Source organism: Narcine bancroftii, unplaced genomic scaffold, assembly GCF_036971445.1.
Source record: "Narcine bancroftii isolate sNarBan1 unplaced genomic scaffold, sNarBan1.hap1 Scaffold_676, whole genome shotgun sequence".
NCBI classification, from domain to species: domain Eukaryota; kingdom Metazoa; phylum Chordata; class Chondrichthyes; order Torpediniformes; family Narcinidae; genus Narcine; species Narcine bancroftii.
The window spans coordinates 1-56,558 of NW_027212188.1; the positions used below are offsets into that span (position 1 = coordinate 1).

The following is a 56,558-nucleotide window of genomic DNA, read 5'->3' on the forward strand; positions in this document are numbered from 1 at the left end:
ATATTAATAGTATTACTCCAATATTTCATGTTTCTTTATTTAGGTATGAGCCGTAATAAAATCCTCGGGCTGTGTGTAAGTAGATGCAGATGAAGAATATTGAGGCACTGTTAGCGTGAATATTTCGAATTATTCAACCATAGTTTACGTCACGGGTAATATGGGCAATTGATGAGAATGCGGATGAGATGTCTGGGGTATAATGTATTGCTAAGAATAGGCCTGTTATGATTTGTAAAATAAGACATAGCCCTAGTAAGGATCCAAAATTTCATCAGGAGGAGATGTTAATGGGGGCGGGGAGATCAATTAATACGTTATTAATGATTTTTAATAATGGGTGATTTTTTCGATTAATTATTGTCATTAGTCTTTATAGTTGAATTACAACGATAGTTTTTCAGATTATTGGTCTTAGTTAAAATCTAGGTGAAGATTAATATGACTTATTTAATTTTAGTAGTGATTGCAAGTTTTATTTTTGGTTTTATAGCGGTGGCGTCAAATCCATCTCCTTATTATGCTGCTTTGGGTTTAGTTATTTCTTCTGGTTTTGGTTGTGGTTTATTAGTTATTTTTGGTAGTTCTTTTTTAAGTTTAGTTTTATTTTTAATTTATTTAGGTGGCATGTTGGTAGTTTTTGCTTACTCAGCTGCGCTCGCAGCTGAGCCTTATCCAGAAACATGGATTGATTGGTCTGTTATGGTTTATTTAATATTTTATGTAATTTTAGTTTATTTTAGTGGTAAAGGTTTAATTAGTGATTGGGATTTTGGTTGGTTTAGTGAGGAAGTTCATGTTTTGGATATAGTTCGTGGTGATTTTACTGGTGTAAGTATACTTTATTTTTATGGTGGATATATATTGATTTTGGGTGGGTGAATATTATTATTAACTTTATTTGTTGTATTGGAATTAACTCGTGGTTTATCTTGGGGAAGTCTTCGTGTGGTATAAAATATAATAGTAATTATTATAATTGTTAGGATAAAGATTATTAGGTATGTTTTAATATAACCTTGTTGTGGTTCGTTAATGATTTTAATTATTGGGATTTGTTGAATAAGTGGGCTTTTTGGTCCAATTTTTTCATATCATGATAGGTCTATTACATGGGTTGAGATGTTTTGTGCTCATGTTAAATTAATTTTTGATAATAGGCGGTGTATAATTGGTGGGTAATATCCTAATATATTGGAGAATTTATAAGGTTGTTTGTTAAGTGTTAATTCTATTTTTTTTATATTTATGAGTTCTATTGCTAGGAGTAATCCTAAAATTGAGACTAATAAGGCTGCTATTTTAGTGATGGTGGGTATGGTTATGATTTGGGTTTTTGTTGGATTTATATTATTTATGATAATGAAGCCAGCAGTTATGCTGCCATAAGCTAATCGTTTAATGGATTTTGTAAGTATAATATCATTTTCATTGATTGGTATAAGTGTTATGAAGCGTGGAAATATTATAGAGGAGAGGAAAATTAGTCGTAGACTATAAATGGCTGTGAAAGAGGTGGCTATGAGGGTAAGGGTTAGGGCTCAGGCGTTGAGATATGATATGTTTATTGTTTCGATAATTGTGTCTTTTGAAAAGAAGCCTGATAAGAAGGGTATGCCTGTTAATGCTAGTGATCCAATTGTTAGGGCTGAGGAGGTAATTGGTAAGGTTTTATGTATTCCTCCTATTTTTCGGATATCTTGTTCATCATTTAGTGAATGAATTATGGAACCTGAGCATAGGAAGAGTATGGCTTTGAAGAAAGCATGGGTACAGATATGTAGGAAGGCTAGTTGAGGTTGATTAAGTCCAATAGTAACTATTATGAGTCCTAATTGACTTGATGTAGAGAAAGCAATAATTTTTTTAATATCATTTTGGGTTAGGGCGCATATGGCTGTGAATAGTGTTGTTAGTGCGCCTAGACATAGGCAGGTTGTTAAGATTATTTGGTTATTATTAATTAGAGGATTTAATCGGATGAGTAAAAAAATACCTGCTACAACTATTGTGCTTGAATGTAGTAGGGCAGAGACTGGTGTTGGGCCTTCTATTGCTGCTGGTAATCAAGGATGTAAGCCAAATTGTGCTGATTTCCCTGTAGCAGCTAAGACGAGTCCTAGTAATGGAATAGTCAAGTCTATATTTTTAGATAGAAAAAATAGTTGTTGTATTTCTCATGTATTTATATTAATTGCTAGTCATGTTATGCTGAAGATTAATCCAATATCTCCAATACGGTTATAGATTACTGCTTGTAAGGCGGCAGTGTTGGCGTCTGTTCGACTAAATCATCAACCAATTAATAAAAAGGATATAATGCCTACTCCTTCCCAGCCAATGAAAAGTTGAAATAGGTTATTTGCTGTAATTAGAATAATTATAGTAATTAGAAAAAGTATTAAGTATTTTAAGAATTGGTTTAGGTTTGGGTCTGATTTTATGTATCATAATGAGAATTCAAAGATGGATCATGTAACATATAGGGCTACTGGTATGAAAATAATTGAGTATATATCGAATTTAAAGCTTAAGTTGACATCTAGGGGTCCAATATTAATTCAATTTCAATTGGTTGTGACGGATTCTAGTCCTTGGTCTAGAAAAATTAGTAATGGGATGAGGCTGATGTAAAATGAGGTTTTTACAGCTATTTTTGTTGTATATGATCAATTATTGTTGGGTTTGGGTATTAGAGTACATGTAATAATTGGATATATGAGTGAGATAATAGTTAGGAATGTTATGTTTATTATAATAAGGTTCATGACTTTTGCTAGGATTTGCACCAAGAGTTTTTGATTCCTAAGACCAATAGATTACTATTATCTTTCAAAAGTTTAAGTGAGCCATGGATTTGAACCATGGATAAAAGAGTTAGCAGTTCTTTTTGTCCCGGACCTCTCTTGGTTATTAAAAAGATTTTCACTTTTATTTTTAGAACCACAATCTAATGTTTTTTTTAAACTATAATTACAGAATGTTCATCCTATAATAATTTCTGGTTTTAAAATGATTAATATGGAAGGTAATAAGTGTAAATAAATTAGTAGATGTTCGCGTGTATATGTTGGGTTAATAAATGTTAAATGTTGTGGTAAAGGGCCACGTTGTGTTATTAGAAATATATAAAGTGAATATGATGCTGTTAATAATACTCCGGTTCCTGTTAATATGATTGTTCAGTTTGATCATTTGATTAATGAGGTAATAATAAATAATTCTCCTATTAAGTTTAAGCTAGGTGGTAAGGCTAGGTTAGCTAGGTTAATTAAAAATCATGAGGTTGCTATTAATGGTAATATGATTTGTAATCCACGGGTAAGAATTATGATTCGGGTATGGGTTCGTTCATAGTTGGTGTTAGAGAGGCAGAATAATGCTGAGGAGATAAGGCCGTGGGCAATTATTAGTGTAATTGCTCCTGCGAAACTTCATGGTGTTTGGATTAGGATTGCTGCTGCTACTAAGCCTATATGGCTGACTGATGAATATGCGATTAGTGATTTTAAGTCTGTTTGTCGTAAACAAATAGAACTGGTCATGATGACTCCTCAGATGGCTAAGATAAGGAATGGGTATATTATTTCTTTGGTTAATGGGTTTAATATAATGATAATCCGTATTATTCCATAGCCTCCTAATTTTAATAGGATGGCTGCTAGAATTATTGAGCCTGCAATTGGTGCTTCTACGTGGGCTTTTGGCAATCATAAATGTACTCCATAAAGGGGTATTTTTACTAGGAAGGCGATTATGCATGCTAGTCATCAGAATTTGTTTGATCAGGATGGTTTTAAATTATATGGTATGTTTTGTAATATAAATATTGAAAGAGTATTTAAATCATTATGTAGGATAAGTAGGGCAATTAGTAATGGTAAAGAACCAATGAGTGTATAAAATAGGAAGTAGATACCTGCGTTTAATCGTTCAGTTTGGTTTCCTCATCGTGTAATGATAATTATGGTTGGGATTAAGGTGGCTTCAAATATAATATAGAATAGAATTAGTTCGGTCGCACTAAATGTTATGATTAAAAAGATTTGTAAGGAAATTAGTAATGTGATATAGGTGCGTTGGCGGGTAAAGGGTTCTTTTGTTAGGTGATTTTGGCTTGCTAAAATTATTAGTGGTAAGAGTCAGCAGGTTATTGTTAAAAGTGGTATTGATAATGGGTCGATGGCTAAGAAATTATTTGAGAAATGTCAGGCGGTTTCATTATTTCATTTAAGTCAAAGTAGACTTAGTGTAGCGATTATAAAACTATAGGTAGTGGAGATAGTTCATAATCATTTTTTGTTAATAAAGAATGTGGTTGGAATTATTATGATTGTAGGTACAAGGATTTTTAACATTGTAGTAGATTTAAGTTTTTTAGTTGATCTGATCCGTGAGTTCGGGTTGAGGCTACTAGTAGAGCTAGTCCTGAGCTAGCTTCACAGGCTGAAAATGTTAATAGAATTATTGGAGAGAGTGATCATGTTGATGAGTTTATTATTATTGATCATAGAGCAATTGAGATATATAGCGATAATATTATACCTTCCAAACAAATAAGGGCTGATAGTAAATGTGATCGGTTTAGTGTGAGTCCTGTTAGGCTGATTATAAATGTTATAGTAAGGATAAAATGGATGGGTGTCATAAGATATTTATAGGATTTCACTATAATTTGTCAAGTCGAAATTGAGTGTCTTAGGTATTAGACTAAATATCTATTCTGCTCATTCTAAGCCTCCTTGTAGTCATTCATAAATTAATCCTAAGGTAAGTAAAATAATAATAATTGTTGTTCATATAATAGTAAGAATGGGATTATTTAGTTGATCTGCTCATGGTAATGGTAGAAGTAGAGCAATTTCTAGGTCAAATAATATGAATAGAATGGCGATAAGGAAGAATCGGATTGAAAAGGGTAAGCGTGCATTTCCTAATGGGTCGAAGCCACATTCAAATGGGGATAATTTTTCATTGTTTGGTTTTAGTATTGGAAGAAGGAATGAGATAATAGCTAAAATTAGGGAAATGAGGGCCGTTATAGTGATAATAAATATGATGAGATTCATTACTTTTCCTTGGATTTTAACCAAGATTAAATGATTGGAAATCATTTGTACTAGTCTTTATACTAGAAAAGTTATGAACCTCATCAATAAATTGATACGTAAAGGAATAATCATACTACATCAACGAAATGTCAGTATCATGCTGCGGCTTCAAAGCCGAAGTGATGTTTTGATGTGAAGTGGAATTGGATTTGTCGTAAAAGGCAAATTATTAGGAATGTAGAACCAATGATTACATGTAAGCCATGAAATCCTGTGGCTACAAAGAATGTTGTACCATAAATACCATCAGCGATGGAGAATGGAGCTTCGTAGTATTCTATTGCTTGAAGAGCGGTAAAATAAAAACCTAATAGGATGGTTAAGGTAAGGGCTTGAATTGTTTCTTTTCGGTTGCCTTCTATAATGCTATGGTGAGCTCATGTTACTGTTACTCCTGATGCTAATAGAACTGCAGTATTTAAAAGTGGTACGTCAAATGGATTTAATGGATAAATGCCTGTAGGTGGTCAACATCCTCCTAATTCTGGAGTTGGTGCTAGGCTTGAGTGATAAAAGGCTCAGAAGAAACCTAGGAAGAAGAATACTTCTGATAAAATAAATAGGATTATTCCATAGCGGAGTCCTTTTTGTACTGGTATGGTGTGGTGGCCTTGGAAGGTTCCTTCTCGGATTACGTCTCGTCATCATTGGATTATGGTTAAGATTATTAGGATAAATCCTAGAATTAATAATAATGGTTTATGAAAGTGAAATCAGATAGCTAGGCCAGATGTTATTAGTAATGCGGCTATAGCTCCTGTTAATGGTCATGGGCTTTGATCTACTATATGATATGGATGTGCTTGGTGTGCCATTAAATGTTTTCTTGTAAATAAAGGCTTAATAAGAGTACAAATACGTAAGCTTGGATTATTGCTACGGCTACTTCTAGTATAGTTAATAAGAACAAAATTAGTGATGTTAGTAAAGCTACTGTTGGTATTACATTAATCAATGTGAATGCTGCAGTTGCAATTAATTGTATGAGCAGGTGCCCAGCTGTTAAGTTTGCAGTTAGTCGGACTCCTAGTGCTAGTGGTCGGATAAATAAACTAATTGTTTCAATGAAAATTAGAATTGGTACTAGTAAGGTTGGTGTTCCTTCTGGAAGTAAATGGGCTAGTGAAGAGGTTGGTTGATTTAATAGTCCAATTAGAACTGTGGTTAATCATAAAGGGATAGCGAATGCTATATTTAATGATAGTTGTGTTGTTGGGGTAAATGTATATGGAAGAAGTCCTAATAAATTTATTGTAATTAAGAATAATATTAATGCTATAAGGATTATAGCTCATTTATGTCCATTTAAATTAATAGGTTGTATTAATTGATATGTAAATCGGTTAATAAATCATTCTTGTAAGGTCATAAGTCGGTTATTAATTCAACGATTTGATGAATTTAATAATGTTATTCATGGAATTATAATTGCTAGGGCAATTAGTGGAATTCCTATTAATGAGGGGCTTAAGAATTGGTTAAAAAAGGTTAGGGTCATGGTCAGTATCAAGATTTTGGTTTAGGTTTTTTTGTATTTTCAAGCTTAGGATACTTAATAAATAGGTGATTTATTACTTTTTGTGTTATAATTGTTAGGAAAAATAGTCATGAAAATAAGAAGATTAAGAACCATGGATTTGGGTTTAATTGTGGCATATCATTAAGGGTGGTAGGAGGTCACCATTATTTAGCTTAAAAGGCTAATGCTATAATCCTATTTTAGCTTCTTAATGAAGATTCTTCTAGTATTAATGAAGATCAGTTTTCGAAATGTTCAAGTGGGACTGATTCAACTACAATTGGTATGAAAGTATGGTTAGCGCCACAGATTTCTGAACATTGTCCGTAGAAAATACCTGGTCGTGAAATAATGAAGGCAGTTTGATTTAAACGTCCTGGTACTGCATCTATTTTAATTCCTAGTGCGGGTACTGCTCATGAGTGTAAAACATCTTCGGCAGTGATGAGTATTCGGATTGGGGATTCTATTGGTACTACTATTCGGTGATCCGTTTCTAGGAGGCGGAACTGACCTGGGTTAAGGTCTTCTGTTTGGATTATGTATGAGTCAAATTCTAAATTTTCATAATCTGTATATTCGTAGCTTCAATATCATTGATGTCCTAGGGCTTTAATTGTAATATGTGGATCATTAATTTCGTCTATTAAGTATAAAATTCGTAATGATGGTAGGGCAATTAAGATTAGGATAACTGCTGGTAAAATTGTTCATACAATTTCAATTTCTTGTGAGTCTAAAATGTATTTATTAGTAAGTTTGGTAGATACTATTGCTAAAATAATATAGAGAACGAGTGAGCTAATTAAGAAAACGATTATTAATGTGTGGTCGTGGAAGTGGAGGAGTTCTTCTATTACTGGAGATGCTGCGTCTTGGAATCCTAATTGTGAAGGGTGTGCCATTATAAGATTTGTGGGGTTTTAACCCACAGTTTTACCTTGACAAGGTAATGTGTTACTATTATACTAAAATCTTGAAGAAAGTGACAGAGTGGTGATGTGATTGGCTTGAAACCAATATATGGGGGTTCAATTCCTTCCTTTCTTGTATTAATACATAGGACGTTGGATTTGAACAAATGGTGGTTCTTCAAAGGTATGATTAGGTGGTGGACAGCCGTGAAGTCATTCTACATTTGTATGTGGTAAATCAATAGTTAATACTTCACGTTTTGAGGCGAATGCTTCTCATAAAATGTATAGGAGTATAATTACGGCAACTAGGGAAATTATTGAGCCGATGGATGATACAACATTTCAGAGGGTATAAGCATCTGGATAATCTGAGTAGCGACGTGGTATTCCGGCTAAACCAAGAAAATGTTGTGGGAAAAATGTTAGGTTTACTCCAATAAATATTACTAGAAATTGTATTTTAGTTCAGGTTGAATTGAGTGTATACCCGGAAATTAGGGGGAATCAGTGAATGAATCCTGCTATAATTGCAAATACCGCTCCTATTGATAGGACGTAATGAAAGTGTGCTACAACATAGTATGTATCATGTAAAACAATATCAAGTGATGAATTAGCTAGAACAATTCCTGTTAAACCACCAATAGTAAATAGGAAGATAAATCCTAATGCTCATAGAAGGGGTGTTTCTCATTTAATAGATCCTCCATGGAGTGTTGCTAATCAGCTAAATACTTTAACTCCAGTGGGAATGGCAATGATTATGGTGGCTGAAGTAAAGTAGGCACGGGTATCAACGTCTATTCCAGCGGTAAATATATGATGGGCTCATACAATAAAACCAAGTAGTCCAATTGCTATTATTGCTCAAACTATTCCTATATAACCGAATGGTTCTTTTTTTCCGGAATAGTAAGCGACTACGTGTGAGATTATACCAAATCCTGGTAAAATTAAGATGTAAACTTCTGGGTGGCCAAAAAATCAGAATAGATGTTGATATAAGATTGGATCACCACCTCCTGCTGGATCAAAAAAGGTTGTATTAAGATTTCGGTCTGTTAATAATATAGTAATACCTGCTGCTAAGACTGGTAAAGATAAGAGTAATAGAATTGTGGTTACAAGTAATGATCATACGAAAAGGGGTGTTTGGTATTGTGTAATTGATGGGGATTTTATATTAATAATTGTGGTAATAAAATTAATGGATGCTAAGATAGATGAAATTCCAGCTAAATGTAATGAGAAAATTGTTAAATCAACTGATGCTCCTGCATGGGCGAGATTACCAGCAAGAGGGGGATAAACTGTTCAGCCGGTGCCAGCGCCGGCTTCTACTCCTGCAGAAGCTAGTAGTAATAAAAAGGATGGGGGAAGTAATCAGAAACTTATATTATTTAATCGTGGAAAAGCTATGTCTGGGGCTCCAATTATTAGTGGGGTTAATCAGTTGCCAAATCCACCAATTATAATTGGTATAACCATAAAAAAGATTATAACAAAGGCATGAGCAGTAACAATTACATTATAGATTTGATCATCACCCAGTAAAGTACCTGGTTGGCTCAATTCGGTTCGAATTAATAGGCTCAAACCAGTTCCCACTATTCCTGCTCAAGCACCGAAGATCAAGTATAGGGTGCCAATATCTTTATGATTTGTAGAGAATAATCAGCGATTAATTGCCACAGGTAAGATGGCCGAGTTTAAAGCAGCGGATTGTAGCTCCGTAGAGAGAGGTATAAATCCTCTTCTTATCAGAATAGTCTTGTAGTATAAATGTTTACAGACGATTGCAAATCGTGAAAAGGAGAGAGATCTCCCGGGGCTTCTCCCGCCTTTGCCCCTTACGGCGGGAGAAGCTGGATAGATGTTCGTAGGATTGAACGCTTAGCTGTTAACTAAGAATTTATAGGATCGAGGCCTGTCTATCTAGTAAGGTTTTAGCTTAATTAAAGTGTCTGGGTTGCATTCAGAAGATGTGAGATAAAGTCTTGCAAATCTTAAATCAGAAGTTAAGAGGGTTTCACTTTTATTTAAAGCTTTGAAGGCTTTTGGTTTTGTTAACCTAAACTTCTTATTATAGGGTTAGTATAAATATTATGGGGGTTAATGGTAGAAGTATAATTGATATTATTGTGGATAAAGTTAGTAATGTGTTTGGTTTGGATGTAGGTGATTGTCATGTTGATGTTGATAAAGTTAGGTTGGGGGAGATGGTTAATGTGATTATATAACATAATCGTAAGTAGAAGAATAGGCTTAATAATGTTGCTAAAGTTATGATAGTGGTTGTAAATATTATGTTTTGTTTAGTTAATTCTTCAATAATTAATCATTTTGGTATAAAGCCGGATAGGGGAGGTAATCCTCCTAATGATAGGAGAGAGGTAAGGAAAATTGGTGTGATTAGTTGTGTTTTTATTCCAGATGGTGCGATGGATTCAATTTTTGTGGAGTTAATATATATTAATATTAAGAATATGGAGGAGGTTATAATCAAATAGATAATTAGATTTAATATTATGAGGTTAGGTATGTAGTGTAAAATAGATATTATCCATCCTAGATGTGCGATTGATGAATAGGCTAGGATTTTTCGTAGTTGTGTTTGGTTTAGTCCTCCTCATCCTCCTACAACGATTGATGTTAATCCAAGAATTGTTAATAAATGTGGGTTGAGTGTTTGGTGTAATTGAAATAGGATTGCTAATGGTGCAAGTTTTTGTCATGTTGCTAGAATTATACCTGTTGGTAAATTAATTCCTTGTATTACTTCTGGTAGTCAGAAGTGTATTGGTGCTAGTCCTAGTTTTAGGGCTAGGGCTAATGTAATAAATATTGTTGTTGTTTGGTTTGTTATTTGGGTTAGTTCTCATTGTCCAGTCAGTCATGCATTGATGGTTCCTCCAAATAGGAGTATTGCAGAGGCTGTGGCTTGTGTGATGAAGTATTTGGTGGAGGCTTCTACTGCTCGTGGGTGGTGTTTATAAATTATTAATGGAATGATGGCTATGGTATTAATTTCAAGGCCTATTCAGATTAATAATCAATTTGTTATTGTGAATGTTATTAGGGTTCCTATGATTAGGCTAAGGATAAGGATTAGTAGGATAAATGGATTCATTAGTAGAGGAAGGATTTTAACCAACATGGTTGGGGTATGGGCCCAAAAGCTTATTTAGCTGACTTTACTTAGTGGATAGTATAATGAAGTACTTAGGGTTTTGATCTCTAAGGTATAGGTTCAAGTCCTATTTCTCTAGGAAGGGGAATGATTTTAACATTCATGATTTACTCTATCAAAGTAACCCTTTAGTTCAGGCACTCTTCCTTTTGTTTATGTTAGTGGTGGTAGGCTTGCTATGGCGATTGGAAATGAAATATGTCATATGATAAGTGCTAGTGTTAATGGTAAAAAATTTTTTCATACTAAATGTATGAGTTGGTCATATCGAAATCGTGGATATGAGGCTCGGATTCATAGAAAAAGAATGGTTAATAGGGCTGTCTTGATTATTAGGCTGAAGGTGGTAAGTTCTGGTATTATTATATTATATGATGTTCCTATAAATAGGATAATTGATAATGTATTTATTATTAAAATGTTTGAGTATTCTGCTAGGAAGAATAAGGCGAATGGTCCTGCAGCGTATTCAATGTTGAAGCCTGAGACTAGTTCTGATTCACCTTCAGTAAGGTCGAAAGGAGCTCGGTTAGTTTCTGCTAATGTTGAGATATATCATATTATGGCTAATGGTCAGGTTGGTAGAATTAATCAGGTACTTTCTTGAGTTAAATTAAATGTATGTAGGGTAAAGCCTCCTGTTATGATAATAAGGGACAGTAGAATTAGGCCTAATGTGATTTCATATGAGATGGTTTGTGCTACAGCGCGTAGTGCTCCTATTAGAGCATATTTTGAGTTTGAAGCTCAGCCTGAGGCTAGGATTGTATATACTGTTAGGCTTGAGATTGCTAGGATAAATAATAAACCTAAATTGATGTTTATGATTGCGTGTGGTATTGGTAATGGTATTCATATTAAAAGGGCAAGTGTTAGTGCTATGGTTGGGGCTAGTAGGAAGAGTGTTTGTGAGGAGAAAGATGGTATAATTGGTTCTTTTGTAAATAATTTTAGGCCGTCTGCAATGGGTTGTAAAATGCCATAAGGTCCAATGATGTTAGGTCCTTTACGTAGTTGTATATAGCCTAATACTTTTCGTTCTAGTAGTGTTAAGAAGGCTGTAGCTAAAAGTACTGGGATAATGTATATTAATGGATTAATAATGTGGATAAATACGTAGTTTAACATAGTTAGGAAGAGGATTTGAACCTCTGGATGAAGGAGCTTAGGTCCTTTGCAATTACCAGTCTCTGCCACCCTAACTAATCATTATTTTTGATTAATATATAATCTTTATTACTTATTTGAGTTTTTTTCAATAAGTGGAAGGGAAGCATGCTTTAAGCATTGGCTTCATTTTCTCGGTCCTTTCGTACTGGGGAAAATATTATTATAGATAGAAACTGACCTGGATTGCTCCGGTCTGAACTCAGATCACGTAGGACTATTAATCGTTGAACAAACGAACCCTTAATAGCGGTTGCACCATTAGGATGTCCTGATCCAACATCGAGGTCGTAAACCTTTTCGTCGATATGGACTCTTAGAAAAGATTGCGCTGTTATCCCTAGGGTAACTTGGTTCATTGATCAAGAATAGGTCTTGGGTCATGTGTCGTCAGATGTTCTGTAAATTAGAATGGTAATTCTATTTTTTAAGTATTGAATACTTAATCGATTAGGGGGTTTTTTTGTACCCCTTGGTCGCCCCAACCAAAAATGTTAAATTATATTAAGTTATTTATTAAGTCCATGGATATTAGTGGGTTACTTATTAATTTAATTATTTTAAGCTCCATAGGGTCTTCTCGTCTTATAGTTATATCCTCGCTTCTGCACGTGGAGATTAATTTCATTGATTGGAAAATAGAGACAGATAAACTCTCGTTATGCCTTTCATACGGGTCTTCAATTAAAAGACAAGTGATTACGCTACCTTTGCACGGTCAGGGTACCGCGGCCGTTAAATGTTTCACAGGGCAGGCGGGACCTCTTATATTTATAACACAAGAGGCGATGTTTTTGGTAAACAGGCGGAGTTAGGTGTTTGCCGAGTTCCTTTATTTTCTTTTAATCTTTCCTATATAACACACCGGTGTAGGATTAACGTTTATTTTATAATATGAATTTCTAGTTATTTATTAATTTTATAATTACCTCTAGTTGGTGGCGGTTAATTACCAGTGATTTAATTCTGTCTGGTGTACACTAGTGTTAGGAGAGGTTTAATTCCTCTTATTACTCATTTTAGCATAATTTCTTTTATTGAATATAAAATAACCCAATATTATTAAGGGGATTTAGATTAATTATCAGTATTTTATTTTGTTAATAGTTTGGAGCTGTGACGCTTGCTTGACAGGTGGCTGCTTTTAGGCCCACTGATTTAATTTAAATTTTATTAATGTGATCTTTATTCTCCTAATAAAGTTGTTTCTTTGTTCAAAAGAGGTGTACCTCTTTTAAATAACTATTAATTATTACATTAGGTCTTTTAAGATTTTTCTTATATGATTTAATGAATAGTTAATGCAGAACTAAGGTTCTTTTTTTGGGTAACCAGCTATCACTAAACTCGGTAGGTTTGTTGCCTCTACTTGGGAGTCTTCCCACTCTTTTGCAACAGAGAAGGGTTTGCACTATTTGCTGCTCCGAAGTAGCTCGTATAGTTTCGGGAGGATAAACTAAAAGTCTTTTTGCCTATTTATTCTGGCTAAATCATGATGCGAAAGGTACAAGGTTTAATCTTTACTTTTTATTACTTTAAGATTATTTCATTTCTCTTTCAACTTTCCCTTGCGGTACTTTTTCTATGGCTCTAATTTTTGGTTCTATCGCCTATACTGAAAAGATTTAAAATGTTTTAGTTAAAGGTTAGAAGTTTTAGTTTAATATTTAAATATTGTTAAAGTTTTAATGGTGAATAGGCTAGTTTTAAGGTTCAAAATAGCTCGGATTGCACGAGTATCTTCTCGGTGTAAGGGAGATGCTTTGATTTTTAGCTATATTTTGGTTATTCCAAGTGCACTTTCCAGTACACTTACCATGTTACGACTTGCCTCCTCTTATATTTTTTCTTTTTTTATTTAAGTTTAGATTTAAGTTTGAGGAGAGTGACGGGCGGTGTGTGCACTCTTCAGAGCCGTCTTCAGGATAATGTGCTTATTTATCTTTACTGCTAAATCCACCTTATTAAGTATTTTTCATTTATTGTCCGTTTTTTCTTTATAGAAAATGTAGCCCATTTCTTTCCACTCCATTCGCTACACCTCGACCTGACGTATTGAATATATTATTCATTTTGCTTACTGTTGTTCCTTCATAGGGTGAGCTGATGACGGCGGTATATAGGCGGTAAAGGCAAGGAGTGGTGAGGTTTAACGTGGATTATCGGTTATAGAACAGGCTCCTCTAGGTGGATCTGAAGAACCGCCAAGTCCTTTGGGTTTTAAGCTAGCGCTTATAGTTCTCAGGCGAATAGGTTAGTAAATACTTATTTATTTATAATTAAACATAGTAGGGTATCTAATCCTAGTTTGGGTTTTAATTGTCGTGAGGTCAAAGTATCAAATTTGTTAAAGTCACTTTCGTTGATGATTTTTTTTATTTATAAGTGCGTATAACAGCTTTATTAAAGTCTTAACTTTAGAATGAATTGAGAATTTTTAATCACCCTTTACGCCGTAAAGTATTAATATGGGTTACTCGTATAACCGCGGTGGCTGGCACGAGATTTACCAACCCTTATAACTGTAACTAATTCAAGCTTTCGCTTATTATATAATATTTATTACTGCTGAGTACCCTTGGGGGTGTGGCTGAGCGAGGTGTCATGGGCTATGATACAATATATGTGCCTGATACCAGCATCTAAACAAATAATAGTCTGTTTAGGGCGTATTCACTGGATTGCTGAAACTTGCATGTATAAATTGAGTTAAAATTAATACTGAGTCTAGGACCAAAACTGCAGTGCTTGTGAAAGTTTTTAAAATTTTATCTTAGCATCTTCAGTGCCATGCTTTAAAATTAAGCTACACTAGCATGCATGTGTAACACTATATACAATGACGCATTTTACACTTTGTCATTAAACCCAAAAGTATACATCGGCCCTCGTTTTAGGGGTTTTTCGAGGATAACCATGTATATTGGGGGGAGGGGGGGTTTTTCCAAAAAAATGTTTTATTCTTTTTTTTTTTTTTCGTTTTCGTTTCTAAGACCAGGGGCACCTATATAATATATTTATGTCCAATAAATCTTTCCATGTGGTAAAGAAATGAATGCTCTTAACATTAATTAAAAATTATATGATGAATTAATATGATTATTAATAATAATTCTTTCTTAAATTCATGTTGATTTATTCATCCTAAATATCTCATATAATTATAATTATTGTCCTATGATGTACATTCTTAGTTTACTTGACAATCATTAACCATGAATTAATAAGTAATGGTTAAATCATGATATGTCGAGGATAACACAAGTTTAATTGAGTGAGTCGTTACCAACCCTCGAGGGTTTGTTATTGCTTCATTCCCCCCAAAAAAGACTGGGAGGGCTAGAAATCTTGAGACGATTAAGAGTAGAATGACAATTAAGGGAACTAGTGGAGATGGAGTCCTGATACGACAAGAGAGTAATACCTTACAAGGGTGCCAAATGCCAATATTTGAGCAATTATAGGGGATTAATCTATTACCGTACCACAAACCGTGCAAAGGTATCTATATTAGGGTATTGTTGATTTCTTACCAACCCTCATTAAACGTTGGTTAAATACTGATTATATTAGTTAAAATAGTATGTATTAATCTAATGGTAAATAGTATAATGAGGTAATTGTGATAAATTTAAGTAATGAAATATTGGAAAATCATAATTATGAGGTCTAAGGTTATTATGTAATGAAGATGGGGAAAATCTGTTAATGATTATTAAACATAGTATGTAATGAAGATGGGGAAAATCTATTAATGATTATTAAGCATAGTATGTATATATGTCTAATTTCATAATGTGTGATCTGACTGGAAAATGGAAAATTTGTGTTTTGGCTGTAATCATACTGATATATTGTAGTATTAGCAGTAATATTAGGGCCCAATGAGTCGGTCTTGTTTTGGTTGGGGTTTTGTTGTTTAGGTTTCTTTTAAAACCGATAATGTTTTGAAGTCTATTATTGATGGGTGCTTATTTTATAGTTTGTTTTGAGTTTTATAGTTCTTTACTATGAGATATGTTTTGAATAATGGGTAGTGTTTTATTAAAGGTTAGGATTTACTTCTCTTCCCCCGACACTCTAAATATTAGGGTAAGATTTTAATAAGATATTACGTTTTTTCAGGGGGTATTTTAATTAAAATTTTGGCTTTGGGTGTCAAGGATAGGAGTTTAAATCTTTTCCCCCTGAAAAAGGTTATTAGATGGTCGTGGGGGGTGACGTAAATCATCAATTGGTACGAGTTTTTCCGTATCAATTGATGATGTTTTGTATTAATGAAGTTTTAGGTGTGTTATTATAATAAATTGAGAGTAGGTCTGTTTTTGGTTTAATATTAGTCTTTGTGTTAGGTATTTGGACGGTTATAATTTGTTTTTCATTCGGTAATGTGTAATAGTTAGGAATGGGATGAAGAATAGTATAGGTGAGAACAATTTTAATATGTGGTTATTCGGTTGGTTGTCCTATGAGAAAAGGAATTATACTGATATGTTATAGTATTAGTAGTAATGGTGGGTTTAATGGGTTGATCTTGTTTTGGTTGGGTTTTAAAGGTTTGGTTGTTTAGGTTTCTTTTAAAAACCGATATAAATGTTTTGAAGTCTATTATTGATGGGTGCTTATTTTATAGTTTGTTTTGAGTTTATAGTTCTTTACTATGAGATATGTTTTGAATAATGGGTAGTGTTTTATTAAAGGTTAGGATTTACTTCTCTTCCCCCGACACTCTAAATATTAGGGTAAGATTTTAATAAGATATTACGTTTTTTCAGGGGGTATTTTAATTAAGATTTTGGTTTTGGATAGGAGTTTGGATCTTTTTTCCCTTGAAAAAAGGTTATTAGATGGTCGTGGGGGGTGACGTAAATCATCAATTGGTACGAGTTTTTCCGTATCAATTGATGATGTTTTGTATTAATGAAGTTTTAGGTGTGTTATTATAATAAATTGAGAGTAGGTCTGTTTTTGGTTTAATATTAGTCTTTGTGTTAGGTATTTGGACGGTTATAATTTGTTTTTCATTCGGTAATGTGTAATAGTTAGGAATGGGATGAAGAATAGTATAGGTGAGAACAATTTTAATATGTGGTTATTCGGTTGGTTGTCCTATGAGAAAAGGAATTATACTGATATGTTATAGTATTAGTAGTAATGGTGGGTTTAATGGGTTGATCTTGTTTTGGTTGGGTTTTAAAGGTTTGGTTGTTTAGGTTTCTTTTAAAAACCGATATAAATGTTTTGAAGTCTATTATTGATGGGTGCTTATTTTATAGTTTGTTTTGAGTTTATAGTTCTTTACTATGAGATATGTTTTGAATAATGGGTAGTGTTTTATTAAAGGTTAGGATTTACTTCTCTTCCCCCGACACTCTAAATATTAGGGTAAGATTTTAATAAGATATTACGTTTTTTCAGGGGGTATTTTAATTAAGATTTTGGTTTTGGATAGGAGTTTGGATCTTTTTTCCCTTGAAAAAAGGTTATTAGATGGTCGTGGGGGGTGACGTAAATCATCAATTGGTACGAGTTTTTCCGTATCAATTGATGATGTTTTGTATTAATGAAGTTTTAGGTGTGTTATTATAATAAATTGAGAGTAGGTCTGTTTTTGGTTTAATATTAGTCTTTGTGTTAGGTATTTGGACGGTTATAATTTGTTTTTCATTCGGTAATGTGTAATAGTTAGGAATGGGATGAAGAATAGTATAGGTGAGAACAATTTTAATATGTGGTTATTCGGTTGGTTGTCCTATGAGAAAAGGAATTATACTGATATGTTATAGTATTAGTAGTAATGGTGGGTTTAATGGGTTGATCTTGTTTTGGTTGGGTTTTAAAGGTTTGGTTGTTTAGGTTTCTTTTAAAAACCGATATAAATGTTTTGAAGTCTATTATTGATGGGTGCTTATTTTATAGTTTGTTTTGAGTTTATAGTTCTTTACTATGAGATATGTTTTGAATAATGGGTAGTGTTTTATTAAAGGTTAGGATTTACTTCTCTTCCCCCGACACTCTAAATATTAGGGTAAGATTTTAATAAGATATTACGTTTTTTCAGGGGGTATTTTAATTAAGATTTTGGTTTTGGATAGGAGTTTGGATCTTTTTTCCCTTGAAAAAAGGTTATTAGATGGTCGTGGGGGGTGACGTAAATCATCAATTGGTACGAGTTTTTCCGTATCAATTGATGATGTTTTGTATTAATGAAGTTTTAGGTGTGTTATTATAATAAATTGAGAGTAGGTCTGTTTTTGGTTTAATATTAGTCTTTGTGTTAGGTATTTGGACGGTTATAATTTGTTTTTCATTCGGTAATGTGTAATAGTTAGGAATGGGATGAAGAATAGTATAGGTGAGAACAATTTTAATATGTGGTTATTCGGTTGGTTGTCCTATGAGAAAAGGAATTATACTGATATGTTATAGTATTAGTAGTAATGGTGGGTTTAATGGGTTGATCTTGTTTTGGTTGGGTTTTAAAGGTTTGGTTGTTTAGGTTTCTTTTAAAAACCGATATAAATGTTTTGAAGTCTATTATTGATGGGTGCTTATTTTATAGTTTGTTTTGAGTTTATAGTTCTTTACTATGAGATATGTTTTGAATAATGGGTAGTGTTTTATTAAAGGTTAGGATTTACTTCTCTTCCCCCGACACTCTAAATATTAGGGTAAGATTTTAATAAGATATTACGTTTTTTCAGGGGGTATTTTAATTAAGATTTTGGTTTTGGATAGGAGTTTGGATCTTTTTTCCCTTGAAAAAAGGTTATTAGATGGTCGTGGGGGGTGACGTAAATCATCAATTGGTACGAGTTTTTCCGTATCAATTGATGATGTTTTGTATTAATGAAGTTTTAGGTGTGTTATTATAATAAATTGAGAGTAGGTCTGTTTTTGGTTTAATATTAGTCTTTGTGTTAGGTATTTGGACGGTTATAATTTGTTTTTCATTCGGTAATGTGTAATAGTTAGGAATGGGATGAAGAATAGTATAGGTGAGAACAATTTTAATATGTGGTTATTCGGTTGGTTGTCCTATGAGAAAAGGAATTATACTGATATGTTATAGTATTAGTAGTAATGGTGGGTTTAATGGGTTGATCTTGTTTTGGTTGGGTTTTAAAGGTTTGGTTGTTTAGGTTTCTTTTAAAAACCGATATAAATGTTTTGAAGTCTATTATTGATGGGTGCTTATTTTATAGTTTGTTTTGAGTTTATAGTTCTTTACTATGAGATATGTTTTGAATAATGGGTAGTGTTTTATTAAAGGTTAGGATTTACTTCTCTTCCCCCGACACTCTAAATATTAGGGTAAGATTTTAATAAGATATTACGTTTTTTCAGGGGGTATTTTAATTAAGATTTTGGTTTTGGATAGGAGTTTGGATCTTTTTTCCCTTGAAAAAAGGTTATTAGATGGTCGTGGGGGGTGACGTAAATCATCAATTGGTACGAGTTTTTCCGTATCAATTGATGATGTTTTGTATTAATGAAGTTTTAGGTGTGTTATTATAATAAATTGAGAGTAAGTCTTGGGAAAGATTTTCACTTTCAGTCTTTGGTTTACAAGACCAATGCCTTTAAATTAGGCTACCTGGACGGTTATAATTTTAGTATTTTGTTTTCTAGTCATCCGGTAATAGGTATAATAATTAGGAATAGGATGAAGTATAATATAGATGATAGTTGGCCAATTATGATATATGGTTGTTCAACTGGTTGTCCTCCGATTCATGTTAAGATAATAGTATTTGATACTAGTAATCAGAATATGAGTTGGGTGAGGGGTCGGAATGTTATGCTTCGTTGTTTTGAGGTATGTATTATCGGGATTAATATAAGGATGGTGATTGAAAAGATTAGGGCTAGTACCCCCCCTAATTTATTAGGAATTGATCGTAGAATTGTATATGCAAATAAAAAATATCATTCTGGTTTAATGTGGGTTGGAGTTACGAGTGGGTTGGCTGGGATAAAGTTTTCTGTATCACTTAGAAAATTAGGTGAAAATAGGGCTAGGGTAACAATTATAAGAATTAGTATGAGGAAGCCTAATATATCTTTATAGGAATAGTAAGGGTGGAATGGGATTTTGTCTATATCTGAATTTAGTCCTGTTGGGTTGTTTGATCCTTTTTCGTGAAGGAATAAGATATGGACTATAGTTATTGCGGCTATAATAAATGGAAGTATAAAGTGGAATGCGAAGAATCGGGTAAGTGTAGCGTTATCTACTGAAAAGCCACCTCAGACTCATTGTACTAATATATTTCCAATATATGGGAGTGCAGAGAGGAGATTAGTAATTACTGTAGCTCCTCAGAAAGATATTTGTCCTCATGGTAGGATATAACCTATGAAGGCTGTAGCTATGAGTAATATTAATAGTATTACTCCAATATTTCATGTTTCTTTATTTAGGTATGAGCCGTAATAAAATCCTCGGGCTGTGTGTAAGTAGATGCAGATGAAGAATATTGAGGCACTGTTAGCGTGAATATTTCGAATTATTCAACCATAGTTTACGTCACGGGTAATATGGGCAATTGATGAGAATGCGGATGAGATGTCTGGGGTATAATGTATTGCTAAGAATAGGCCTGTTATGATTTGTAAAATAAGACATAGCCCTAGTAAGGATCCAAAATTTCATCAGGAGGAGATGTTAATGGGGGCGGGGAGATCAATTAATACGTTATTAATGATTTTTAATAATGGGTGATTTTTTCGATTAATTATTGTCATTAGTCTTTATAGTTGAATTACAACGATAGTTTTTCAGATTATTGGTCTTAGTTAAAATCTAGGTGAAGATTAATATGACTTATTTAATTTTAGTAGTGATTGCAAGTTTTATTTTTGGTTTTATAGCGGTGGCGTCAAATCCATCTCCTTATTATGCTGCTTTGGGTTTAGTTATTTCTTCTGGTTTTGGTTGTGGTTTATTAGTTATTTTTGGTAGTTCTTTTTTAAGTTTAGTTTTATTTTTAATTTATTTAGGTGGCATGTTGGTAGTTTTTGCTTACTCAGCTGCGCTCGCAGCTGAGCCTTATCCAGAAACATGGATTGATTGGTCTGTTATGGTTTATTTAATATTTTATGTAATTTTAGTTTATTTTAGTGGTAAAGGTTTAATTAGTGATTGGGATTTTGGTTGGTTTAGTGAGGAAGTTCATGTTTTGGATATAGTTCGTGGTGATTTTACTGGTGTAAGTATACTTTATTTTTATGGTGGATATATATTGATTTTGGGTGGGTGAATATTATTATTAACTTTATTTGTTGTATTGGAATTAACTCGTGGTTTATCTTGGGGAAGTCTTCGTGTGGTATAAAATATAATAGTAATTATTATAATTGTTAGGATAAAGATTATTAGGTATGTTTTAATATAACCTTGTTGTGGTTCGTTAATGATTTTAATTATTGGGATTTGTTGAATAAGTGGGCTTTTTGGTCCAATTTTTTCATATCATGATAGGTCTATTACATGGGTTGAGATGTTTTGTGCTCATGTTAAATTAATTTTTGATAATAGGCGGTGTATAATTGGTGGGTAATATCCTAATATATTGGAGAATTTATAAGGTTGTTTGTTAAGTGTTAATTCTATTTTTTTTATATTTATGAGTTCTATTGCTAGGAGTAATCCTAAAATTGAGACTAATAAGGCTGCTATTTTAGTGATGGTGGGTATGGTTATGATTTGGGTTTTTGTTGGATTTATATTATTTATGATAATGAAGCCAGCAGTTATGCTGCCATAAGCTAATCGTTTAATGGATTTTGTAAGTATAATATCATTTTCATTGATTGGTATAAGTGTTATGAAGCGTGGAAATATTATAGAGGAGAGGAAAATTAGTCGTAGACTATAAATGGCTGTGAAAGAGGTGGCTATGAGGGTAAGGGTTAGGGCTCAGGCGTTGAGATATGATATGTTTATTGTTTCGATAATTGTGTCTTTTGAAAAGAAGCCTGATAAGAAGGGTATGCCTGTTAATGCTAGTGATCCAATTGTTAGGGCTGAGGAGGTAATTGGTAAGGTTTTATGTATTCCTCCTATTTTTCGGATATCTTGTTCATCATTTAGTGAATGAATTATGGAACCTGAGCATAGGAAGAGTATGGCTTTGAAGAAAGCATGGGTACAGATATGTAGGAAGGCTAGTTGAGGTTGATTAAGTCCAATAGTAACTATTATGAGTCCTAATTGACTTGATGTAGAGAAAGCAATAATTTTTTTAATATCATTTTGGGTTAGGGCGCATATGGCTGTGAATAGTGTTGTTAGTGCGCCTAGACATAGGCAGGTTGTTAAGATTATTTGGTTATTATTAATTAGAGGATTTAATCGGATGAGTAAAAAAATACCTGCTACAACTATTGTGCTTGAATGTAGTAGGGCAGAGACTGGTGTTGGGCCTTCTATTGCTGCTGGTAATCAAGGATGTAAGCCAAATTGTGCTGATTTCCCTGTAGCAGCTAAGACGAGTCCTAGTAATGGAATAGTCAAGTCTATATTTTTAGATAGAAAAAATAGTTGTTGTATTTCTCATGTATTTATATTAATTGCTAGTCATGTTATGCTGAAGATTAATCCAATATCTCCAATACGGTTATAGATTACTGCTTGTAAGGCGGCAGTGTTGGCGTCTGTTCGACTAAATCATCAACCAATTAATAAAAAGGATATAATGCCTACTCCTTCCCAGCCAATGAAAAGTTGAAATAGGTTATTTGCTGTAATTAGAATAATTATAGTAATTAGAAAAAGTATTAAGTATTTTAAGAATTGGTTTAGGTTTGGGTCTGATTTTATGTATCATAATGAGAATTCAAAGATGGATCATGTAACATATAGGGCTACTGGTATGAAAATAATTGAGTATATATCGAATTTAAAGCTTAAGTTGACATCTAGGGGTCCAATATTAATTCAATTTCAATTGGTTGTGACGGATTCTAGTCCTTGGTCTAGAAAAATTAGTAATGGGATGAGGCTGATGTAAAATGAGGTTTTTACAGCTATTTTTGTTGTATATGATCAATTATTGTTGGGTTTGGGTATTAGAGTACATGTAATAATTGGATATATGAGTGAGATAATAGTTAGGAATGTTATGTTTATTATAATAAGGTTCATGACTTTTGCTAGGATTTGCACCAAGAGTTTTTGATTCCTAAGACCAATAGATTACTATTATCTTTCAAAAGTTTAAGTGAGCCATGGATTTGAACCATGGATAAAAGAGTTAGCAGTTCTTTTTGTCCCGGACCTCTCTTGGTTATTAAAAAGATTTTCACTTTTATTTTTAGAACCACAATCTAATGTTTTTTTTAAACTATAATTACAGAATGTTCATCCTATAATAATTTCTGGTTTTAAAATGATTAATATGGAAGGTAATAAGTGTAAATAAATTAGTAGATGTTCGCGTGTATATGTTGGGTTAATAAATGTTAAATGTTGTGGTAAAGGGCCACGTTGTGTTATTAGAAATATATAAAGTGAATATGATGCTGTTAATAATACTCCGGTTCCTGTTAATATGATTGTTCAGTTTGATCATTTGATTAATGAGGTAATAATAAATAATTCTCCTATTAAGTTTAAGCTAGGTGGTAAGGCTAGGTTAGCTAGGTTAATTAAAAATCATGAGGTTGCTATTAATGGTAATATGATTTGTAATCCACGGGTAAGAATTATGATTCGGGTATGGGTTCGTTCATAGTTGGTGTTAGAGAGGCAGAATAATGCTGAGGAGATAAGGCCGTGGGCAATTATTAGTGTAATTGCTCCTGCGAAACTTCATGGTGTTTGGATTAGGATTGCTGCTGCTACTAAGCCTATATGGCTGACTGATGAATATGCGATTAGTGATTTTAAGTCTGTTTGTCGTAAACAAATAGAACTGGTCATGATGACTCCTCAGATGGCTAAGATAAGGAATGGGTATATTATTTCTTTGGTTAATGGGTTTAATATAATGATAATCCGTATTATTCCATAGCCTCCTAATTTTAATAGGATGGCTGCTAGAATTATTGAGCCTGCAATTGGTGCTTCTACGTGGGCTTTTGGCAATCATAAATGTACTCCATAAAGGGGTATTTTTACTAGGAAGGCGATTATGCATGCTAGTCATCAGAATTTGTTTGATCAGGATGGTTTTAAATTATATGGTATGTTTTGTAATATAAATATTGAAAGAGTATTTAAATCATTATGTAGGATAAGTAGGGCAATTAGTAATGGTAAAGAACCAATGAGTGTATAAAATAGGAAGTAGATACCTGCGTTTAATCGTTCAGTTTGGTTTCCTCATCGTGTAATGATAATTATGGTTGGGATTAAGGTGGCTTCAAATATAATATAGAATAGAATTAGTTCGGTCGCACTAAATGTTATGATTAAAAAGATTTGTAAGGAAATTAGTAATGTGATATAGGTGCGTTGGCGGGTAAAGGGTTCTTTTGTTAGGTGATTTTGGCTTGCTAAAATTATTAGTGGTAAGAGTCAGCAGGTTATTGTTAAAAGTGGTATTGATAATGGGTCGATGGCTAAGAAATTATTTGAGAAATGTCAGGCGGTTTCATTATTTCATTTAAGTCAAAGTAGACTTAGTGTAGCGATTATAAAACTATAGGTAGTGGAGATAGTTCATAATCATTTTTTGTTAATAAAGAATGTGGTTGGAATTATTATGATTGTAGGTACAAGGATTTTTAACATTGTAGTAGATTTAAGTTTTTTAGTTGATCTGATCCGTGAGTTCGGGTTGAGGCTACTAGTAGAGCTAGTCCTGAGCTAGCTTCACAGGCTGAAAATGTTAATAGAATTATTGGAGAGAGTGATCATGTTGATGAGTTTATTATTATTGATCATAGAGCAATTGAGATATATAGCGATAATATTATACCTTCCAAACAAATAAGGGCTGATAGTAAATGTGATCGGTTTAGTGTGAGTCCTGTTAGGCTGATTATAAATGTTATAGTAAGGATAAAATGGATGGGTGTCATAAGATATTTATAGGATTTCACTATAATTTGTCAAGTCGAAATTGAGTGTCTTAGGTATTAGACTAAATATCTATTCTGCTCATTCTAAGCCTCCTTGTAGTCATTCATAAATTAATCCTAAGGTAAGTAAAATAATAATAATTGTTGTTCATATAATAGTAAGAATGGGATTATTTAGTTGATCTGCTCATGGTAATGGTAGAAGTAGAGCAATTTCTAGGTCAAATAATATGAATAGAATGGCGATAAGGAAGAATCGGATTGAAAAGGGTAAGCGTGCATTTCCTAATGGGTCGAAGCCACATTCAAATGGGGATAATTTTTCATTGTTTGGTTTTAGTATTGGAAGAAGGAATGAGATAATAGCTAAAATTAGGGAAATGAGGGCCGTTATAGTGATAATAAATATGATGAGATTCATTACTTTTCCTTGGATTTTAACCAAGATTAAATGATTGGAAATCATTTGTACTAGTCTTTATACTAGAAAAGTTATGAACCTCATCAATAAATTGATACGTAAAGGAATAATCATACTACATCAACGAAATGTCAGTATCATGCTGCGGCTTCAAAGCCGAAGTGATGTTTTGATGTGAAGTGGAATTGGATTTGTCGTAAAAGGCAAATTATTAGGAATGTAGAACCAATGATTACATGTAAGCCATGAAATCCTGTGGCTACAAAGAATGTTGTACCATAAATACCATCAGCGATGGAGAATGGAGCTTCGTAGTATTCTATTGCTTGAAGAGCGGTAAAATAAAAACCTAATAGGATGGTTAAGGTAAGGGCTTGAATTGTTTCTTTTCGGTTGCCTTCTATAATGCTATGGTGAGCTCATGTTACTGTTACTCCTGATGCTAATAGAACTGCAGTATTTAAAAGTGGTACGTCAAATGGATTTAATGGATAAATGCCTGTAGGTGGTCAACATCCTCCTAATTCTGGAGTTGGTGCTAGGCTTGAGTGATAAAAGGCTCAGAAGAAACCTAGGAAGAAGAATACTTCTGATAAAATAAATAGGATTATTCCATAGCGGAGTCCTTTTTGTACTGGTATGGTGTGGTGGCCTTGGAAGGTTCCTTCTCGGATTACGTCTCGTCATCATTGGATTATGGTTAAGATTATTAGGATAAATCCTAGAATTAATAATAATGGTTTATGAAAGTGAAATCAGATAGCTAGGCCAGATGTTATTAGTAATGCGGCTATAGCTCCTGTTAATGGTCATGGGCTTTGATCTACTATATGATATGGATGTGCTTGGTGTGCCATTAAATGTTTTCTTGTAAATAAAGGCTTAATAAGAGTACAAATACGTAAGCTTGGATTATTGCTACGGCTACTTCTAGTATAGTTAATAAGAACAAAATTAGTGATGTTAGTAAAGCTACTGTTGGTATTACATTAATCAATGTGAATGCTGCAGTTGCAATTAATTGTATGAGCAGGTGCCCAGCTGTTAAGTTTGCAGTTAGTCGGACTCCTAGTGCTAGTGGTCGGATAAATAAACTAATTGTTTCAATGAAAATTAGAATTGGTACTAGTAAGGTTGGTGTTCCTTCTGGAAGTAAATGGGCTAGTGAAGAGGTTGGTTGATTTAATAGTCCAATTAGAACTGTGGTTAATCATAAAGGGATAGCGAATGCTATATTTAATGATAGTTGTGTTGTTGGGGTAAATGTATATGGAAGAAGTCCTAATAAATTTATTGTAATTAAGAATAATATTAATGCTATAAGGATTATAGCTCATTTATGTCCATTTAAATTAATAGGTTGTATTAATTGATATGTAAATCGGTTAATAAATCATTCTTGTAAGGTCATAAGTCGGTTATTAATTCAACGATTTGATGAATTTAATAATGTTATTCATGGAATTATAATTGCTAGGGCAATTAGTGGAATTCCTATTAATGAGGGGCTTAAGAATTGGTTAAAAAAGGTTAGGGTCATGGTCAGTATCAAGATTTTGGTTTAGGTTTTTTTGTATTTTCAAGCTTAGGATACTTAATAAATAGGTGATTTATTACTTTTTGTGTTATAATTGTTAGGAAAAATAGTCATGAAAATAAGAAGATTAAGAACCATGGATTTGGGTTTAATTGTGGCATATCATTAAGGGTGGTAGGAGGTCACCATTATTTAGCTTAAAAGGCTAATGCTATAATCCTATTTTAGCTTCTTAATGAAGATTCTTCTAGTATTAATGAAGATCAGTTTTCGAAATGTTCAAGTGGGACTGATTCAACTACAATTGGTATGAAAGTATGGTTAGCGCCACAGATTTCTGAACATTGTCCGTAGAAAATACCTGGTCGTGAAATAATGAAGGCAGTTTGATTTAAACGTCCTGGTACTGCATCTATTTTAATTCCTAGTGCGGGTACTGCTCATGAGTGTAAAACATCTTCGGCAGTGATGAGTATTCGGATTGGGGATTCTATTGGTACTACTATTCGGTGATCCGTTTCTAGGAGGCGGAACTGACCTGGGTTAAGGTCTTCTGTTTGGATTATGTATGAGTCAAATTCTAAATTTTCATAATCTGTATATTCGTAGCTTCAATATCATTGATGTCCTAGGGCTTTAATTGTAATATGTGGATCATTAATTTCGTCTATTAAGTATAAAATTCGTAATGATGGTAGGGCAATTAAGATTAGGATAACTGCTGGTAAAATTGTTCATACAATTTCAATTTCTTGTGAGTCTAAAATGTATTTATTAGTAAGTTTGGTAGATACTATTGCTAAAATAATATAGAGAACGAGTGAGCTAATTAAGAAAACGATTATTAATGTGTGGTCGTGGAAGTGGAGGAGTTCTTCTATTACTGGAGATGCTGCGTCTTGGAATCCTAATTGTGAAGGGTGTGCCATTATAAGATTTGTGGGGTTTTAACCCACAGTTTTACCTTGACAAGGTAATGTGTTACTATTATACTAAAATCTTGAAGAAAGTGACAGAGTGGTGATGTGATTGGCTTGAAACCAATATATGGGGGTTCAATTCCTTCCTTTCTTGTATTAATACATAGGACGTTGGATTTGAACAAATGGTGGTTCTTCAAAGGTATGATTAGGTGGTGGACAGCCGTGAAGTCATTCTACATTTGTATGTGGTAAATCAATAGTTAATACTTCACGTTTTGAGGCGAATGCTTCTCATAAAATGTATAGGAGTATAATTACGGCAACTAGGGAAATTATTGAGCCGATGGATGATACAACATTTCAGAGGGTATAAGCATCTGGATAATCTGAGTAGCGACGTGGTATTCCGGCTAAACCAAGAAAATGTTGTGGGAAAAATGTTAGGTTTACTCCAATAAATATTACTAGAAATTGTATTTTAGTTCAGGTTGAATTGAGTGTATACCCGGAAATTAGGGGGAATCAGTGAATGAATCCTGCTATAATTGCAAATACCGCTCCTATTGATAGGACGTAATGAAAGTGTGCTACAACATAGTATGTATCATGTAAAACAATATCAAGTGATGAATTAGCTAGAACAATTCCTGTTAAACCACCAATAGTAAATAGGAAGATAAATCCTAATGCTCATAGAAGGGGTGTTTCTCATTTAATAGATCCTCCATGGAGTGTTGCTAATCAGCTAAATACTTTAACTCCAGTGGGAATGGCAATGATTATGGTGGCTGAAGTAAAGTAGGCACGGGTATCAACGTCTATTCCAGCGGTAAATATATGATGGGCTCATACAATAAAACCAAGTAGTCCAATTGCTATTATTGCTCAAACTATTCCTATATAACCGAATGGTTCTTTTTTTCCGGAATAGTAAGCGACTACGTGTGAGATTATACCAAATCCTGGTAAAATTAAGATGTAAACTTCTGGGTGGCCAAAAAATCAGAATAGATGTTGATATAAGATTGGATCACCACCTCCTGCTGGATCAAAAAAGGTTGTATTAAGATTTCGGTCTGTTAATAATATAGTAATACCTGCTGCTAAGACTGGTAAAGATAAGAGTAATAGAATTGTGGTTACAAGTAATGATCATACGAAAAGGGGTGTTTGGTATTGTGTAATTGATGGGGATTTTATATTAATAATTGTGGTAATAAAATTAATGGATGCTAAGATAGATGAAATTCCAGCTAAATGTAATGAGAAAATTGTTAAATCAACTGATGCTCCTGCATGGGCGAGATTACCAGCAAGAGGGGGATAAACTGTTCAGCCGGTGCCAGCGCCGGCTTCTACTCCTGCAGAAGCTAGTAGTAATAAAAAGGATGGGGGAAGTAATCAGAAACTTATATTATTTAATCGTGGAAAAGCTATGTCTGGGGCTCCAATTATTAGTGGGGTTAATCAGTTGCCAAATCCACCAATTATAATTGGTATAACCATAAAAAAGATTATAACAAAGGCATGAGCAGTAACAATTACATTATAGATTTGATCATCACCCAGTAAAGTACCTGGTTGGCTCAATTCGGTTCGAATTAATAGGCTCAAACCAGTTCCCACTATTCCTGCTCAAGCACCGAAGATCAAGTATAGGGTGCCAATATCTTTATGATTTGTAGAGAATAATCAGCGATTAATTGCCACAGGTAAGATGGCCGAGTTTAAAGCAGCGGATTGTAGCTCCGTAGAGAGAGGTATAAATCCTCTTCTTATCAGAATAGTCTTGTAGTATAAATGTTTACAGACGATTGCAAATCGTGAAAAGGAGAGAGATCTCCCGGGGCTTCTCCCGCCTTTGCCCCTTACGGCGGGAGAAGCTGGATAGATGTTCGTAGGATTGAACGCTTAGCTGTTAACTAAGAATTTATAGGATCGAGGCCTGTCTATCTAGTAAGGTTTTAGCTTAATTAAAGTGTCTGGGTTGCATTCAGAAGATGTGAGATAAAGTCTTGCAAATCTTAAATCAGAAGTTAAGAGGGTTTCACTTTTATTTAAAGCTTTGAAGGCTTTTGGTTTTGTTAACCTAAACTTCTTATTATAGGGTTAGTATAAATATTATGGGGGTTAATGGTAGAAGTATAATTGATATTATTGTGGATAAAGTTAGTAATGTGTTTGGTTTGGATGTAGGTGATTGTCATGTTGATGTTGATAAAGTTAGGTTGGGGGAGATGGTTAATGTGATTATATAACATAATCGTAAGTAGAAGAATAGGCTTAATAATGTTGCTAAAGTTATGATAGTGGTTGTAAATATTATGTTTTGTTTAGTTAATTCTTCAATAATTAATCATTTTGGTATAAAGCCGGATAGGGGAGGTAATCCTCCTAATGATAGGAGAGAGGTAAGGAAAATTGGTGTGATTAGTTGTGTTTTTATTCCAGATGGTGCGATGGATTCAATTTTTGTGGAGTTAATATATATTAATATTAAGAATATGGAGGAGGTTATAATTAAATAGATAATTAGATTTAATATTATGAGGTTAGGTATGTAGTGTAAAATAGATATTATCCATCCTAGATGTGCGATTGATGAATAGGCTAGGATTTTTCGTAGTTGTGTTTGGTTTAGTCCTCCTCATCCTCCTACAACGATTGATGTTAATCCAAGAATTGTTAATAAATGTGGGTTGAGTGTTTGGTGTAATTGAAATAGGATTGCTAATGGTGCAAGTTTTTGTCATGTTGCTAGAATTATACCTGTTGGTAAATTAATTCCTTGTATTACTTCTGGTAGTCAGAAGTGTATTGGTGCTAGTCCTAGTTTTAGGGCTAGGGCTAATGTAATAAATATTGTTGTTGTTTGGTTTGTTATTTGGGTTAGTTCTCATTGTCCAGTCAGTCATGCATTGATGGTTCCTCCAAATAGGAGTATTGCAGAGGCTGTGGCTTGTGTGATGAAGTATTTGGTGGAGGCTTCTACTGCTCGTGGGTGGTGTTTATAAATTATTAATGGAATGATGGCTATGGTATTAATTTCAAGGCCTATTCAGATTAATAATCAATTTGTTATTGTGAATGTTATTAGGGTTCCTATGATTAGGCTAAGGATAAGGATTAGTAGGATAAATGGATTCATTAGTAGAGGAAGGATTTTAACCAACATGGTTGGGGTATGGGCCCAAAAGCTTATTTAGCTGACTTTACTTAGTGGATAGTATAATGAAGTACTTAGGGTTTTGATCTCTAAGGTATAGGTTCAAGTCCTATTTCTCTAGGAAGGGGAATGATTTTAACATTCATGATTTACTCTATCAAAGTAACCCTTTAGTTCAGGCACTCTTCCTTTTGTTTATGTTAGTGGTGGTAGGCTTGCTATGGCGATTGGAAATGAAATATGTCATATGATAAGTGCTAGTGTTAATGGTAAAAAATTTTTTCATACTAAATGTATGAGTTGGTCATATCGAAATCGTGGATATGAGGCTCGGATTCATAGAAAAAGAATGGTTAATAGGGCTGTCTTGATTATTAGGCTGAAGGTGGTAAGTTCTGGTATTATTATATTATATGATGTTCCTATAAATAGGATAATTGATAATGTATTTATTATTAAAATGTTTGAGTATTCTGCTAGGAAGAATAAGGCGAATGGTCCTGCAGCGTATTCAATGTTGAAGCCTGAGACTAGTTCTGATTCACCTTCAGTAAGGTCGAAAGGAGCTCGGTTAGTTTCTGCTAATGTTGAGATATATCATATTATGGCTAATGGTCAGGTTGGTAGAATTAATCAGGTACTTTCTTGAGTTAAATTAAATGTATGTAGGGTAAAGCCTCCTGTTATGATAATAAGGGACAGTAGAATTAGGCCTAATGTGATTTCATATGAGATGGTTTGTGCTACAGCGCGTAGTGCTCCTATTAGAGCATATTTTGAGTTTGAAGCTCAGCCTGAGGCTAGGATTGTATATACTGTTAGGCTTGAGATTGCTAGGATAAATAATAAACCTAAATTGATGTTTATGATTGCGTGTGGTATTGGTAATGGTATTCATATTAAAAGGGCAAGTGTTAGTGCTATGGTTGGGGCTAGTAGGAAGAGTGTTTGTGAGGAGAAAGATGGTATAATTGGTTCTTTTGTAAATAATTTTAGGCCGTCTGCAATGGGTTGTAAAATGCCATAAGGTCCAATGATGTTAGGTCCTTTACGTAGTTGTATATAGCCTAATACTTTTCGTTCTAGTAGTGTTAAGAAGGCTGTAGCTAAAAGTACTGGGATAATGTATATTAATGGATTAATAATGTGGATAAATACGTAGTTTAACATAGTTAGGAAGAGGATTTGAACCTCTGGATGAAGGAGCTTAGGTCCTTTGCAATTACCAGTCTCTGCCACCCTAACTAATCATTATTTTTGATTAATATATAATCTTTATTACTTATTTGAGTTTTTTTCAATAAGTGGAAGGGAAGCATGCTTTAAGCATTGGCTTCATTTTCTCGGTCCTTTCGTACTGGGGAAAATATTATTATAGATAGAAACTGACCTGGATTGCTCCGGTCTGAACTCAGATCACGTAGGACTATTAATCGTTGAACAAACGAACCCTTAATAGCGGTTGCACCATTAGGATGTCCTGATCCAACATCGAGGTCGTAAACCTTTTCGTCGATATGGACTCTTAGAAAAGATTGCGCTGTTATCCCTAGGGTAACTTGGTTCATTGATCAAGAATAGGTCTTGGGTCATGTGTCGTCAGATGTTCTGTAAATTAGAATGGTAATTCTATTTTTTAAGTATTGAATACTTAATCGATTAGGGGGTTTTTTTGTACCCCTTGGTCGCCCCAACCAAAAATGTTAAATTATATTAAGTTATTTATTAAGTCCATGGATATTAGTGGGTTACTTATTAATTTAATTATTTTAAGCTCCATAGGGTCTTCTCGTCTTATAGTTATATCCTCGCTTCTGCACGTGGAGATTAATTTCATTGATTGGAAAATAGAGACAGATAAACTCTCGTTATGCCTTTCATACGGGTCTTCAATTAAAAGACAAGTGATTACGCTACCTTTGCACGGTCAGGGTACCGCGGCCGTTAAATGTTTCACAGGGCAGGCGGGACCTCTTATATTTATAACACAAGAGGCGATGTTTTTGGTAAACAGGCGGAGTTAGGTGTTTGCCGAGTTCCTTTATTTTCTTTTAATCTTTCCTATATAACACACCGGTGTAGGATTAACGTTTATTTTATAATATGAATTTCTAGTTATTTATTAATTTTATAATTACCTCTAGTTGGTGGCGGTTAATTACCAGTGATTTAATTCTGTCTGGTGTACACTAGTGTTAGGAGAGGTTTAATTCCTCTTATTACTCATTTTAGCATAATTTCTTTTATTGAATATAAAATAACCCAATATTATTAAGGGGATTTAGATTAATTATCAGTATTTTATTTTGTTAATAGTTTGGAGCTGTGACGCTTGCTTGACAGGTGGCTGCTTTTAGGCCCACTGATTTAATTTAAATTTTATTAATGTGATCTTTATTCTCCTAATAAAGTTGTTTCTTTGTTCAAAAGAGGTGTACCTCTTTTAAATAACTATTAATTATTACATTAGGTCTTTTAAGATTTTTCTTATATGATTTAATGAATAGTTAATGCAGAACTAAGGTTCTTTTTTTGGGTAACCAGCTATCACTAAACTCGGTAGGTTTGTTGCCTCTACTTGGGAGTCTTCCCACTCTTTTGCAACAGAGAAGGGTTTGCACTATTTGCTGCTCCGAAGTAGCTCGTATAGTTTCGGGAGGATAAACTAAAAGTCTTTTTGCCTATTTATTCTGGCTAAATCATGATGCGAAAGGTACAAGGTTTAATCTTTACTTTTTATTACTTTAAGATTATTTCATTTCTCTTTCAACTTTCCCTTGCGGTACTTTTTCTATGGCTCTAATTTTTGGTTCTATCGCCTATACTGAAAAGATTTAAAATGTTTTAGTTAAAGGTTAGAAGTTTTAGTTTAATATTTAAATATTGTTAAAGTTTTAATGGTGAATAGGCTAGTTTTAAGGTTCAAAATAGCTCGGATTGCACGAGTATCTTCTCGGTGTAAGGGAGATGCTTTGATTTTTAGCTATATTTTGGTTATTCCAAGTGCACTTTCCAGTACACTTACCATGTTACGACTTGCCTCCTCTTATATTTTTTCTTTTTTTATTTAAGTTTAGATTTAAGTTTGAGGAGAGTGACGGGCGGTGTGTGCACTCTTCAGAGCCGTCTTCAGGATAATGTGCTTATTTATCTTTACTGCTAAATCCACCTTATTAAGTATTTTTCATTTATTGTCCGTTTTTTCTTTATAGAAAATGTAGCCCATTTCTTTCCACTCCATTCGCTACACCTCGACCTGACGTATTGAATATATTATTCATTTTGCTTACTGTTGTTCCTTCATAGGGTGAGCTGATGACGGCGGTATATAGGCGGTAAAGGCAAGGAGTGGTGAGGTTTAACGTGGATTATCGGTTATAGAACAGGCTCCTCTAGGTGGATCTGAAGAACCGCCAAGTCCTTTGGGTTTTAAGCTAGCGCTTATAGTTCTCAGGCGAATAGGTTAGTAAATACTTATTTATTTATAATTAAACATAGTAGGGTATCTAATCCTAGTTTGGGTTTTAATTGTCGTGAGGTCAAAGTATCAAATTTGTTAAAGTCACTTTCGTTGATGATTTTTTTTATTTATAAGTGCGTATAACAGCTTTATTAAAGTCTTAACTTTAGAATGAATTGAGAATTTTTAATCACCCTTTACGCCGTAAAGTATTAATATGGGTTACTCGTATAACCGCGGTGGCTGGCACGAGATTTACCAACCCTTATAACTGTAACTAATTCAAGCTTTCGCTTATTATATAATATTTATTACTGCTGAGTACCCTTGGGGGTGTGGCTGAGCGAGGTGTCATGGGCTATGATACAATATATGTGCCTGATACCAGCATCTAAACAAATAATAGTCTGTTTAGGGCGTATTCACTGGATTGCTGAAACTTGCATGTATAAATTGAGTTAAAATTAATACTGAGTCTAGGACCAAAACTGCAGTGCTTGTGAAAGTTTTTAAAATTTTATCTTAGCATCTTCAGTGCCATGCTTTAAAATTAAGCTACACTAGCATGCATGTGTAACACTATATACAATGACGCATTTTACACTTTGTCATTAAACCCAAAAGTATACATCGGCCCTCGTTTTAGGGGTTTTTCGAGGATAACCATGTATATTGGGGGGAGGGGGGGTTTTTCCAAAAAAATGTTTTATTCTTTTTTTTTTTTTTCGTTTTCGTTTCTAAGACCAGGGGCACCTATATAATATATTTATGTCCAATAAATCTTTCCATGTGGTAAAGAAATGAATGCTCTTAACATTAATTAAAAATTATATGATGAATTAATATGATTATTAATAATAATTCTTTCTTAAATTCATGTTGATTTATTCATCCTAAATATCTCATATAATTATAATTATTGTCCTATGATGTACATTCTTAGTTTACTTGACAATCATTAACCATGAATTAATAAGTAATGGTTAAATCATGATATGTCGAGGATAACACAAGTTTAATTGAGTGAGTCGTTACCAACCCTCGAGGGTTTGTTATTGCTTCATTCCCCCCAAAAAAGACTGGGAGGGCTAGAAATCTTGAGACGATTAAGAGTAGAATGACAATTAAGGGAACTAGTGGAGATGGAGTCCTGATACGACAAGAGAGTAATACCTTACAAGGGTGCCAAATGCCAATATTTGAGCAATTATAGGGGATTAATCTATTACCGTACCACAAACCGTGCAAAGGTATCTATATTAGGGTATTGTTGATTTCTTACCAACCCTCATTAAACGTTGGTTAAATACTGATTATATTAGTTAAAATAGTATGTATTAATCTAATGGTAAATAGTATAATGAGGTAATTGTGATAAATTTAAGTAATGAAATATTGGAAAATCATAATTATGAGGTCTAAGGTTATTATGTAATGAAGATGGGGAAAATCTGTTAATGATTATTAAACATAGTATGTAATGAAGATGGGGAAAATCTATTAATGATTATTAAGCATAGTATGTATATATGTCTAATTTCATAATGTGTGATCTGACTGGAAAATGGAAAATTTGTGTTTTGGCTGTAATCATACTGATATATTGTAGTATTAGCAGTAATATTAGGGCCCAATGAGTCGGTCTTGTTTTGGTTGGGGTTTTGTTGTTTAGGTTTCTTTTAAAACCGATAATGTTTTGAAGTCTATTATTGATGGGTGCTTATTTTATAGTTTGTTTTGAGTTTTATAGTTCTTTACTATGAGATATGTTTTGAATAATGGGTAGTGTTTTATTAAAGGTTAGGATTTACTTCTCTTCCCCCGACACTCTAAATATTAGGGTAAGATTTTAATAAGATATTACGTTTTTTCAGGGGGTATTTTAATTAAAATTTTGGCTTTGGGTGTCAAGGATAGGAGTTTAAATCTTTTCCCCCTGAAAAAGGTTATTAGATGGTCGTGGGGGGTGACGTAAATCATCAATTGGTACGAGTTTTTCCGTATCAATTGATGATGTTTTGTATTAATGAAGTTTTAGGTGTGTTATTATAATAAATTGAGAGTAGGTCTGTTTTTGGTTTAATATTAGTCTTTGTGTTAGGTATTTGGACGGTTATAATTTGTTTTTCATTCGGTAATGTGTAATAGTTAGGAATGGGATGAAGAATAGTATAGGTGAGAACAATTTTAATATGTGGTTATTCGGTTGGTTGTCCTATGAGAAAAGGAATTATACTGATATGTTATAGTATTAGTAGTAATGGTGGGTTTAATGGGTTGATCTTGTTTTGGTTGGGTTTTAAAGGTTTGGTTGTTTAGGTTTCTTTTAAAAACCGATATAAATGTTTTGAAGTCTATTATTGATGGGTGCTTATTTTATAGTTTGTTTTGAGTTTATAGTTCTTTACTATGAGATATGTTTTGAATAATGGGTAGTGTTTTATTAAAGGTTAGGATTTACTTCTCTTCCCCCGACACTCTAAATATTAGGGTAAGATTTTAATAAGATATTACGTTTTTTCAGGGGGTATTTTAATTAAGATTTTGGTTTTGGATAGGAGTTTGGATCTTTTTTCCCTTGAAAAAAGGTTATTAGATGGTCGTGGGGGGTGACGTAAATCATCAATTGGTACGAGTTTTTCCGTATCAATTGATGATGTTTTGTATTAATGAAGTTTTAGGTGTGTTATTATAATAAATTGAGAGTAGGTCTGTTTTTGGTTTAATATTAGTCTTTGTGTTAGGTATTTGGACGGTTATAATTTGTTTTTCATTCGGTAATGTGTAATAGTTAGGAATGGGATGAAGAATAGTATAGGTGAGAACAATTTTAATATGTGGTTATTCGGTTGGTTGTCCTATGAGAAAAGGAATTATACTGATATGTTATAGTATTAGTAGTAATGGTGGGTTTAATGGGTTGATCTTGTTTTGGTTGGGTTTTAAAGGTTTGGTTGTTTAGGTTTCTTTTAAAAACCGATATAAATGTTTTGAAGTCTATTATTGATGGGTGCTTATTTTATAGTTTGTTTTGAGTTTATAGTTCTTTACTATGAGATATGTTTTGAATAATGGGTAGTGTTTTATTAAAGGTTAGGATTTACTTCTCTTCCCCCGACACTCTAAATATTAGGGTAAGATTTTAATAAGATATTACGTTTTTTCAGGGGGTATTTTAATTAAGATTTTGGTTTTGGATAGGAGTTTGGATCTTTTTTCCCTTGAAAAAAGGTTATTAGATGGTCGTGGGGGGTGACGTAAATCATCAATTGGTACGAGTTTTTCCGTATCAATTGATGATGTTTTGTATTAATGAAGTTTTAGGTGTGTTATTATAATAAATTGAGAGTAGGTCTGTTTTTGGTTTAATATTAGTCTTTGTGTTAGGTATTTGGACGGTTATAATTTGTTTTTCATTCGGTAATGTGTAATAGTTAGGAATGGGATGAAGAATAGTATAGGTGAGAACAATTTTAATATGTGGTTATTCGGTTGGTTGTCCTATGAGAAAAGGAATTATACTGATATGTTATAGTATTAGTAGTAATGGTGGGTTTAATGGGTTGATCTTGTTTTGGTTGGGTTTTAAAGGTTTGGTTGTTTAGGTTTCTTTTAAAAACCGATATAAATGTTTTGAAGTCTATTATTGATGGGTGCTTATTTTATAGTTTGTTTTGAGTTTATAGTTCTTTACTATGAGATATGTTTTGAATAATGGGTAGTGTTTTATTAAAGGTTAGGATTTACTTCTCTTCCCCCGACACTCTAAATATTAGGGTAAGATTTTAATAAGATATTACGTTTTTTCAGGGGGTATTTTAATTAAGATTTTGGTTTTGGATAGGAGTTTGGATCTTTTTTCCCTTGAAAAAAGGTTATTAGATGGTCGTGGGGGGTGACGTAAATCATCAATTGGTACGAGTTTTTCCGTATCAATTGATGATGTTTTGTATTAATGAAGTTTTAGGTGTGTTATTATAATAAATTGAGAGTAGGTCTGTTTTTGGTTTAATATTAGTCTTTGTGTTAGGTATTTGGACGGTTATAATTTGTTTTTCATTCGGTAATGTGTAATAGTTAGGAATGGGATGAAGAATAGTATAGGTGAGAACAATTTTAATATGTGGTTATTCGGTTGGTTGTCCTATGAGAAAAGGAATTATACTGATATGTTATAGTATTAGTAGTAATGGTGGGTTTAATGGGTTGATCTTGTTTTGGTTGGGTTTTAAAGGTTTGGTTGTTTAGGTTTCTTTTAAAAACCGATATAAATGTTTTGAAGTCTATTATTGATGGGTGCTTATTTTATAGTTTGTTTTGAGTTTATAGTTCTTTACTATGAGATATGTTTTGAATAATGGGTAGTGTTTTATTAAAGGTTAGGATTTACTTCTCTTCCCCCGACACTCTAAATATTAGGGTAAGATTTTAATAAGATATTACGTTTTTTCAGGGGGTATTTTAATTAAGATTTTGGTTTTGGATAGGAGTTTGGATCTTTTTTCCCTTGAAAAAAGGTTATTAGATGGTCGTGGGGGGTGACGTAAATCATCAATTGGTACGAGTTTTTCCGTATCAATTGATGATGTTTTGTATTAATGAAGTTTTAGGTGTGTTATTATAATAAATTGAGAGTAGGTCTGTTTTTGGTTTAATATTAGTCTTTGTGTTAGGTATTTGGACGGTTATAATTTGTTTTTCATTCGGTAATGTGTAATAGTTAGGAATGGGATGAAGAATAGTATAGGTGAGAACAATTTTAATATGTGGTTATTCGGTTGGTTGTCCTATGAGAAAAGGAATTATACTGATATGTTATAGTATTAGTAGTAATGGTGGGTTTAATGGGTTGATCTTGTTTTGGTTGGGTTTTAAAGGTTTGGTTGTTTAGGTTTCTTTTAAAAACCGATATAAATGTTTTGAAGTCTATTATTGATGGGTGCTTATTTTATAGTTTGTTTTGAGTTTATAGTTCTTTACTATGAGATATGTTTTGAATAATGGGTAGTGTTTTATTAAAGGTTAGGATTTACTTCTCTTCCCCCGACACTCTAAATATTAGGGTAAGATTTTAATAAGATATTACGTTTTTTCAGGGGGTATTTTAATTAAGATTTTGGTTTTGGATAGGAGTTTGGATCTTTTTTCCCTTGAAAAAAGGTTATTAGATGGTCGTGGGGGGTGACGTAAATCATCAATTGGTACGAGTTTTTCCGTATCAATTGATGATGTTTTGTATTAATGAAGTTTTAGGTGTGTTATTATAATAAATTGAGAGTAAGTCTTGGGAAAGATTTTCACTTTCAGTCTTTGGTTTACAAGACCAATGCCTTTAAATTAGGCTACCTGGACGGTTATAATTTTAGTATTTTGTTTTCTAGTCATCCGGTAATAGGTATAATAATTAGGAATAGGATGAAGTATAATATAGATGATAGTTGGCCAATTATGATATATGGTTGTTCAACTGGTTGTCCTCCGATTCATGTTAAGATAATAGTATTTGATACTAGTAATCAGAATATGAGTTGGGTGAGGGGTCGGAATGTTATGCTTCGTTGTTTTGAGGTATGTATTATCGGGATTAATATAAGGATGGTGATTGAAAAGATTAGGGCTAGTACCCCCCCTAATTTATTAGGAATTGATCGTAGAATTGTATATGCAAATAAAAAATATCATTCTGGTTTAATGTGGGTTGGAGTTACGAGTGGGTTGGCTGGGATAAAGTTTTCTGTATCACTTAGAAAATTAGGTGAAAATAGGGCTAGGGTAACAATTATAAGAATTAGTATGAGGAAGCCTAATATATCTTTATAGGAATAGTAAGGGTGGAATGGGATTTTGTCTATATCTGAATTTAGTCCTGTTGGGTTGTTTGATCCTTTTTCGTGAAGGAATAAGATATGGACTATAGTTATTGCGGCTATAATAAATGGAAGTATAAAGTGGAATGCGAAGAATCGGGTAAGTGTAGCGTTATCTACTGAAAAGCCACCTCAGACTCATTGTACTAATATATTTCCAATATATGGGAGTGCAGAGAGGAGATTAGTAATTACTGTAGCTCCTCAGAAAGATATTTGTCCTCATGGTAGGATATAACCTATGAAGGCTGTAGCTATGAGTAATATTAATAGTATTACTCCAATATTTCATGTTTCTTTATTTAGGTATGAGCCGTAATAAAATCCTCGGGCTGTGTGTAAGTAGATGCAGATGAAGAATATTGAGGCACTGTTAGCGTGAATATTTCGAATTATTCAACCATAGTTTACGTCACGGGTAATATGGGCAATTGATGAGAATGCGGATGAGATGTCTGGGGTATAATGTATTGCTAAGAATAGGCCTGTTATGATTTGTAAAATAAGACATAGCCCTAGTAAGGATCCAAAATTTCATCAGGAGGAGATGTTAATGGGGGCGGGGAGATCAATTAATACGTTATTAATGATTTTTAATAATGGGTGATTTTTTCGATTAATTATTGTCATTAGTCTTTATAGTTGAATTACAACGATAGTTTTTCAGATTATTGGTCTTAGTTAAAATCTAGGTGAAGATTAATATGACTTATTTAATTTTAGTAGTGATTGCAAGTTTTATTTTTGGTTTTATAGCGGTGGCGTCAAATCCATCTCCTTATTATGCTGCTTTGGGTTTAGTTATTTCTTCTGGTTTTGGTTGTGGTTTATTAGTTATTTTTGGTAGTTCTTTTTTAAGTTTAGTTTTATTTTTAATTTATTTAGGTGGCATGTTGGTAGTTTTTGCTTACTCAGCTGCGCTCGCAGCTGAGCCTTATCCAGAAACATGGATTGATTGGTCTGTTATGGTTTATTTAATATTTTATGTAATTTTAGTTTATTTTAGTGGTAAAGGTTTAATTAGTGATTGGGATTTTGGTTGGTTTAGTGAGGAAGTTCATGTTTTGGATATAGTTCGTGGTGATTTTACTGGTGTAAGTATACTTTATTTTTATGGTGGATATATATTGATTTTGGGTGGGTGAATATTATTATTAACTTTATTTGTTGTATTGGAATTAACTCGTGGTTTATCTTGGGGAAGTCTTCGTGTGGTATAAAATATAATAGTAATTATTATAATTGTTAGGATAAAGATTATTAGGTATGTTTTAATATAACCTTGTTGTGGTTCGTTAATGATTTTAATTATTGGGATTTGTTGAATAAGTGGGCTTTTTGGTCCAATTTTTTCATATCATGATAGGTCTATTACATGGGTTGAGATGTTTTGTGCTCATGTTAAATTAATTTTTGATAATAGGCGGTGTATAATTGGTGGGTAATATCCTAATATATTGGAGAATTTATAAGGTTGTTTGTTAAGTGTTAATTCTATTTTTTTTATATTTATGAGTTCTATTGCTAGGAGTAATCCTAAAATTGAGACTAATAAGGCTGCTATTTTAGTGATGGTGGGTATGGTTATGATTTGGGTTTTTGTTGGATTTATATTATTTATGATAATGAAGCCAGCAGTTATGCTGCCATAAGCTAATCGTTTAATGGATTTTGTAAGTATAATATCATTTTCATTGATTGGTATAAGTGTTATGAAGCGTGGAAATATTATAGAGGAGAGGAAAATTAGTCGTAGACTATAAATGGCTGTGAAAGAGGTGGCTATGAGGGTAAGGGTTAGGGCTCAGGCGTTGAGATATGATATGTTTATTGTTTCGATAATTGTGTCTTTTGAAAAGAAGCCTGATAAGAAGGGTATGCCTGTTAATGCTAGTGATCCAATTGTTAGGGCTGAGGAGGTAATTGGTAAGGTTTTATGTATTCCTCCTATTTTTCGGATATCTTGTTCATCATTTAGTGAATGAATTATGGAACCTGAGCATAGGAAGAGTATGGCTTTGAAGAAAGCATGGGTACAGATATGTAGGAAGGCTAGTTGAGGTTGATTAAGTCCAATAGTAACTATTATGAGTCCTAATTGACTTGATGTAGAGAAAGCAATAATTTTTTTAATATCATTTTGGGTTAGGGCGCATATGGCTGTGAATAGTGTTGTTAGTGCGCCTAGACATAGGCAGGTTGTTAAGATTATTTGGTTATTATTAATTAGAGGATTTAATCGGATGAGTAAAAAAATACCTGCTACAACTATTGTGCTTGAATGTAGTAGGGCAGAGACTGGTGTTGGGCCTTCTATTGCTGCTGGTAATCAAGGATGTAAGCCAAATTGTGCTGATTTCCCTGTAGCAGCTAAGACGAGTCCTAGTAATGGAATAGTCAAGTCTATATTTTTAGATAGAAAAAATAGTTGTTGTATTTCTCATGTATTTATATTAATTGCTAGTCATGTTATGCTGAAGATTAATCCAATATCTCCAATACGGTTATAGATTACTGCTTGTAAGGCGGCAGTGTTGGCGTCTGTTCGACTAAATCATCAACCAATTAATAAAAAGGATATAATGCCTACTCCTTCCCAGCCAATGAAAAGTTGAAATAGGTTATTTGCTGTAATTAGAATAATTATAGTAATTAGAAAAAGTATTAAGTATTTTAAGAATTGGTTTAGGTTTGGGTCTGATTTTATGTATCATAATGAGAATTCAAAGATGGATCATGTAACATATAGGGCTACTGGTATGAAAATAATTGAGTATATATCGAATTTAAAGCTTAAGTTGACATCTAGGGGTCCAATATTAATTCAATTTCAATTGGTTGTGACGGATTCTAGTCCTTGGTCTAGAAAAATTAGTAATGGGATGAGGCTGATGTAAAATGAGGTTTTTACAGCTATTTTTGTTGTATATGATCAATTATTGTTGGGTTTGGGTATTAGAGTACATGTAATAATTGGATATATGAGTGAGATAATAGTTAGGAATGTTATGTTTATTATAATAAGGTTCATGACTTTTGCTAGGATTTGCACCAAGAGTTTTTGATTCCTAAGACCAATAGATTACTATTATCTTTCAAAAGTTTAAGTGAGCCATGGATTTGAACCATGGATAAAAGAGTTAGCAGTTCTTTTTGTCCCGGACCTCTCTTGGTTATTAAAAAGATTTTCACTTTTATTTTTAGAACCACAATCTAATGTTTTTTTTAAACTATAATTACAGAATGTTCATCCTATAATAATTTCTGGTTTTAAAATGATTAATATGGAAGGTAATAAGTGTAAATAAATTAGTAGATGTTCGCGTGTATATGTTGGGTTAATAAATGTTAAATGTTGTGGTAAAGGGCCACGTTGTGTTATTAGAAATATATAAAGTGAATATGATGCTGTTAATAATACTCCGGTTCCTGTTAATATGATTGTTCAGTTTGATCATTTGATTAATGAGGTAATAATAAATAATTCTCCTATTAAGTTTAAGCTAGGTGGTAAGGCTAGGTTAGCTAGGTTAATTAAAAATCATGAGGTTGCTATTAATGGTAATATGATTTGTAATCCACGGGTAAGAATTATGATTCGGGTATGGGTTCGTTCATAGTTGGTGTTAGAGAGGCAGAATAATGCTGAGGAGATAAGGCCGTGGGCAATTATTAGTGTAATTGCTCCTGCGAAACTTCATGGTGTTTGGATTAGGATTGCTGCTGCTACTAAGCCTATATGGCTGACTGATGAATATGCGATTAGTGATTTTAAGTCTGTTTGTCGTAAACAAATAGAACTGGTCATGATGACTCCTCAGATGGCTAAGATAAGGAATGGGTATATTATTTCTTTGGTTAATGGGTTTAATATAATGATAATCCGTATTATTCCATAGCCTCCTAATTTTAATAGGATGGCTGCTAGAATTATTGAGCCTGCAATTGGTGCTTCTACGTGGGCTTTTGGCAATCATAAATGTACTCCATAAAGGGGTATTTTTACTAGGAAGGCGATTATGCATGCTAGTCATCAGAATTTGTTTGATCAGGATGGTTTTAAATTATATGGTATGTTTTGTAATATAAATATTGAAAGAGTATTTAAATCATTATGTAGGATAAGTAGGGCAATTAGTAATGGTAAAGAACCAATGAGTGTATAAAATAGGAAGTAGATACCTGCGTTTAATCGTTCAGTTTGGTTTCCTCATCGTGTAATGATAATTATGGTTGGGATTAAGGTGGCTTCAAATATAATATAGAATAGAATTAGTTCGGTCGCACTAAATGTTATGATTAAAAAGATTTGTAAGGAAATTAGTAATGTGATATAGGTGCGTTGGCGGGTAAAGGGTTCTTTTGTTAGGTGATTTTGGCTTGCTAAAATTATTAGTGGTAAGAGTCAGCAGGTTATTGTTAAAAGTGGTATTGATAATGGGTCGATGGCTAAGAAATTATTTGAGAAATGTCAGGCGGTTTCATTATTTCATTTAAGTCAAAGTAGACTTAGTGTAGCGATTATAAAACTATAGGTAGTGGAGATAGTTCATAATCATTTTTTGTTAATAAAGAATGTGGTTGGAATTATTATGATTGTAGGTACAAGGATTTTTAACATTGTAGTAGATTTAAGTTTTTTAGTTGATCTGATCCGTGAGTTCGGGTTGAGGCTACTAGTAGAGCTAGTCCTGAGCTAGCTTCACAGGCTGAAAATGTTAATAGAATTATTGGAGAGAGTGATCATGTTGATGAGTTTATTATTATTGATCATAGAGCAATTGAGATATATAGCGATAATATTATACCTTCCAAACAAATAAGGGCTGATAGTAAATGTGATCGGTTTAGTGTGAGTCCTGTTAGGCTGATTATAAATGTTATAGTAAGGATAAAATGGATGGGTGTCATAAGATATTTATAGGATTTCACTATAATTTGTCAAGTCGAAATTGAGTGTCTTAGGTATTAGACTAAATATCTATTCTGCTCATTCTAAGCCTCCTTGTAGTCATTCATAAATTAATCCTAAGGTAAGTAAAATAATAATAATTGTTGTTCATATAATAGTAAGAATGGGATTATTTAGTTGATCTGCTCATGGTAATGGTAGAAGTAGAGCAATTTCTAGGTCAAATAATATGAATAGAATGGCGATAAGGAAGAATCGGATTGAAAAGGGTAAGCGTGCATTTCCTAATGGGTCGAAGCCACATTCAAATGGGGATAATTTTTCATTGTTTGGTTTTAGTATTGGAAGAAGGAATGAGATAATAGCTAAAATTAGGGAAATGAGGGCCGTTATAGTGATAATAAATATGATGAGATTCATTACTTTTCCTTGGATTTTAACCAAGATTAAATGATTGGAAATCATTTGTACTAGTCTTTATACTAGAAAAGTTATGAACCTCATCAATAAATTGATACGTAAAGGAATAATCATACTACATCAACGAAATGTCAGTATCATGCTGCGGCTTCAAAGCCGAAGTGATGTTTTGATGTGAAGTGGAATTGGATTTGTCGTAAAAGGCAAATTATTAGGAATGTAGAACCAATGATTACATGTAAGCCATGAAATCCTGTGGCTACAAAGAATGTTGTACCATAAATACCATCAGCGATGGAGAATGGAGCTTCGTAGTATTCTATTGCTTGAAGAGCGGTAAAATAAAAACCTAATAGGATGGTTAAGGTAAGGGCTTGAATTGTTTCTTTTCGGTTGCCTTCTATAATGCTATGGTGAGCTCATGTTACTGTTACTCCTGATGCTAATAGAACTGCAGTATTTAAAAGTGGTACGTCAAATGGATTTAATGGATAAATGCCTGTAGGTGGTCAACATCCTCCTAATTCTGGAGTTGGTGCTAGGCTTGAGTGATAAAAGGCTCAGAAGAAACCTAGGAAGAAGAATACTTCTGATAAAATAAATAGGATTATTCCATAGCGGAGTCCTTTTTGTACTGGTATGGTGTGGTGGCCTTGGAAGGTTCCTTCTCGGATTACGTCTCGTCATCATTGGATTATGGTTAAGATTATTAGGATAAATCCTAGAATTAATAATAATGGTTTATGAAAGTGAAATCAGATAGCTAGGCCAGATGTTATTAGTAATGCGGCTATAGCTCCTGTTAATGGTCATGGGCTTTGATCTACTATATGATATGGATGTGCTTGGTGTGCCATTAAATGTTTTCTTGTAAATAAAGGCTTAATAAGAGTACAAATACGTAAGCTTGGATTATTGCTACGGCTACTTCTAGTATAGTTAATAAGAACAAAATTAGTGATGTTAGTAAAGCTACTGTTGGTATTACATTAATCAATGTGAATGCTGCAGTTGCAATTAATTGTATGAGCAGGTGCCCAGCTGTTAAGTTTGCAGTTAGTCGGACTCCTAGTGCTAGTGGTCGGATAAATAAACTAATTGTTTCAATGAAAATTAGAATTGGTACTAGTAAGGTTGGTGTTCCTTCTGGAAGTAAATGGGCTAGTGAAGAGGTTGGTTGATTTAATAGTCCAATTAGAACTGTGGTTAATCATAAAGGGATAGCGAATGCTATATTTAATGATAGTTGTGTTGTTGGGGTAAATGTATATGGAAGAAGTCCTAATAAATTTATTGTAATTAAGAATAATATTAATGCTATAAGGATTATAGCTCATTTATGTCCATTTAAATTAATAGGTTGTATTAATTGATATGTAAATCGGTTAATAAATCATTCTTGTAAGGTCATAAGTCGGTTATTAATTCAACGATTTGATGAATTTAATAATGTTATTCATGGAATTATAATTGCTAGGGCAATTAGTGGAATTCCTATTAATGAGGGGCTTAAGAATTGGTTAAAAAAGGTTAGGGTCATGGTCAGTATCAAGATTTTGGTTTAGGTTTTTTTGTATTTTCAAGCTTAGGATACTTAATAAATAGGTGATTTATTACTTTTTGTGTTATAATTGTTAGGAAAAATAGTCATGAAAATAAGAAGATTAAGAACCATGGATTTGGGTTTAATTGTGGCATATCATTAAGGGTGGTAGGAGGTCACCATTATTTAGCTTAAAAGGCTAATGCTATAATCCTATTTTAGCTTCTTAATGAAGATTCTTCTAGTATTAATGAAGATCAGTTTTCGAAATGTTCAAGTGGGACTGATTCAACTACAATTGGTATGAAAGTATGGTTAGCGCCACAGATTTCTGAACATTGTCCGTAGAAAATACCTGGTCGTGAAATAATGAAGGCAGTTTGATTTAAACGTCCTGGTACTGCATCTATTTTAATTCCTAGTGCGGGTACTGCTCATGAGTGTAAAACATCTTCGGCAGTGATGAGTATTCGGATTGGGGATTCTATTGGTACTACTATTCGGTGATCCGTTTCTAGGAGGCGGAACTGACCTGGGTTAAGGTCTTCTGTTTGGATTATGTATGAGTCAAATTCTAAATTTTCATAATCTGTATATTCGTAGCTTCAATATCATTGATGTCCTAGGGCTTTAATTGTAATATGTGGATCATTAATTTCGTCTATTAAGTATAAAATTCGTAATGATGGTAGGGCAATTAAGATTAGGATAACTGCTGGTAAAATTGTTCATACAATTTCAATTTCTTGTGAGTCTAAAATGTATTTATTAGTAAGTTTGGTAGATACTATTGCTAAAATAATATAGAGAACGAGTGAGCTAATTAAGAAAACGATTATTAATGTGTGGTCGTGGAAGTGGAGGAGTTCTTCTATTACTGGAGATGCTGCGTCTTGGAATCCTAATTGTGAAGGGTGTGCCATTATAAGATTTGTGGGGTTTTAACCCACAGTTTTACCTTGACAAGGTAATGTGTTACTATTATACTAAAATCTTGAAGAAAGTGACAGAGTGGTGATGTGATTGGCTTGAAACCAATATATGGGGGTTCAATTCCTTCCTTTCTTGTATTAATACATAGGACGTTGGATTTGAACAAATGGTGGTTCTTCAAAGGTATGATTAGGTGGTGGACAGCCGTGAAGTCATTCTACATTTGTATGTGGTAAATCAATAGTTAATACTTCACGTTTTGAGGCGAATGCTTCTCATAAAATGTATAGGAGTATAATTACGGCAACTAGGGAAATTATTGAGCCGATGGATGATACAACATTTCAGAGGGTATAAGCATCTGGATAATCTGAGTAGCGACGTGGTATTCCGGCTAAACCAAGAAAATGTTGTGGGAAAAATGTTAGGTTTACTCCAATAAATATTACTAGAAATTGTATTTTAGTTCAGGTTGAATTGAGTGTATACCCGGAAATTAGGGGGAATCAGTGAATGAATCCTGCTATAATTGCAAATACCGCTCCTATTGATAGGACGTAATGAAAGTGTGCTACAACATAGTATGTATCATGTAAAACAATATCAAGTGATGAATTAGCTAGAACAATTCCTGTTAAACCACCAATAGTAAATAGGAAGATAAATCCTAATGCTCATAGAAGGGGTGTTTCTCATTTAATAGATCCTCCATGGAGTGTTGCTAATCAGCTAAATACTTTAACTCCAGTGGGAATGGCAATGATTATGGTGGCTGAAGTAAAGTAGGCACGGGTATCAACGTCTATTCCAGCGGTAAATATATGATGGGCTCATACAATAAAACCAAGTAGTCCAATTGCTATTATTGCTCAAACTATTCCTATATAACCGAATGGTTCTTTTTTTCCGGAATAGTAAGCGACTACGTGTGAGATTATACCAAATCCTGGTAAAATTAAGATGTAAACTTCTGGGTGGCCAAAAAATCAGAATAGATGTTGATATAAGATTGGATCACCACCTCCTGCTGGATCAAAAAAGGTTGTATTAAGATTTCGGTCTGTTAATAATATAGTAATACCTGCTGCTAAGACTGGTAAAGATAAGAGTAATAGAATTGTGGTTACAAGTAATGATCATACGAAAAGGGGTGTTTGGTATTGTGTAATTGATGGGGATTTTATATTAATAATTGTGGTAATAAAATTAATGGATGCTAAGATAGATGAAATTCCAGCTAAATGTAATGAGAAAATTGTTAAATCAACTGATGCTCCTGCATGGGCGAGATTACCAGCAAGAGGGGGATAAACTGTTCAGCCGGTGCCAGCGCCGGCTTCTACTCCTGCAGAAGCTAGTAGTAATAAAAAGGATGGGGGAAGTAATCAGAAACTTATATTATTTAATCGTGGAAAAGCTATGTCTGGGGCTCCAATTATTAGTGGGGTTAATCAGTTGCCAAATCCACCAATTATAATTGGTATAACCATAAAAAAGATTATAACAAAGGCATGAGCAGTAACAATTACATTATAGATTTGATCATCACCCAGTAAAGTACCTGGTTGGCTCAATTCGGTTCGAATTAATAGGCTCAAACCAGTTCCCACTATTCCTGCTCAAGCACCGAAGATCAAGTATAGGGTGCCAATATCTTTATGATTTGTAGAGAATAATCAGCGATTAATTGCCACAGGTAAGATGGCCGAGTTTAAAGCAGCGGATTGTAGCTCCGTAGAGAGAGGTATAAATCCTCTTCTTATCAGAATAGTCTTGTAGTATAAATGTTTACAGACGATTGCAAATCGTGAAAAGGAGAGAGATCTCCCGGGGCTTCTCCCGCCTTTGCCCCTTACGGCGGGAGAAGCTGGATAGATGTTCGTAGGATTGAACGCTTAGCTGTTAACTAAGAATTTATAGGATCGAGGCCTGTCTATCTAGTAAGGTTTTAGCTTAATTAAAGTGTCTGGGTTGCATTCAGAAGATGTGAGATAAAGTCTTGCAAATCTTAAATCAGAAGTTAAGAGGGTTTCACTTTTATTTAAAGCTTTGAAGGCTTTTGGTTTTGTTAACCTAAACTTCTTATTATAGGGTTAGTATAAATATTATGGGGGTTAATGGTAGAAGTATAATTGATATTATTGTGGATAAAGTTAGTAATGTGTTTGGTTTGGATGTAGGTGATTGTCATGTTGATGTTGATAAAGTTAGGTTGGGGGAGATGGTTAATGTGATTATATAACATAATCGTAAGTAGAAGAATAGGCTTAATAATGTTGCTAAAGTTATGATAGTGGTTGTAAATATTATGTTTTGTTTAGTTAATTCTTCAATAATTAATCATTTTGGTATAAAGCCGGATAGGGGAGGTAATCCTCCTAATGATAGGAGAGAGGTAAGGAAAATTGGTGTGATTAGTTGTGTTTTTATTCCAGATGGTGCGATGGATTCAATTTTTGTGGAGTTAATATATATTAATATTAAGAATATGGAGGAGGTTATAATCAAATAGATAATTAGATTTAATATTATGAGGTTAGGTATGTAGTGTAAAATAGATATTATCCATCCTAGATGTGCGATTGATGAATAGGCTAGGATTTTTCGTAGTTGTGTTTGGTTTAGTCCTCCTCATCCTCCTACAACGATTGATGTTAATCCAAGAATTGTTAATAAATGTGGGTTGAGTGTTTGGTGTAATTGAAATAGGATTGCTAATGGTGCAAGTTTTTGTCATGTTGCTAGAATTATACCTGTTGGTAAATTAATTCCTTGTATTACTTCTGGTAGTCAGAAGTGTATTGGTGCTAGTCCTAGTTTTAGGGCTAGGGCTAATGTAATAAATATTGTTGTTGTTTGGTTTGTTATTTGGGTTAGTTCTCATTGTCCAGTCAGTCATGCATTGATGGTTCCTCCAAATAGGAGTATTGCAGAGGCTGTGGCTTGTGTGATGAAGTATTTGGTGGAGGCTTCTACTGCTCGTGGGTGGTGTTTATAAATTATTAATGGAATGATGGCTATGGTATTAATTTCAAGGCCTATTCAGATTAATAATCAATTTGTTATTGTGAATGTTATTAGGGTTCCTATGATTAGGCTAAGGATAAGGATTAGTAGGATAAATGGATTCATTAGTAGAGGAAGGATTTTAACCAACATGGTTGGGGTATGGGCCCAAAAGCTTATTTAGCTGACTTTACTTAGTGGATAGTATAATGAAGTACTTAGGGTTTTGATCTCTAAGGTATAGGTTCAAGTCCTATTTCTCTAGGAAGGGGAATGATTTTAACATTCATGATTTACTCTATCAAAGTAACCCTTTAGTTCAGGCACTCTTCCTTTTGTTTATGTTAGTGGTGGTAGGCTTGCTATGGCGATTGGAAATGAAATATGTCATATGATAAGTGCTAGTGTTAATGGTAAAAAATTTTTTCATACTAAATGTATGAGTTGGTCATATCGAAATCGTGGATATGAGGCTCGGATTCATAGAAAAAGAATGGTTAATAGGGCTGTCTTGATTATTAGGCTGAAGGTGGTAAGTTCTGGTATTATTATATTATATGATGTTCCTATAAATAGGATAATTGATAATGTATTTATTATTAAAATGTTTGAGTATTCTGCTAGGAAGAATAAGGCGAATGGTCCTGCAGCGTATTCAATGTTGAAGCCTGAGACTAGTTCTGATTCACCTTCAGTAAGGTCGAAAGGAGCTCGGTTAGTTTCTGCTAATGTTGAGATATATCATATTATGGCTAATGGTCAGGTTGGTAGAATTAATCAGGTACTTTCTTGAGTTAAATTAAATGTATGTAGGGTAAAGCCTCCTGTTATGATAATAAGGGACAGTAGAATTAGGCCTAATGTGATTTCATATGAGATGGTTTGTGCTACAGCGCGTAGTGCTCCTATTAGAGCATATTTTGAGTTTGAAGCTCAGCCTGAGGCTAGGATTGTATATACTGTTAGGCTTGAGATTGCTAGGATAAATAATAAACCTAAATTGATGTTTATGATTGCGTGTGGTATTGGTAATGGTATTCATATTAAAAGGGCAAGTGTTAGTGCTATGGTTGGGGCTAGTAGGAAGAGTGTTTGTGAGGAGAAAGATGGTATAATTGGTTCTTTTGTAAATAATTTTAGGCCGTCTGCAATGGGTTGTAAAATGCCATAAGGTCCAATGATGTTAGGTCCTTTACGTAGTTGTATATAGCCTAATACTTTTCGTTCTAGTAGTGTTAAGAAGGCTGTAGCTAAAAGTACTGGGATAATGTATATTAATGGATTAATAATGTGGATAAATACGTAGTTTAACATAGTTAGGAAGAGGATTTGAACCTCTGGATGAAGGAGCTTAGGTCCTTTGCAATTACCAGTCTCTGCCACCCTAACTAATCATTATTTTTGATTAATATATAATCTTTATTACTTATTTGAGTTTTTTTCAATAAGTGGAAGGGAAGCATGCTTTAAGCATTGGCTTCATTTTCTCGGTCCTTTCGTACTGGGGAAAATATTATTATAGATAGAAACTGACCTGGATTGCTCCGGTCTGAACTCAGATCACGTAGGACTATTAATCGTTGAACAAACGAACCCTTAATAGCGGTTGCACCATTAGGATGTCCTGATCCAACATCGAGGTCGTAAACCTTTTCGTCGATATGGACTCTTAGAAAAGATTGCGCTGTTATCCCTAGGGTAACTTGGTTCATTGATCAAGAATAGGTCTTGGGTCATGTGTCGTCAGATGTTCTGTAAATTAGAATGGTAATTCTATTTTTTAAGTATTGAATACTTAATCGATTAGGGGGTTTTTTTGTACCCCTTGGTCGCCCCAACCAAAAATGTTAAATTATATTAAGTTATTTATTAAGTCCATGGATATTAGTGGGTTACTTATTAATTTAATTATTTTAAGCTCCATAGGGTCTTCTCGTCTTATAGTTATATCCTCGCTTCTGCACGTGGAGATTAATTTCATTGATTGGAAAATAGAGACAGATAAACTCTCGTTATGCCTTTCATACGGGTCTTCAATTAAAAGACAAGTGATTACGCTACCTTTGCACGGTCAGGGTACCGCGGCCGTTAAATGTTTCACAGGGCAGGCGGGACCTCTTATATTTATAACACAAGAGGCGATGTTTTTGGTAAACAGGCGGAGTTAGGTGTTTGCCGAGTTCCTTTATTTTCTTTTAATCTTTCCTATATAACACACCGGTGTAGGATTAACGTTTATTTTATAATATGAATTTCTAGTTATTTATTAATTTTATAATTACCTCTAGTTGGTGGCGGTTAATTACCAGTGATTTAATTCTGTCTGGTGTACACTAGTGTTAGGAGAGGTTTAATTCCTCTTATTACTCATTTTAGCATAATTTCTTTTATTGAATATAAAATAACCCAATATTATTAAGGGGATTTAGATTAATTATCAGTATTTTATTTTGTTAATAGTTTGGAGCTGTGACGCTTGCTTGACAGGTGGCTGCTTTTAGGCCCACTGATTTAATTTAAATTTTATTAATGTGATCTTTATTCTCCTAATAAAGTTGTTTCTTTGTTCAAAAGAGGTGTACCTCTTTTAAATAACTATTAATTATTACATTAGGTCTTTTAAGATTTTTCTTATATGATTTAATGAATAGTTAATGCAGAACTAAGGTTCTTTTTTTGGGTAACCAGCTATCACTAAACTCGGTAGGTTTGTTGCCTCTACTTGGGAGTCTTCCCACTCTTTTGCAACAGAGAAGGGTTTGCACTATTTGCTGCTCCGAAGTAGCTCGTATAGTTTCGGGAGGATAAACTAAAAGTCTTTTTGCCTATTTATTCTGGCTAAATCATGATGCGAAAGGTACAAGGTTTAATCTTTACTTTTTATTACTTTAAGATTATTTCATTTCTCTTTCAACTTTCCCTTGCGGTACTTTTTCTATGGCTCTAATTTTTGGTTCTATCGCCTATACTGAAAAGATTTAAAATGTTTTAGTTAAAGGTTAGAAGTTTTAGTTTAATATTTAAATATTGTTAAAGTTTTAATGGTGAATAGGCTAGTTTTAAGGTTCAAAATAGCTCGGATTGCACGAGTATCTTCTCGGTGTAAGGGAGATGCTTTGATTTTTAGCTATATTTTGGTTATTCCAAGTGCACTTTCCAGTACACTTACCATGTTACGACTTGCCTCCTCTTATATTTTTTCTTTTTTTATTTAAGTTTAGATTTAAGTTTGAGGAGAGTGACGGGCGGTGTGTGCACTCTTCAGAGCCGTCTTCAGGATAATGTGCTTATTTATCTTTACTGCTAAATCCACCTTATTAAGTATTTTTCATTTATTGTCCGTTTTTTCTTTATAGAAAATGTAGCCCATTTCTTTCCACTCCATTCGCTACACCTCGACCTGACGTATTGAATATATTATTCATTTTGCTTACTGTTGTTCCTTCATAGGGTGAGCTGATGACGGCGGTATATAGGCGGTAAAGGCAAGGAGTGGTGAGGTTTAACGTGGATTATCGGTTATAGAACAGGCTCCTCTAGGTGGATCTGAAGAACCGCCAAGTCCTTTGGGTTTTAAGCTAGCGCTTATAGTTCTCAGGCGAATAGGTTAGTAAATACTTATTTATTTATAATTAAACATAGTAGGGTATCTAATCCTAGTTTGGGTTTTAATTGTCGTGAGGTCAAAGTATCAAATTTGTTAAAGTCACTTTCGTTGATGATTTTTTTTATTTATAAGTGCGTATAACAGCTTTATTAAAGTCTTAACTTTAGAATGAATTGAGAATTTTTAATCACCCTTTACGCCGTAAAGTATTAATATGGGTTACTCGTATAACCGCGGTGGCTGGCACGAGATTTACCAACCCTTATAACTGTAACTAATTCAAGCTTTCGCTTATTATATAATATTTATTACTGCTGAGTACCCTTGGGGGTGTGGCTGAGCGAGGTGTCATGGGCTATGATACAATATATGTGCCTGATACCAGCATCTAAACAAATAATAGTCTGTTTAGGGCGTATTCACTGGATTGCTGAAACTTGCATGTATAAATTGAGTTAAAATTAATACTGAGTCTAGGACCAAAACTGCAGTGCTTGTGAAAGTTTTTAAAATTTTATCTTAGCATCTTCAGTGCCATGCTTTAAAATTAAGCTACACTAGCATGCATGTGTAACACTATATACAATGACGCATTTTACACTTTGTCATTAAACCCAAAAGTATACATCGGCCCTCGTTTTAGGGGTTTTTCGAGGATAACCATGTATATTGGGGGGAGGGGGGGTTTTTCCAAAAAAATGTTTTATTCTTTTTTTTTTTTTTCGTTTTCGTTTCTAAGACCAGGGGCACCTATATAATATATTTATGTCCAATAAATCTTTCCATGTGGTAAAGAAATGAATGCTCTTAACATTAATTAAAAATTATATGATGAATTAATATGATTATTAATAATAATTCTTTCTTAAATTCATGTTGATTTATTCATCCTAAATATCTCATATAATTATAATTATTGTCCTATGATGTACATTCTTAGTTTACTTGACAATCATTAACCATGAATTAATAAGTAATGGTTAAATCATGATATGTCGAGGATAACACAAGTTTAATTGAGTGAGTCGTTACCAACCCTCGAGGGTTTGTTATTGCTTCATTCCCCCCAAAAAAGACTGGGAGGGCTAGAAATCTTGAGACGATTAAGAGTAGAATGACAATTAAGGGAACTAGTGGAGATGGAGTCCTGATACGACAAGAGAGTAATACCTTACAAGGGTGCCAAATGCCAATATTTGAGCAATTATAGGGGATTAATCTATTACCGTACCACAAACCGTGCAAAGGTATCTATATTAGGGTATTGTTGATTTCTTACCAACCCTCATTAAACGTTGGTTAAATACTGATTATATTAGTTAAAATAGTATGTATTAATCTAATGGTAAATAGTATAATGAGGTAATTGTGATAAATTTAAGTAATGAAATATTGGAAAATCATAATTATGAGGTCTAAGGTTATTATGTAATGAAGATGGGGAAAATCTGTTAATGATTATTAAACATAGTATGTAATGAAGATGGGGAAAATCTATTAATGATTATTAAGCATAGTATGTATATATGTCTAATTTCATAATGTGTGATCTGACTGGAAAATGGAAAATTTGTGTTTTGGCTGTAATCATACTGATATATTGTAGTATTAGCAGTAATATTAGGGCCCAATGAGTCGGTCTTGTTTTGGTTGGGGTTTTGTTGTTTAGGTTTCTTTTAAAACCGATAATGTTTTGAAGTCTATTATTGATGGGTGCTTATTTTATAGTTTGTTTTGAGTTTTATAGTTCTTTACTATGAGATATGTTTTGAATAATGGGTAGTGTTTTATTAAAGGTTAGGATTTACTTCTCTTCCCCCGACACTCTAA

General features: G+C 33.4%; 1 protein-coding gene and 2 pseudogenes across 1 annotated transcript; all 3 read right to left on the minus strand.

The window, feature by feature from the left end:
• Positions 1-7,606: 7,606 nt before the first annotated feature.
• Positions 7,607-10,587, minus strand: LOC138751093 (NADH-ubiquinone oxidoreductase chain 2-like; the record flags this gene model as incomplete). Its single annotated transcript, XM_069913169.1, is given in 1 exon segment — positions 7,607-10,587. A coding segment is annotated over 1 exon segment (702 nt), but the record flags the coding sequence as incomplete, so codon positions are not given.
• Positions 10,588-27,891: 17,304 nt separating this feature from the next.
• LOC138751092 (NADH-ubiquinone oxidoreductase chain 2-like) lies at positions 27,892-30,962 on the minus strand (annotated as a pseudogene).
• Positions 30,963-48,176: 17,214 nt separating this feature from the next.
• On the minus strand, positions 48,177-51,247 carry LOC138751090 (NADH-ubiquinone oxidoreductase chain 2-like; annotated as a pseudogene).
• Positions 51,248-56,558: the final 5,311 nt, after the last annotated feature.